Source organism: Peromyscus leucopus, chromosome 2, assembly GCF_004664715.2.
Source record: "Peromyscus leucopus breed LL Stock chromosome 2, UCI_PerLeu_2.1, whole genome shotgun sequence".
Lineage (NCBI taxonomy): Eukaryota > Metazoa > Chordata > Mammalia > Rodentia > Cricetidae > Peromyscus > Peromyscus leucopus.
In genome coordinates this window covers 135,051,885-135,106,042 of record NC_051064.1, presented here as the reverse complement: position 1 = coordinate 135,106,042, position 54,158 = coordinate 135,051,885, and the positions used below count along the sequence as shown (strand labels likewise).

The following is a 54,158-nucleotide window of genomic DNA, read 5'->3' as shown; positions in this document are numbered from 1 at the left end:
GAAAGTTGCCTTAGGGCAGGGATGTGACTACTGGCAAAAAACGTGGGGACTCCTGAGGCTAGAAAGACAGACTTCCAGCTAGGAAGACAGACTTCCTCCCGCGGTGGGCGGGGATCATTTTCTTTTCCAGGGAGTACCCCCCCCCCGCCCTTGGGCTGGGGTGCTCTGGACCTCTGGCTGCCAGCTGGGTCCTTCTGCAGGGTGCCCCCCCCCCAGTCCCCGCCGGAGCAGTGTTGGAGTTAGAGACCCAAGCTTCCTTGTAAAGGCACCAGGCACCAGTTCCTCCTGCCTTGAGTACTGATTAGGATCTGGAGTGGCCGGCTTTATCTCCACCTACACACACACACACACACACACACACACACACACACACACAGTGTCCTGTCTCATTAACCGAAGCTATCTGGGGAGAAACGCCACTGTAGTCGGCCTTTCTTTACACCCCAGAAGCCCAACAAATTCCTGGGAGATGGTGCCGGAAGGGCCATCTTAGGAGAAGACGTGGTTGCCAGAGCGACGTCCCACACATTCTGAGCAGTCTCCTGTTTAGACCATAGCCCACATTTTCTGGGGTTTGGGGCCTGTGGCCCCCAGTGCCGGCCTCTGATAAGTATCTCCTTCCGGTTGGTGTCCTCCCTACTCAGTCACTCCATCGGCTAGGGTCCTCAGGACCACAGCTTGGAAGGTGTATCTGGGGGTGTGGCTCGTTGATAGGCGGTTCATGCGCAAAGCCTTTCTCCAGTCCGGGGGGGGGAGGGGGAGAAAAGGAAGGAAGGAGAGGCGTCACTATAGCTATGTATGTAGCCCAGGCTAGACTGAGAGACTTTGCCTCAAGGCGATGGGGGCAGGACAGGACAGGACAGGGCTGTAGCTCAGCTGGTAGGTGATGGCCTAGCATGCAGGAAACCTTGAGTTCCATTCACAGCACCACACACGCTTGTAATTCCACCTCTGCAGAGGTGGAAGGGGCAAAAAGATCAGAAGTTCAAGGTTATCTTTGACTTTATAGAGAGCTTGAGGTCAGCCCGGGGTACTTCAGACGTGTAGGCCCCGTCTCAAAAAAAAAAGAAAAGAAAAGAAAGAAAAACAATAAACCCACACCAAATCCTCTCAGAGGATTGGGTAAAAGAAGAATAATTATTTCTATGCATAGTGCGGAGGCCTGTAGGTCAGCTGATTGGGAAGCAGGGCCCCCCAGTGGTCTGCCGGGTTTAGTGCTCAGCACCTAGGTGGGCGCTTACACACCAGTGAAATTAGATTGGAAGAAGTAAGAGAGCATGACATGGTGGCCCATGCCCATCATTGCAGGAATTAAGGAGCCTTGGGCAGAAGGATCTCGAGTTTGAGGCTAGCCTGGGCAATTTACGGGGAACCAGTCTCAAAGTAAAAAAGAACTGAGGTGTGAGCTGAGTGGTAGAGGACTCTCCTACTGTGCACAAAGCCCTTAGTTCAAGCCCTGGTTCATTAAACAAGAATTAGGTGAGAGGTGGTAAGTGCTGTTGATGGAGCTTCTACAGTAATCACAGATTCCTGTCATATCTTAAGATGGGAAATATATGACAGTGTGTTAGATCACTCTTTTTCTCCTGAGAAAATTCTCAATGTTTTGTTTTTGGTTTTTTGAGACAGGATTTTTCTGTGTAACAGCCCTGGCTATCCTGGAACTCACTCTGTAGACCAGGCTGGCCTCGAACTCACAGAGATCTGCCTACCTCTGCCTCCCGAGTGCTGGGTTAACGGCGTATACAACCACATCCAACTCAGAAGTTTTTTTTTGTTTTGTTTTGTTTTCTGTTTTTCGAGACAGGGTTTCTCTGTGTAGCTTTGAGCCTTTCCTGGATCTCGCTCTGTAGACCAGGCTGGCCTCGAACTCACAAAGATCCTCCTGGCTCTGCCTCCCGAGTGCACCATATTTCAGATGGTGCTTGTGTTTTTATAATATATATAATCTAGTTTGTTTTGTTTGGCTTGAGACAGTCTCCCTATGTAACCCAGGCTGGCTTGGAACTTGTGACCTCCTGCTTCAGCTTCCTGAATGGTGGGATTGCAGGCTAGTGCCTCCCAGCCCTCTCAACTAATTCCTTCCCAAGGAATGCAACAGAAACTAGAATCTCTTTCTTAGGACAGATCATAGACAGTTTTGTTTTTAAGGCTGGATCAAGATAGCCCAGGCCGAACTTGAGTGTGCTGAGTGTGAACCTGAACTGCCTCACCCACAGAAATTCTGATCTTCTCCACCTTCTATCTAGGAGCTGATCATAAAAGAGTTCTTTGGCCTGACCAATCAGAGGGGCCCAGCCTGGTATCTGGGATGAGGAAAGTGCACAGACAGGCTCTGCTGGATGTCCCCACCCAGCTGTTAACATCAGTTCTCACTCTTTTCATTCAATCAAATCCTCAGGGTTATGATTTAATTGTGTTTACATAAGGACATCTCCAATAAAAAAGAAAAAAAGGCCACAAAAGTTTCCCGAAGGTCCCGAAAGTCCAACACAGGAAGGCTTCTGGAAGTGGTGTGCCTAGAGGGGGCATAGAGTGTCTCCACCCCTTCCCATAAGCCCTGCCCTCTGTCCCTTAGCTATATACTTTGTGATGAATTAATAAATGTTAAGTTAGCATTTCCCAGGGTTCTTAGCAACTTGATGGTACCCAAGGAGAGAAGCTGTGAGACGGTAAAACTTGGGGCCTGTGCTCGGCATCAGAAGAGAAGGGGGTTGTCTTGGAGACCAGGCACTGAAGGCAGATTGAATTGAATTTGTGGACAACCTGCTGTGGTCCACTGCAAAATTAATTTCTTTCCTGGTGTGTGCATCTGGTGTCCGAAGCACAGCCTTGAGAGTTTACCAGGAGAAACTGCATTTGAAGTTCGGCCTTTCCCCGTATCCTCAGACAGGATTTTAATTGATTTGCAAGAGTTTGTGCTGAGGGTGCAGCTCAGTGGTAGAGTGCTTGGCTAACATTCTTTAGGGCCCTGGGTTCAATTCCAAAATGTGTGCATGCGTGCGAGTGTCACACACACACACACACACACACACACACACACACACACACACAAACAAACGCGCACTCACCTAAACAAAAATTTCATTTAAAAGTTCAACAAGGGGGCTGGAGAGATGGGTCAATGGTTAAAAGAACTCACTGCTCTCCCAGGCCTTTAATCTCAGCACTCGGGAGGCAGAGGCAGGTGGATCTCCGAGTTCGAGGCCAGCCTGGTCTACAGAGTGAGTTCCAGGACAGCCAGGGTTACACAGAGAAACTCTATCTGGGGGGTGGCGGGGTGGGGAGAACTTCAGTTCCCAGCATCCACAGGGGAATATAAAACTCTCCTGTCCGTAAGAGCTGTTCCAGGGGATCCAGCACTCTCTTCTGGCATCATTGGTACCTAACACACATTCACTGCACTTACACACATGCAGCACAAAACATCTATATACATGAAATAAAATAAGTCAGCCAGTACTTGGAAGACAGAGGCAGGTGGATCCCTGTGAGTCAGAGGCCAGCCTGGTCAACACATAGAGACACTGCCTCAAAAAATAAACAATAGATAAAATCAAACTTCACAAACTGGCAGCACTTGGCAGGTAAGGGCAAGAAGATTAGGAGATCATGATTATCAACTACATAATGGGTTCAAGGCCAGCCCCTGCCTAAAAGAAAACAAAAGAGAGCTGAGTGTGTGCTGTGTAGCAGTTTCCTTCGAGATTAAAGCCATGTGTCTTGAAGGGAAGGTCCCTCAGATACAGGATGTTAAAAGGGAGACAAACAGGGTATTTTAAAACAGGATGCTTATAGAGATGTGAAACAACAAAATGTTCTACGGGAAAGCTAAGTTTTAATCGCAGGAAGTAAACAACTCAGTAGCTTCAGGAAGTCCCTGAAACTGACCAGATTCTCTAGGTCCCTCCTTCCACAAGCATATCTAAGTAGTGAGGGCCCTCAGAGAGATGCTCTTAGATGAGCCATCTGTCTAAAGGAGACCAGCTGAGCTGCCAGTAAGAAGTTCGTCCCGCTCAACTGCCTGGAAAGGACCCTCTCCAACCGCTGAGCCGACCACACGCTGTGCTGTATGTTCCAGGCTTCCAACTCTTTTGGCCTGTCGCCCACGCCGAAGTGGGATTTTAGTGAGGCAGCTGTCAATCACTTCTGCACCTGGAAGTGACCTTTCACCCACATTCCTGTAAGTAACCCCAATAAAACTCGTTGGTTCATCAGGTTGGCAAGATTAGGGATTGTAATGCCTGCTTCTCTAGTCAGGAACTTGGAGGGGTGTTGTGGAACAAGGATGTACCCATTAGGATGTGATTTCGAGGAGGTGGGAGCGTCTGTCTTCATTGTTTAATTATCCACTTTTGAGATACAGTCTCCATGTGTAGCCCAGGCTGGCTTGAACTCTCAATCTCCCTGCCTCAATGTCTTCAGTGCTGGGATCAAAGGTCACCATGCCCCACCCGTCTCTCAAAGTCCTCTGTGGGAGAATTCTTGAGACTAAGACTGTAAAGCGGGCTCCACAGATAAAGCTGGTCGTCACCAAGCCTGATGAACTGAGTTGCATCCCTGGCATCCACATGGTGGAAGGAGATATGGATTCCTCGTAAGTTTTCCTCTGACCTCCACAGGTGTGCTGTGGCATGGGCCTCCTCGCCCCCACTTAATAAATAAATGTAAATAAAATATAAAAAAGACTGTAAGAAAGCTAACTGCTTTCAGCCGGAGCTGCCGTCTTCCAGTAATTTGACAATGTTCAGTTTCAAACCCAGGACAAGTGGCTGAGGTGACCGTTTTACATATCAAAGCAGATCTAGCTGCCAGGTTTTCCCAGCATCCCTCAATCCCCACCTGTTACAGGGTATGGCTGGCATATCCTGTCCTCTACCCTGCACTCTCCAGCCCAGGGGCTTGGCCGCCCTTCCCCCTGAGGCTCTTCCCTATATAATCCAGCCATGTTGGGTACCCACCCTTTTTGGACCATTGGCTTCCTGGCTGCTGCACCTGATACTCCTCTCTCCCCTTCCCTTCCCCTCCCCCTCTCCCACCTGGCCCAGCTCAGTCTGGTCAGGTCCACTGTGGACTCTCCCAGATGTCCCTGCCACTAACTACGCTCTCCCTTTTATCTACAATCAACTTTCTCCTCCACCATACCTAGGAGCAGTCATGTCCTTTCCTTTTTATTTTTTCTCAGACAAAAATCTCTCCCAGTGGGAGAGAGGGGAGGCACCTAACAGCAGCTCACTACGCTTCTTAAATGAGAGACGTTATTCCTTTGGCCACATGTCCATGACTTTACATGAAGAATCATACTGCAGACATCAAAGAAACAAATATGGGTCAAAGAGGACTGCCCCCTAAATGTCACCATGGCGTTGTCTACACCGTCACCCAGTGCCATTGGCACTGTAAACAAGCAAGGTGGGGGCCAGATTCTGAGAGAATTAATGTGTACGCTGAGCATGGTCTGATACGACTTCCTGAAACAGGAAGAAAAACATAAACCAAAGAGAACGGTACCCGAGTCCCACGGAAGCACCAGCCCGCTCTACCCGGAGAAGCAGGCGCTATGAGCCGACAGAGAGGAGCCCGTTCCCTGTGGATTCATAGTGTGAGAGGTGAAAATAAAAGAAGTATTTTTCTGTTCTTTATTAAAGATTTGCTTATTTTTTATTCTGTGTGTACGTGTGTTCTGCCTGCCTGTATATACGTGCCCTTGTGGCCTCGGAGTCCAAAGAGAGCTTTGACTCCCCTGGAACTGGAGTTATAGACAGTGTGAGCCACCATGTGGGTGCTGTGAACCAAAGCCAGGTCACCTGCAATAGCAGCCAGTGCTTCTGAGTCGTCTTCCTGAACCCAAATTGTCTTTCTTAATTAGGTGGAACTGTAGTGTCTTCTCCCACATAAAAAAAATACTTTAAAGAAAAAAAACAAACAAACAAACAGGTGTGTGACAGTAAAAATGACAGGGTAATAACCCATGCAGGGTGAAGAGCTGGGCTGGCATTGGCACAGAAAGGTTTCAAGGTGTACTGGCTGTTTTTTTGTTTTGTTTTGTTTTGTTTTCTGAGACAGGGTTTCTCTGTGTAGTTTTGGTGCCTGTCCTGGAACTCGCTCTGTAGACCAGGCTGACCTTGTATTCACAGAGATCCGCCTGGCTCTGCCTCCTGAGTGCTGGGATTAAAAGGTGCACCACCACCGCCCAGCGTATTGGCTGGTTTTATGTGTTAACTTGACTCCAGCTAGAGTCATCAGGAAAGAGCCTCAGTTGAGGAAATGCCTCCATAAGATCCAGCTGCAAAGCTGGTCAGTGGTGGCTAATGCCCTTTAATCTCAGTACTCGAGACAGAGGCAGGTGGATCTGTGAGTTCAAAGTCAGCCTAGTCTACAAAGTGAGTTCTAGGACAGCCAAGGCTACACAGAGAAACTCTTTCTCAAAACAAACAAACAAACAAAAACCACAAAACAAAACAAACAAAACAGCTGTAAGGCATTTTCTCAATTAATGATCAGTGGGGGAGGGCCCAGCCCAATGTTGGTGGAGCCATCCCTGGGCTGGTGGTCCTAGGTTCTATAAGAAAGCAGGTTGAGCCAGGCATTGGTGGCGCACGCCTTTAATCCCAGCACTTGGGAGGCAGAGGCAGGCGGATCTCTGTGAGTTCAAGGCCAGCCTGGTCTACAAAGCAAGTTCCAGGAAAGGCACAAAGCTACACAGAAACCCTGTCTCGAAAAACCAAAAAAAGAAAAAGAAAAAGAAAAGAAAGAAAGCAGGCTGAGCAAGCCAGTAAACAGCCTTCATGGCCTCTGCATCAGCTCCTGTCTCCAGGATCATGCCTGTAGAAAGACCCTGTCTCAAATAAATAAATAGGTAGTGTGGTGGTTTGAAAGAGAATGGCCCCCAAAGAGAGTGGCACTCTTAGAAGGTGTGACCTTATTGGATTAGGTGTGGCCTTGTTGGAGGAAGTATGTCACTGTGGAGGTGAGCTCTGAGGTCTCATATATGCTCAAGCCATACCCAGAGAGACAGACCACTTCCTGTTGCCTTTGTGTTAAGATGTAGAACTCTCAGCTCCTGCTCCAGCACCATGTCTGCCTGCACATCACTACATCACACCATGCTGATAATGGACTGAACCTCTGAAAAGGCAAGCCACCCAATTAAATGTTTTTCTTTATAAGAGCTGTAGTGTCTTGCTGGATAGTGCTGGTGCACGCCTTTAATCCCACCATTCAGGAGGCAAAGGCAGGTGGATCTCTGTGAGTTCGAGGCCAGCCTGGTCTACAAAGAGAATTCCAGGACAGCCAGAGCTACACAGAGAAACTCTGTCTCGAAAAACAAAACAAATAAACAAAAAACAAACAAACAAAAAATTGTATCTCTTCAAAGCAATAAAAATCCTAAGACAGACAGATAAATAAATAAGAAGAAAAGAGGGGGAAAACAGCCGGGCGGTGGTGGCGCACGCCTTTAATCCCAGCACTCGGGAGGCAGAGGCAGGCGGATCTCTGTGAGTTCGAGGCCAGCCTGGGCTACCAAGTGAGTCCCAGGAAAGGCGCAAAGCTACACAGAGAAACCCTGTCTCGAAAAACCAAAAAAAAAAAAAGAGGGGAAAAACAACAAACATTTCTGTAGTTCAGACTGGCCTTGATTCCCCTGCCTCTACACCAGAAGTGCTGGCATTATAGGCTTGTGTCACCACACTGGTTTGTGCTGGGGATTGAACCCAGGAGTTCATGAAAGACAGACATCCCATCAATGGAACTGTAGTCCCTAGACATATTTCTGTAAAATCACACCTTGCCATGTATCCATGTATTCCTGTCAGGCCTGACCCTTGACGGGTAGCCGAGTGTGGTCTCGAACTCTGGCAGTCTTCCTGCTGAGCCTCCCGAACACTGAGATGACAGGCGTGCACCCCATCATCCAGCTTCATCAGTGTTCAGGAGACGGGGTCTCAGGCTAGCCTCAGACTTGCTGAAGATGACCTTGAACATCAAATCTTCCTGCCTCTACCTCCCCAATGGGCTTATAGGTGTGTGCCACCAAGCTTCACCTTGCTCAGCTTTTTTACTTTAATTTTATTTTGACACTGGGTCTATCTACATAGGCCTGGTTGTCCTTGAACTCAGAGATCCGCCTGCCTCTGCCTCCGGAGTGCTGGGATTAATGTCGTGCGCCACGGTGTCAGCTTCCCGTATTTGTGTTATCCTGTGTTCCGCTTGCCTGTAGGTGAGCGGACTCTACACTGCTCTCTGAGATTAGACAAGGTGAACTAAAGGGATTAAAGGCTGGCTGACCTGAATTCTTTTCTCCTAGAAACGAAACGAAACAAACAAAAACAGGCTAAAGGGGAGCTGGGACCTCCTGTAGATCAGGGTAGAGTTTCCATCTAGTATTTTCTTGGTCCTCAGTTCCACTGCTAGCAACACACACACACACTCAAGCTGAATGAAATCACATCTCTTTTTTAGTTACATGAAAAAAGCGCTGTGCATTTATTTTTTATTCTTTTTCATTATTTTTTTTTTTTTGAGATAGAGTCTCTCTATGTAGTCCTGGCTGCTCTGGAACTCTCCATGTAGACCAGGCTGGCCTCGAACACATAGATCTACCTCTACAGTACTGGGATGAAAGGACATTCGCCCCCATGCCCAGCCCATTGTGCATTTATTAAAACAACATATAACACAAACTCAGTCCTCTCCCCTTGTTTGGGGATGGGCGCTGAAATACAGTACATTGTCCTTTCTAGGCCTTTGAGTGAGACCCAGCCCTCCCACCTCGGAGAGGAAAGTGGGCAGCTCTATTATCTTGACTTCCTTCCCTCTTTGTGATCATATAAAAGTTCTCATACAAAAAGCACCAAATTGGCATACGTATACAAGTATATACAAAAATCACATTTTAAAAACATACAAAATATTTCATTTTGCACCAACGTAGAAAAGTGTCCTGTGACGTTTTGAATACATTTCCAATCGTGTTTCAGCAGCTGCTGGACACAGCGGTGGGGGGTCCTACTCTAGCCCCTGCTCTCTGAGCAGAGAAGACATACTTCCTCATCGTGCCCCCCCAAGGAGCCCCAACCCCTTCCCGAGATGGGCCTGTCACCCGCCCCCTCCCCCCCAGTCTTTGCATTCAGAGGGTGTCTACTCATCCAGCTCCTCACTGGTGTCCTGGAAGAGAAAAAATCAGACACAGGCTCATGGTGAGACACAGACTCAAGAGGACCCAGGGCCTCCAGAGCTATGGTGACAAGTCACACATACCACCTCCCACCTGGGCTCTTTAAACCCAAACTGGAATTTAGCTGTCAGAATTCATGGCTTAGAGCAGTGGTTCTCAACCTTCCTAATGTTGTGACCCTTTAATACACTTCCTCATGTTGTGGTGACCCCCAGCCATTAAATTATTTTTGTTGCTACTTCATAACTGTTATGTTATGTTTGCTACTGTTATAAATTGTAATGTAAATAATCTGTGTTTTCTGATGGTTTTAGGCCAACCCTGTGAAAGGGTCCTTTGACACCCCCTCCCCCAAAAGACCCACAGGCTGAGAACCACTGCCCCGGAGCTAGCCACTTTAGATGGGTTGGAATTTGGTTCTAGTAACTAGGCTTGAACACTAACCAGGTGTAGGGGAGCATGCCTTTAATCCCAGCTCTAAGAGGCCAGCCATTAAAAAACAAACAAACAAACAAACAAAAAAACCCACAGTAGGAGGAAGCAGCAGCAGCTGGGAATTGGCTTGGTGGGTGGGCCCCTACATGACCATGAGGGCCAGAGTTCAGGTCCCAGCACCTTCCCAAAGAAATGCCGATGACCATGGTAGCCCCTGTGATTCCAGAGCTCAGAAGACGGGGAAGGGGACCCCTGAGCAATTTGACTAGCTAGACTAGCAAATCCATGACCCCTGCCTCAGTGAATCTGGTGGGGAGTGATCAAGAAGACCCTTGACATCAGCCTTGGACCTCTGCCTGGACACCCCTAAACACACACATGTGCAAACATGCATATATGCATGCATACCTCAGCTGTACAAAAGAGGGGGGACCAAAATAATGAACACGCGCACACCCTGGGAATGTGTGGCGTAGCACTCCTGCGGCTGAGGGCACAAGGCAGAGAAAGGGAGTTCTTACCTTCTTTCCCCTCTGTGGACACGCCTTCTTCCTGTTCTTCCTCATCGTCAAGAAACTCCTCCTCATCCTCATCTGGAACAAGACCAATTGTTTTAAGATGGGATTGGCTTCTCACAGCAACTATTCGAAGATTGGCCTGGAGGGGACATCTGTACCCGGCTTGAGGCCCCCAGCTCAGAGTCCAGCCTTCATGTGTCCCTTCCCCCACTCCAGATCAGTCCTTTTGGCCCAAGATACCACATCCTTCATCACTGATGTGTCTGTGGCCTCAGGGACGCAGGAGGCACACTTAGGGTTCTGTGCGTCTCAGCGGAACAGACACATCACAAGGAGGAAGCTGGGCAAACATTTCCTGTCCTTCCAGATCAGAGTCCTTGGCTTAAAGGAATCTGCTCAGCCTTTCAAATCAGCTTGGTCAGCATCTCATTCTGTTTACCTCACTCCTCAGTCCACAGAGAGGCAGTCTTGGGGTAGCCTGGTGGGGGGGGGGTTCTGCTCAAGACAGTGTCTCCCAAAGTGCAACCTGGCTCCTCACTTTCTCATCCTGAGATGAGACCTTCAAACTGTCCTAACAGGGTCCCCCCACTCCCTTCCAGGCCCCAGGGAATTACAGAGTCAGCATTTGTCAAGGATGTGTGCAAACCACAAACCAGAGCACCATGGTTTAAGTTTGTAATCCCAGCACTCAGGAAACTGAGGTAGGAGGTTAGCCACAAATTCAAGGACAGCCTGGGCTACATACATAGTGACATCCTGTCTCAAAAAAAAAAAAAAAAAAAAAAAAAAAAAGACAAGTAAAAACTGCAGCCGAACCCCCAGGGTGCGTGCATAAACTGGAATCCAGAGGGCTCGCCGTTTGATTTAAGCTGTAGTTACTGCTCATAATAGTTTCCCCAGAGAATCACTGTGGGCCAGTGCCATGATGTCTTCACATTGTCTCCGGTGTCCTCAGAGAGTCTTGTGAGCCAAATGGCCCGGGTGGGGTTTGCACCTGCTACTTACTAGCTGAGTGGCCTTGCACAAGGGGTTACCCTGTCTATACTTAGTTTCCTAAACTACAAAACGGAGGTGTTGGCAGAACGCCATCCTGGAGTTGATGGAATTCACATCTTGAGGTCAGGATCTCAGTGCTCAGAGCATAAAAAGTCCAAGGAATAAATGAGCCCAGGGCTGGGTGCAATGGGGTAACCTTTAACCCCAGTGCTCGGAGGCAGAGGCAGCGGATCTCTGAGTTCCAGGCCAGCCTGGTCAACTTAGAGAATTCTAGGACAACCAGGGCTCCATAGAGAGACCCTGTCAGAGTTGACTGTGTAAATCTGATGTTTGTAGAGGATCTGCCTACCACTGGGCTCCAAGAGGAATGCTGCCTTTCAAGGATCGAGCACGCATACAAGCCAGTAACATTACCATGTCCTTTACCTGTCCCAAAGTCGATGGCCCTCAGGGCTTCTGCTATGTGTTCTAAATCCAGAGTAAAGTAGTCCATGCTTTCAAAGCCCTGCTCTGTCTTCCCAAGCTGGCAGCCCTTGGAAGCCTCCACAATGCTGTGGGCAGAAAGGCAGGGTAAGGTCTCAGGGCTCCATGCGGGAAGGGACAATTTAGCCTCAGCTCTAAGTGGGTCCCGTCCCAGCCCCACAATCCATCCCTGAAGTGAGAGGGGACGCAGGGGTAGAGAACTTTTCTTCTCCAGGGTCCAGCAGAGTGGATGACCCAAGAAAGTAGGGGACATGAGCTGGGTATGAGCCCCAACCCTAATGCACAGGGTCCCACTAAGTGTCAGAAGCCCTGGGGGGACCTAGGGACTTGGGCGACAGTCCCAGAGACACTAACCTCTTGATGAGTTGCTTGGCACTCTGTAGGGAGAAAGAGCAGGAAGGTTGTTAACATTGCAAGTCCCCGGGGGACATAACATAATGACCTCCTGAGCGTAGACTCCAGGTACCATTCCATGGTGCAGTTGTAACTGGATTCCTGCCCTGAGTTAGAACTTGGGACATTTCTGCTCTGTCTCCAGTTAGCCCAGGTCTTGGCCAGCATGCACCCCAGTATGCTTCCCCTGTCCTGGCAGGAAGCCAGGGTTCTCAGACCCAGCCGCTCTCAATGTCTGAAGTCTCCTGGTTGAGAGTCAGCCAAACCTGCTTTTCAGACCTGTGGTCTGGACAGAGCTGGCCCATGAGAAGAGCCAAAGGCATGTGTTTTGGGTACTGTAGTTTTTTGTGTGTTTTTAGATTTTTATTTGTATGTATGTGTGACTGTGAGTTTATATGCACCACACGTGTGAAGCAGCTCCTGGAGGCCATAAGAGGGTGTCAGACTCCCCTGGAACTGGAATTAGAGGTGGTTGTGAGCTGCCCGACATGAGTGCTGGGAACCTAACTCAGGCCCTCTAAAAGATCAGCAAGTTCTCTGACCCCTGGGCCATCATATCCAGGCCTTCTGGGTTTTGCTGCTGTTGAAAAGATTTATTTACTTTTGTTTGATGTGTATGTATGAGTGCCTGCACATATGTATGTACACCACATATGTGCCTGGTGCCCTTGGATGTCAGAAGTGGGCACTGGGTCCCCTGGAAATGGAGTTATGGATGGTTGTAAGCCACCATGTATGTGCTGGGAACTGAATCCAGATCCATTGCAAGAACAAAAAGTGTTGTTTGTTTGTTTTTGTTCTTTCAGACAGGGTCTCTCTATTATGTAGCTCTGGCTATCCTGGAATTTGCTCTGTAGACCAGGCTGGCCTCAAACTCAGAGATCTGCCTGCCTCTGCTTCCCCGGTGCTGGGACTAAAGATGTGTGCCACAAAAAAAAGTGTTCTTAACCACAGAGCCCTCTTTTTTTTAAATGTGTTTTTGTGTTTGTTTATTTGTTTATTTTGAGACAGAGTCTCACTGTGCAGTCTTGGCTGGCCTGGAGCTCCCTAAATATACCAGGCTAGCCTCAAACTCACAGCGATCCTCCTGCCTCTGTCTGTGTCTCCTTCTGCCTCTGCTTGTGTCTTCTAAGTGCAGGGATCAAAGTCGTGTGCCACTGAGCCTAGCCTGGCATGTCTTATTTTGAGATTTCAACCAAATTGTCCTGGTTTCCCCTCAACCTGTAATCCTCCTGCCTCAGCCTCTCAAGTACTAGGATTCCAGGCATGAGCTACCATGCCTAGTGTCTTACCAAGATTTAAATGGCCTGTTCAAGGGTTAAGAAGAGTATAGTTCAAATCCACCCAACCCGTCCAGGTGCCACTCACCAAGAGGAAGGTGGCCCCTCCAGGCTCGTCCAGGGACTGAATGGCTGTTTCCACAAGCTTGGTGGACTTTTCCAGCTGCTCTCGGTACTGGAGGATCAGGGCCTCGATGAAGCCCAGCTTCTCCTCCTGCTCCTGCGTGATCCGCTGCAGTAGCTCACTCTTCTTCTCATCCAGGATGGCGTAGAGGGCGTCAAACTTCTGGCTCAGCTCCTCCTTCACCTGATGGCTGTTTTCCTGAGGACAGAAATCCTACAGTCTCATCTCATGGGGTCCCAACCCACTTTCTGAGACAAAAGGGCCCAGGGACCTGCAGAGGGAAGAGAGCCTGCCAAGTCCTCATCCCGCAGGAGGCAAAGCTAATGGGAAGTCCATGCCTGCGAGGATGGTGTAACTCAGCGAGACTCTGTCTCAAAAAAGTAAAGTGGTTTTGGCAGTGGACGCTTTCAGAATGGGATACCTACCACTCAGGGGATCACAATGTTCCTCTCCTTCCTACAGTTGCGCCCGCTTGCAGTTAGGATGCTGTTCCCCCCACCCCATCCCCCAGCTCTAACCCTGCCTCAAGAAGAGACCAGATTATTTTTCTTGCTGGAGAAAGGGTCTCACTGTGTAGCCCTGACTTGTCTGGAATTCACTATGTAGACCAGGCTGGCCTAAACTCAGAGATCCACCTGCTTTTGCTTCCTGAGTGCTGGGATTAGAGGTGTGTGCCACTGTGGCCAGGAGAGCAGAATTTTTTTTTTTTTTTTTTTTTTTTTTTTTTTGGTGTTTTGAGACAGGGTTTTTCTGTGTAGCTTTGCGCCTTTCCTGGAACTCACTTGGTAGCCCAGGCTGGCCTCGAACTCACAGAGATCCGCCTGGCTCTGCCTCCCGAGTGCTGGGATTAAAGGCGTGCGCCGCCACCGCCCAGCGAGAGCAGAATTTTGAATGCTCCTCCATGAATGGGAAAGCTTCTTTCTTTTTCTCTTTTCTTTCTCTTCTTCTTCTTCTATTTGTTTGTTTGTTTTAGAGACAGTCTCATGTATCCCAGGCTAGCTTCAAACTTATTATGTATAGGAGGATGACCTTGAATTTCTCTGTTTGCATTCATCTCCCCAATGCTGATATTACAGAGTTGGTATCACGTCTGGCTGGAAGAACTACCTCTGCCTCTACAGTCTTCAGAACCAATAGCCTTCCAAAGGCCATTAGAAATGCAAAATTTCAGCCAGGCACATGCCTGTAATCCCAGCATTCAGCAAATAGAGATAGGAGAATCGGGAGTTCAAGGCCAATCTAGACTACGTAGTAAATGCAAGTTCATCCTGTTCTACAGAAGACCTTATCTCAAAAAATCGAATCAAAGAAAATAAGACAGATAGACAGAAAGAGGGCTGGAGAGATGGCTTAGTGGTTAAGACCACTAAGAGGAACCGGATTCAATTCCCAACACCCACATGGTGACTCACAACCATCTGTAACTCCGGTTCCGAGGGATCCGACTCCCTCTTCTGGCCTCCTTGGGCACTGTACATACATGTGCACAGACACACATGCTGGCAAAATGCCCATATACATTAAAAAATATAATAAGTGAAGAAGTGCGGAATCCTGTTTCGTTCCTGATCCACTGAGTCAGAACCTGAGCTTCCACAGGCTCCGGGGCCAAGTGTGAGCTTTTCAAGGTCCAGGAACCTTGCTCTGCAGCAAAATGATCGATGCTGGAGACATTCAGGGAGTTACTGGTGGGTCCGTGCAGTCCTTTGGGCAGGGTCTGACACAGTTGGCTGTGCTCAGGAGCCATCTGCCGAGTGAGCCGAGGATTGACTGTGCCCCTCTGCCATCTCCACTGGGCACCCGAGGCGCCAAACCCCGACCCATACTCACAACTCATGTCTTGCCCTGAGACAGCTGCACTGGAGGCTTCCCCCTTACCGCTGACAGGGCCCGTCATCACCTCACCGCTGACAGGGCGTCATCACGCTCACCTTGGTCACTCGGCAGGAGTCCTCCAGCTGAGAGATGATCGTCTGTACTCGGTCATTCCCCGCCACCAGCATGGAGATGCAGTTACTCAGTTCGGTCTGGATGGGAGGGGGGAGAGACAGAAATAGACTCAGAGCCGGCTGCTTCTCAGCATCACAGCACTGTGATGTCCCGCCCCCCCCCTCTCCCAGAGAGTCAAAAGTAGGGTTTCCATCCCTCCTTTTGGGGAGCAGTTCAGGCCTAAAGCAGAGACTACTACAGATGCTGTATCCTTTATGGACGGATGAGACTCATATAGAGGAACTGAGCACCCCAAAACACACAGCAAAGTACTGGCAAAGGACAAAGGAAAAACTTTCTTTCTTTTCCTTTTCTTTTTTGAGACAGGGTCTCACTGTGCTGCCCTGGCTGGCCCGGAACTTTCTATGTAGACCAGGCTTGGCCTCATATTCATAGAGATCCACCTGCCTCTATGCCTCATGAGTGCTAAGCTTAAAGGCCTGTGCTGTCATACCCAGCTGCTAGTTTCTGAGAAAAGGAATAGAACTGGAAAGTTCTAGAACAGAAGAGTCCAAGAGCTAAGTGAAATGTGGAGATCAGAGAGTTTAGAAAGGGCCACAGCTCACTACAGAGATTGGAAGCTGGGGTTGCCAAGGCCCAGGAAAGAGTCTCAAATCTGCCTTGTGCTCATGAGAGGCTCAGGTGGAGAGGTCTGGGACCCCAGAGCATCCAGGAGAGGAAGCCATGGCCTGGAAGGGCCTGGTGGCCTGACCCTAGGGTCTGGCCTCCTCCCTGTGGCCACACCCAGGTGTTCTCAAGTGACTCTAAGTATAACCCATGAGCTCAGTCACCTCCCCCAGGGAGGCAACGGCTGCTGTCCCTGTGGCCTGGGAAGTCCCTCCAGAGGGACTATTCCTGAAAGGCCGGCTCAGCACATCCCCAAGGGACAAACCCACCCTCGGAATCATCTGGGCACAGTGGCTGTAGGCAATACCTTCTGTCCCTGGAAGATGTTTTGCAGCGGGGCTACCTCACAGGCCTGGTGGGCCCCGAACACCTTGCACAAGGAGCAAGTAGGGACCTCACATGTGAGGCAGTAGATGTTGATTTTCTCATCTTCATGCTCCTTGCACATCGGGTGGCTGCCTTTCTGCAGGGGCCGACTGAGGAGGAGAAGAATCACAAGTCAGGGATGTCCCCTCTCCGTGTCCCTTCCTATCTCCAAGCACAGGAGGCCACCACATCCAGGAAGCTAATGATATCAAACCTGTTCCCAAACCCCCAGACTCCATTGTTGGAGCTGGCCTGAGTTGGTACAGGGAACCTGGGGAGGGCCCCAGATTTCCAGAGTCAGGTCAGAAGGTGCTAACTTTAGGGGAGAGGCCACAGAGTCCCAGAAATGAATGGACTTGCCCAAGGTCGCCCAGAAGCACAGGCAGGGGAGGCTAGAACGCCTTTGCTCTAATTATAGCTCCATAGCTCTCGGTTGCTGGGGCCTGGGCAACTTATTCCGATGGTAGCCCTTATGTCTATATTTAATCTATCAGACGGTGGCCTTCACCAGGCGGGGAAGCCTGCTTGTTTTTCTTCCCCGCGTCCATAACATACAGTACCTGGCATGGAGACTGGAAATGAAACGCAAGTAGAGAGAAGATGTGAGTGAACACATCCTGAGGGTGTCTGAGGGTTCAGAGGAGGGGGACAGTATGTGCACCCTAAGTCATACAAACAGCACATGGTGCAGGCCAGGGCTGTCCAGAAGCCTAGTGCAAACCTTGACCTATGCTACACAAAGGCTCTCCGGGGCCCAAAATCTCCTTTTTAAATAATTGATTTATTATTATTATTATTGTTGTTGTTGTTGTTGTTGTTGTTGTTTTGTTTTGTTTTTCGAGACAGGGTTTCTCTGCATAGCTTTGCGCCTTTCCTGGAACTCGCTTTGGAGACCAGGCTGGCCTCAAACTCACAGAGATCCGCCTGCCTCTGCCTCCCGAGTGCTGGGATTAAAGGCGTGCTCCACCACCGCCCGGCTCCTTTTTAATTTTAAAAACTGCCTTTATTTATTATGTGTATATGTTGGGCGGTGTGTGTGTGTGTGTGTGTGTGTGTGTGTGTGTGTGTGTGTGTGTATGTGTGTGTGTGCACCACGGCACATGTGTGGAGGTCAGAGGGCAGCCTGAAGGAGTTTGTTCTCTCTACCATGTGGGTTCTGGGGATCGAACTCAGATCCTCAGGCTTGGCGGCAAGCACCTTTACTCACTGAGCTAACTTGCCGGCCCAAGAGTCTTTCTGTCCTAGGATGTCTTTCTCCCTTCATTGCTATCTCTGCTTAGGGTACCTGGCACACTCCTCTCCAGCATCAGTCATTCCCCAGCGTGGACTGGGGTTTTAGAGTAGAAACCGTACCTCCCAAGCGAGGCAGAACTTACATCCGTTTAGGATAAGCAGCCATGTCTACATGACCTCTGACCCCCAGCCCCTAACACGTAAGCATCTCATGAGTCTCAGATAGTGGCTGTCCTCCATCAGGGTCAACCTCTCACCTCGAAGCCACCCTGCATGGCTGTTACACCCCAGACTTTACTGGGGCCCCTTTCCAGGCTGGGTTTTGTTTTCTTCTTGGGGCCCAGGAGCCCCATACTGTGGCTGTGGCGATGGGGGTTTTCCTGGTGCCACTTGCCCCTGTCCCCTAGGGGGGCAGTAGCAGTACAGGGTGTGAAGCAAGATGGAGAGGACTGGCTGCTGGAGAACACCTCCCCTCCCTGGGGGCCAGGTGTCAGGGTCAAACGCTGGCTTGTTTTGTGTGATCTTAGTTCTTCAAGCCTCAGTGTCCCTCAGAGCTGTGCCAACCACGTCAGAATGTGACCTGCAGAGCTCTGAGCAGACCGTGGGTAAGGGCAACTCTCCTTGTCATTTACCTGTTAGGGAAAAGCCTCAAAAAGTCCAGACCCAAGTTCAGGACTCTACAGCAGCGGGCTGTCATTGGTATACTATAAATTGCATTATTATTATTATTATTATTATTATTATTATTATTATTATTATTATTTTGGTTTTTCGAGACAGGGTTTCTCTGTGTAGCTTTGTGCCTTTCCTGGAACTCACTCTGTAGACCAGGCTGGCCTCGAACTCACACAGAGATCTGCCTGCCTCTGCCTCCCGAGTGCTGGGATTAAAGGCTTGTGCCACCGATGCCCGGCGCATTATTATTATCATCATCATCATCATCATCATCATCATCACCATCATTGTCGCCATCATCATCAGACACAGGCATTTGTGGGCTGACAAGATGGATCAGCAGATAAGGAAGGGTACTTGTATTGCAGCAGAGGCCAGAAACCTGAATTTGATCCCTGAATTCATGTAAAGGCAGAAGGAGAAAATGGATTCCACAAAGTCATCCTCTGACCTCCACACATGGGCCATGGTGTGTGTGCACTCACACCCACACCACATACTAATAACAAATAATAAAAATAATTTTAAAATGTATATGCATGTCTTATCTGGGGAAGAGACTGGACAGAGCCTTGTGTTAGAAAGAGTTCTACCACATTTCCAGCCCCTTATTTTTATTATATTATTTTTACTTTCAATCAGGACCTTGCTGAGTGGTCCAGGCAGGCACTGCATTTGCAATGTAGCCTAGGTGAGCCTTGAAATGGAGATCCTCCTGCCTCAGACTCCCAAGGAGCTGGGATCGCAGGCATATGCCACCCACCATGCCTGGGGCTCAGCAATGTCATTTGTAGTGTTGATTCTAGCTACATAAGATGTAATATAACAAAGAAGTTTAGAATATTTACTGTGGAGACTGGAGAGATAGGTGGGCAATTAAGAGAGCTGACTGCTCTTGCAGGGGACCTGGTTGTGGTTCCCAGCACCCCCATGACAGCTCACAACCATCTGTAACCCCAGCTTTAGTTCCACGGGGGTTGTGATGACGATGATATCTTATCAACTTGACTACATCTGGAATTATCTAAAATCCAGATGGCTGGGTTTACCCATAAGGGATTTTTTTTCTTAATTAAATAATTTTAAGTGGGAAGACCCACTTTTAATCCAGTTCTTTTGGGGGGTGTGAAGATCCAGCGCTAATCTGGACCACACCTTCTGCTGGCATCCAATATGAAAGACATGGAGGAAGGAAGCTTGCTCTCTCTCTGCCTGTTTGCTCTGCTCTCACTACCAAGTCCATTCCTTCACTGGCATCAGAGCCGACTTCTTTGGGGTTCCAGCATATACTGAAGACTAAATGAGACACCAGTCTGGTGGGCTGAACAACTGCTGGACTCTTGGACCTTCTGTTGGTAGACAGCCATCATTGGATCCGCTGGACTGCAGCCTGTGAGCCATTCTAATAATCCTGTGTATATATTTATTGTGTAAATTCTGTCCCTTCAAGAACCCTGACTAATATATGGACCCAGTACCCTATTTTGGCCTCCACAGACACCACACACACACACACACACACACACACACACACACACACACACACACGGAGGGGGAAAAATATTCACCACGGAGTCAGTTACACCCTCTCATCTTCACCACGTGCTAGTCTAATCCGAGCCTTCATGCTAACACAGGGATGAGATGGCCTTGTCATATCTCAGTGAGACTAGACAGGAAATGCATGGAGGAGCTGAGGACAGCACCCACATACAGTCAGGGCTCCATGAATGGCTAATATTTCAGATCTTACTGTCTGTTCCCTTCACTGAGTCTGGCTACACGGGCTGGACTTGAACTCTGTTCTCCTGCCTCAGCCCTCCTGGTGCTCTGATTACAGATGTGCTCCATCTTCACTGGTCTGGTGAAGGTTTCAGGCTATGAGGTCAGTGGACCAGGAGTCTTGTTGGGATGTTCTTCACTGATGCTGTGGGTCCCAGCACCCAGGGCCAGGGTTTCCTGTATTCTTAGCAGGTTCTACCATCAAACCCCAGTCAGGATCACCCAGGAGCTGTGTCTCTTTCCAGTTGGTGCCCAGTACTGCACACCCCTGCCATCCACAAATTCTGCCCAGATCATTCCTGTCCTAACTGGTCAACTTTGGGTAACTGATCAAAACTATTATTACTGTTGTTGTTGTTACTATTATTACTGAGGAGGAGGGAGACAGGGTCTCATTCTGTAGGCTGTGTTGGCCTGGAACTCACATTAATCCTCCTGTCCCTGCCTCTCAAGAGCTGGGAACACGTGAGTCACCACAGCTGACTTCCCTTGTTGGAGCCTCATTTCCTTGTTTCCTTCTCTACACAGGGATAATCGCGAAGGACGGAGCAGTCTTGGTGCCTGACCCCTGCCGTCACATGGACCACTTGGCTGCATTCTCCCCAGGTGCTTCCTTGGCCATAGGTTCTCTCTCTCTCTCTCTCTCTCTCTCTCTCTCTCTCTCTCTCTCTCTCTCTCTCTCTCTCTCTCAAAGATTTATTTATTATATACAGTGTTCTGTCTGCACGTATCCCTGCCTGTCAGAAGAGGGCACCAGATCTCATTACAGATGGTTATGAGTCACCATGTGGTGGCTGGGAACTGAACTCAGGACCTCAGGAAGAGCAGCCAGTGCTCTTAACCTCTGAGCCGTCTCTCCAGCCCTTTCTCTCCCTTAAGCACACACCCACACTCATGCTCTGTTCTCGGGACTCTCTTTCATGCCCCCAGTATGCCAAGAGCTGAGGTTCTGTCTGAGGTAGAGGGTGTTGGCTCTCTGTACTGATGAATGTGGGGAGTGTAATCTCCTGGGGGAGTGGCTGGGGCAGGAGGCTGGGCTGTTCAGCTGCACACTGACCTGGAGCACTCCTGCTTGTAGATGTCAATGATGTTCTCCACCAGTAGATTCCTCTGCAGGCCATACACGCCATGCCGGTCCATGATCACCTCATGACGGCACGAGGGGCAGCGGAAACGGCCTCCGGACATGGACACTGAGCCACCTCGGTTGGTCCAGTAGGGATTCGCAGCCTGCAGACAGCCAAGGCAACGATGAGGCTGGAGTTTCTTCTCTCTCTGGTCTCCAGATCCCCTTTCCCTCACTACCCCAAACAGACCAGCCCAACCAAAGGACACAGGCTCCTGGTCTTGACCTAGAACCAGCCCACCCACGTGGTGGAGTGCCTTGATTGAAGCATTCAAACAGTCAAGAGGTTCAGTGTCAGCCAACGTTAAGTTCAAGTCGTGTGACTTTAGGCAAGCAACTATATCTCTCTATGCCTCAGTTTACCACTGGTATCACAGGCCTTAGAATTGGAGCCAGCTCCTAGGATTGTTAAGGAAATTGGTGAAAAAGCATTTTTGGCTTTTTGGTTTTGTTTTTGAGGCAGGGTCTTGTTTCTCAAACTCATTAGTTAGCACAGACTGGCCTCAGACTCTTAGCAATCCTCCTGCCTCAGCTTCCCGAATGCTGGGATTATTGGCATGTGCAGGTACATCAGACTTTCAAAGACTGTTTTCTGTAGTGGCTCAGGGCCCTTGAGTGCGGTCACAACTATTTCCTTTCCACCTCAGGAAGATGGCGTCCCTTCTGCCCCTGTGTAGGAGCAGACAGCCTCTGAGGATGCTGCTGTGGCCATGTGCCTCTTGGCACCCTCCTTCCAAATCTCTAGGCCCCCTGCCACCCTGGAGCTGGCTCCTGCCCCAGGGCCTGGTTTCTCTCTCCTCTCTGCCAGCCTCCCCTCTTATCACTTAGGCATTTGACCCTTGACTAGAGAGTCAACAGTGAGCCACCCAGGCAGAGCAGGGAGCTGTGGGCAGCTCGGGGACTCAATAGGGCATCATGGAAAAGGACCAGGGCAGCTCCCCTTTCCCCTTAGCCCCCTGCCCCCCATCCCTAGCCCTTCCCAGAGGTCTCTGCATAGCTTCACACTGGAGCGAGCAAGACCCTGACTGAGAGAGAGAGGAATCTGAGAAGCCGTCCTGGGGGGGCGGCAGCGACAGCGCGGGGGGGGGGGGGGGGGGCTTCCAGGTCCTGGCCCTGCTTAGTGCTGACCTGGAAGATGTCGTTGGCACACTTCCGGCAGAGGTTGTGCTGGCAAGGCAAGATGACCACAGGCTTGGTAAACATCTCCAGGCAGATGGGGCAGATCAGCTGCTTCTCCAGGTTCTCCATGGCGTTCCCATCCGGAATCAGGCTAGATTTATAATCCATATTGCTTTGAGAGAGGGCTGTCTCTTCCACGTGTGTCCCACTGAGTGGAAATGGAGGGCTTGCCTTTGTCCCCAAGCTCAATCGAATCCTTTTTGTCGTCTCCTGGCGTCCGACTTCTGTCTTGGTCTGAGGCCCCTCTGATATTTATAGCTGTACCTCAGTCACATGGAGGGGACCAGCTGAGCATTCCGAAGCCGGGCTGCTGGCGGGGCTTGAGTTTCCTCCAGGCCTCAAAGATTTGGCCCTCTCAGATCACATGCCGGGATGAGCAATCACTGTTCCCCTGGGATGGGGGTCGTAAACAAGAACAGACTGTTCAGGTTGGGGGGGGGGGTACCTGAGTTTCCTGCAGAAGCTGGTCTCCACCCCCCACTCCACCCCCCACCCCACCCTGCCTCCAGTCAACTGGGGGTGAGGGAAAGGGCCCTGGAGAAAGGGTCCCTGTCATTCAAGGGGTTGACAGTCAGTTCCCCTTCTGGATCCCTGAGCAGCTGTACAATATGGGCTTAGGGTGGCCCCCTCTGTGAGCCTTCCTTCCTGCCTCGGACTCTAGCCAAGCATTTCGATCGTGTCTGTAGAGTCCTGTGCTGGGGAGCCCACCCTGATATCCCTCAGCCACTTACTGTACTTCATGCTAACAGGGCTTTCTTGAGGGCTGGTGGGGTGGTTCAGTGGGTAAAGGTGCCCCCTGACAACCTGTGTTCACGTGTCTGTGTGTTTTCTCTACACTGAGATGCTCACAGCCCAGGAAGGAGACGAGACAAGCGTTCTCCCTGTGCCTCGGAACCCTGGGCCCCGACACTTGGAAGTCTGCCAGAGGCTCCCCTGGGCTTTGCATACATGGTCGTTCTTGGGCCCCAGGAAGAACTGGAGGCTGTGGAATATATGGATCTCTGGAGACAGGAACGATTAGAGCCCTGAGGGGAGATCTAGTGATCTGCAGGCCTCTATTCCCAGCTTCTCAGGAGGCGGAGGCAGAAGAATCAGAAGTTCAAGACCATCCTGGGCTATATAGTGATGTCGTGTCTCAGAATAAAAGAAGGGCCAGGAGGTGGTGGCACACAACTTTAACCCCAGCACTCGAGAGGCAGAGGCAGGTGGATTTCTGTGAATTCAAGGCCAGCCTGGTCTACAGAGCAGATGCCAGAGCAGCCAGAGCTACACAGAGAAACAATGTCTTGAACAACCCCCCCCCCCCAAAAAAAAAGGTAGTCCAAACGAGTTCCCTTCTGGGAAAAAAAAGGTAAAACAGGGCATGTGGGGAGGGGTGGAGTGGGGTGGGGGGGACATGTACATGTCTGTAACTCCAGTACCTAGAAGGCAGAGGCAGGAGGATGGGGATTTCAAAACCAGCCTGGGCTATATGAAACCCTATCTCAAAATCAAATGCTGTCACCACACACCCCTAGTTACCACCAAGACCCTTTACCACAAACCACACCACCCCAAAAGAAAATGTATAAAAATGTGTTTTTAAAAGTAAAAAGATGGGCCCAGCGCCGGCGGCGGTAATGGTGTATGCCTTTAATCCCAGGATCCGGAGGCAGAAGCAGGAGGATCTCTGTGAGTTCAAGGCCGGCCTGGTCTACAGAGTGACCAAGACAGCCTCCAAAGCTACACAGAGAAACCCTGTCTCAAAAAAAAAAAGAAAAAGAAAAAGAAAAAGAAAAGAAAAGAAAAAAAAAGAAAAAAGAAAAGAAAGTAAAAAAATGGAACAGAAGACCAGAGTTCAGTTCCTAACATCCACACAGTGGCTCACAACTGTTATTCCAGTTCCAGGGGTCCTAGCACCCTCTTCTGGCCTGCGTGGGCATTGCATACCTATGATGCACATACATACACGCAGGCAAAACACTCATATACATAAAAATAAAATAAATTAATCTTTTAAAATAGGGGCTGGAGAGACAGCTCAGCAGTTAAGAGCACTGGTTACTCTTCCAGGGGACACAGGTCCAAATCCCAGCACCCGCATGGCAGCTCACAGTTTCAAGGAATCTGAGCCTTCCTCTGGATGCAGGGGATGCACAGACCTACACTCAGGCAAAACACCACACAGAACAAAAATAAATAATTTTAAAGGTAAAAGAGGGCGGAGGAGAACTTAATGATAAAGCATTTGCCTAGCATGTGGGATGAGGATTGGATTCCATTCTCCATAAATCACCCCCCTCTCCTCAAAAAATAAAAATCTGGGGCCAGTCTCAGGAGAGGGTAGATGAGGAGGAGGGACCAGTCCCAACCAGATTACAGGCCTGGTGGTTCAGGCAGGAGGACCGCTGTGAGTTCAGGTCAGCCTGGGCTGTGGTGGGAAGACACGCCAGGTTTTTCGGGTCTGGTGGTTCCTCTCGTTCCAGGCACCGTGCTAAGCACCCTCTTGCCTTCTACAGTTCATCTCCTGGACAGTCTACAGTGCAAGAGCCGCCGCGTCCCCATTCAATGCCACAGGCGAGTCAGGCACAGAGAGGCAAAGTGACCTGTGTGAAGCCACACAGCAGGGGGCTCTGAGACACAGGCCAGTGTGAGCCTCTGGTGTCTCTATGGAGGTGTTGGAACAAGTTGGGCCATCTGAGGGGGAAATGATGAGAACTCAGAAGAGGCGTTCTTCCCGGTTCACAGGACCTCAGGTTCATTCAGGCATGCGCGGCCTGGTGCCCCAGGAAAGGGGTTCTCTCTCCAGTCACAAGAGATAAGCCTATGCTGGTAATCTCATTCCTTTCTGTCTAACGATGCAGCAGTTACCAATGTCAATACTATTAGCAATAACACTCGCCAACGCTAAGGACTTCCTTCCTGCCGAAAACATGAGTGCAGGATGACAGTTTGGAATGGGCCCGCGAGAGAGTGGGCAGCCACTTTGCAGCTCTGAGGGGACAGTGTAACAAAGAAGCCGACCCTGAGGAATGCCCAGGGGAGCTATAAAGAGTCCCTGGTGACAACGGGGACTTAAGAGGTGTGACAGGGCTGACAGCTCAGCGATTAAGAGCACTGGCTGCTCTTTCAGAGGACCTGGGTTCAATTCCCAGCACCCACATTGCGGCTCCAACCATCTGTAACACCAGTCCCAAGGGAACTTATACCTTCTTATGGTTCTGTGGGCACGTGTATAGTGCACAGACATCCATATCGGCAAAATACCCATCGACATAATACTTAAATTTTAGAAATAAAATAAATAATTAAAAAAAGAAGAAGTTCAAGGTCATTCTCAGCTACACAGTAAGTCCAAGGTTAACGTGGATTATATTAGATCCTGTCTCAGAAGCAACATGGAGCCAGGTGGTGGTGGCTCATGCCTATAATCACAGCACTCGGGAGGCAGAGGCAGGAGGATCTCTGTGAGTTTGAAGCTAGTCTAGTCTACATAGTGAATCCCAGGGTAACCAGAGCACAAATGAAAAGATCCTTAAGAGCCAATGGGAGGACTCAAGGGATACTCGGGGCTTGTGGACAAAGACCTGTGTTTGCTCCCGGGGTCTGCCCTGGGAGGATTGAGCTGATTCCCAGAGGTCATCCCGACTCCCACATGCAACAAGAATTTATATTTTAAAAAGAAACTCAAAGCTAAGACAGTTCAAACAGTGAAGAGAAAATAGAGCTGGGGCTGCCTCCGAGGGAGGGCATTTCGATTTTGAGGTGCAGGCTGGGAGAGGGAAAAGACAGGGAACATTCTGGGTATTGGGAGCAGGAGAGAAAGAAGAGCTGGCCAGCGTCTGGGGCTGAGGTGGCTCCATGGACAGCGAGCGGCAGAGGGTTTGGTATCAGCCGTGTGGTCGATCCTTGCTGCTGTCTGTGTCCTGGACCTGCTTGCCACCTGGGAGAAGCCAGTCCCAGGGTCCTGTTGATTTCTCCAGCTGCACTGGGCAGGCCAGGTGCTGTACCCCAGCAGACGGACAGTGGGACAGCCTCCAGCCTGGACACTGGTAAGCCAGTGCCGCTGAAAGCCGAGGGGGGAGATGTGGCAATCCCCACGTGGGCCGTACCGGGCAGCAAAACATGCCTGGTCATTCGATCCTCACATCTGTCCTTCAGGAGATCTGTGTTTTCCTTCTCCCGGCAGGAAATGAGGTTCAGAGAGTTAACTGACGTGGCTGAAGCCACACAGCCACAAACGGCAGAGCCCAGCCCTGGCTCATGGCCTGACTCTCAAACCTGTGCTCCACAGTTAGAACAGGTAGTGAGTGCTCCTTATGGGCTGGCCAGTGTGCTGAGACCTTTCCATACTTCTTGTCGTTCAGTCTTCCAAGTGACTCAGTGGGACAGGGCGTAGCACCTTCTCGGTCTCCAGCTGATCTGCCAAGGCTCAGAGACGGGCAGTCACTTGGCCAAGCTCCACCAGGAGTGAGTGACAGGGCCAGTGGCATCACCAGGATTTTATAAATCCACTACCAGTCATTAGAACAAACGAGAGAGCCATGGAACGGAGGGTGAAGAGGTCAGTATGAATTATCAGTGGTGAGTTGGGCCCAGGACTGTTTTTGAGGAGAGACAGAGCCTCACAATGTAGCCTCTGCTGGCCTACAATTCCTCTGTAGACCAAGTTGGCCTCGAACTCACAGAGATCCACCTGCCTCTGCCTCCCGAGTGCTGGGACTAAAGGCGTGTGCCACCGTGCTTGATGCAAACTTGTTTTAAAATGCTGGATCTCATGTAGAGCCAGGAATTTGAGAAAGACTGGTGGTGAGGATCTGATCCTTCTGCCTCTACTTCCCAAATTCTGAGATTACAGGCACAGGATTGAATGAAGATTTCAAACATGAAAGTAGGGAGAAAAGTCTAATGAGCTCATGTAATCAAGCTCGGCTTCAGTTCATTGGTTTTGCGCGCGCGCGCGCGCGCGCGCGCGCGCGCGTGTGTGTGTGTGTGTGTGTGTGTGTGTGTTATTGGAGAATGAACCTAAGACCTTGTGCATGCTAAGCAAGCACTATACCACCAACCTATACTGCAACCTTCTCTGCTTTAAAAAACTGTTTGCCAGAGCTGGAGAGCTGGCTCAGTGGTTAAGAGCACTAGCTGCCCTTCCAGAGGACCCAGGTTCAATTCCCAGCACCTTCATGGGAGCTCACAACTGTCTCTAACTGCAGTTCCAGGGGATCTGATGGATCTGACACCCTCACACCAATGCACATAAAAACAAAATTAAATAAATTATATATATATATATATATATATATATATATATATATATATATGCCTCTCAGGAGGCAGAGCCAGGTGGATCTCTGTGAATTGGAGACCAGCCTGATCTACAGAGCAAGATCCAGGACAGGCACCAAAACTACACAAAGAAACCCCATCTTGAAAAACAAACAAACAAAACAAAACAAAAGCCCCAAAAACAAAAAACAAAAAACAAAACAAAAACCTGTTTGCTGATTTCATGAATTTGTATGATGATTTTAGTCATGTTCAACCCCCCTTCCCTCCCTCACCCCCTCCCCTCTCCCACCGGGACCCCTTCTTCTCATCAAGTCTCCCTCCTAGGAGCATCAGTTGGAGATAATAATACTGGGAAGCGTGGTACCTCTTGGGCCCCTCCTCCATCCCTGATGAAATGTGGACAGGTCCAATTTTGTCACAGCTGCAGTGAGTTTATGAATGAAATGGCTCTGTCATGTGGTGCTGGGGATTAAGCCTGGGTTCAATGGGTGTTTTTGTTTTTGGGATTTTTTTTGGTACACATCCAAACAACACCGGCTGTTTCCATTGCCCTTGGTGGCCCAACAGAATTTGATGATAAGACCCTGTTACTGAAGACAGCTCACCCTTTCGTCACAGGTTCTAGAGAGATCAGGCTGGAGTTGAGCTAGACGCTCCCTCCACATTGGCGCGCTCTCCGAATCCTGGAAAGGGCTATGCAGGCTGCTGGGGAGAAAAGCCATCAACAGCCTTACTCGGCTGTGACCTCGGCAAGCTGCAATACCTGTAAGCCACAATACTGACCCGCCACGCAACATGTGCCGACGAGTGCATTAACGGTATGGCTGTGGTGGGAGTAACCAATACTTCCCAACTCAATCTGGTTCTGAAACCTGACCATGAACTCTAGTGAGAAACCTACTACTTCCCCCCCCCCAAATAATCATGCTGCCAGCTTTTTTTTTTCCATTTTATTCTGAGATAGGGTATTGCCAAAGCGAGAGGCAATCAAGTTTGCCTTCAAGTTTTGATTCCTCCTTCCTTAGTCTCCAAATGGCTGGGATTACAGACACGCACTAACAGGCCTGGCTGAAATTTTCAAGTGAAGAGGTCAGGCTTATTGTCTCCCTTTTACAGAAGTTTTACAGAAGAGGGAGCTGAAGCACAGGCTGGCATATGGAGCTGCCACATGTCCACAGCTGGGACTGGTAAAGCTGGAACAGGCCTGCTGAGTCCCTGAGTCTGTGCTCTTTGGGATTGCCACTAGAAAAGGGACTTTTCAGAAACCGGAGAGCTTGAGGCCTCTTGGTCACAGGAAAGAGCCCTGGCCACCGGCTGGAACCTGGGCTCTGACTCTCTCTGACCAAGACTTGCAATGTGATACCCAGCAGGCCACAGCCACCACCAGTGACGGAACAGCTGCTGGAGAGGATCCCCGAGGGTCCCTTTTTGTCCCCACCGGCCTATTCTCAGGGGAGTTGGCCCAAGCTGAAGAAGTTGTGGGGATGGTGGTGCCATGGGGGCGGAAGCCACCTCATCTTCCCTTTCACACACACACACACACACACACACACACACACACACACACACACACACACCCGTGTTCCGGGCTTGGTGGAATGCTTTCCTGGTTTATCACAGTTCGCACGGAGCAGCTCCGAGTCAGATGCCTGCCTGCTCCCACCTGCCCCTTCCCACACGCCCCACAAGGTGTGAGGGTGCATTCTGCTTCTTCTCCGGACTTTCCCTCAGGAACAGGGACAGGAAGGCAGGGGGGGCTGTTTTCTAGGGCTTGAGGACTCAGCCATAGATTTCAATGTCATCCTCAGCGATGAATCAGCCCGGATCACAGGATCAAACTGATGGTCATTTGATCTGCTAAAGCCAGAGCAGTTGGCAAGGTCGGGCCCTTGGGTTCTGGGGCATGATGCAGTGCCCAGGGGCCAGGACGATGTCCACGGGGCCTGACCCACTTGCCGTAGAAAGGAGCAAAGTGTCCCAGGAACTCAGTACATGAAGCCTGGGCCAGGAGCCCCATGGCCTTCTTCTACTGTCCCCAGGTCTAGACAACACAAATGAACAGCTCATGGACTCTGGGGGGTGGGTGGTCTTTAAAGTAAGGGACTATTAGGCTAGGCATGGTGGGCATGCCTTTAATCCCAGCACTCAGGAGGCATCCCTGTGAGTCCGAGGCCAGCCTGGTCTACAGAGCGGGTTCCAGGACAGCCAGGGCTACATAAAGAAACCCTGTCTCACAAAACCAAGAAAATTAAGGAAGGAAAAGAGGGAGGGAGGGAGGGAGGGAGGGAGGGAGGGAGGGGAAGAGAGAGAGAGAGAGAGAGAGAGAGAGAGAGAGAGAGAGAGAGAGAAGAAAGAAAGAAAGAAAGAAAGAAAGAAAGAAAGAAAGAAAGAAAGAAAGAAAGAAAGAAAGAAAGAAAGAAAAAGAAAGAAGGAAAGAAAGGAAGGAAGGGAGGGAGGGAGGGAGAGAGGGAGGGAGGAAGGAAGGAAGGAAGGAAGGAAGGAAGGAAGGAAGGAAGGAAGGAAGGAAGGAAGGAGCTATCTCAGGGGACATGGAGGCCAAGTATATGAGGTGGCTGTGGATTGATGGATCTGAAAAAGGGAGTTAAAGTGCTTTGTGAAGTGTCATATCTAACAGAGCCACACCCTGAGACCCTGAGAGCAAGGAAGAGGCCACCCGGGACCACTGCAGCTGAGGTCAAGTTTAGGATCCTTCAGCAGTGGTTAGTTCTGTTGCCTCGGGCAGGATAGTCAACATCTCTGTGTCAGGTTGCTAACCTGTGAAAGTCCATAGAGCAGAGATCTCTGTGGGCCAAGAGTCCAGACTTTAGGGTGATATCTTTTAGCCCTCTCCAGTACAAAGGTGCGGAGCCTGACTGACCCATGACAGTCCTTCACATCTGGATAGGGAGCAGCAGGGCTGGCTACCATCTGCTCAGCGGAGCTCTGGACACAGTGGTGTGAGATACGCTCGTGTGTTTGTTGAGACAGACTCGTCCCAGGCTGGACTTGAACTTAGTGTATAGCTGAGGATAGCCTTGAACTCTCGATCCTTCTGCCTCAACTCCGGAGTGCCGAGATCACAGGTGTGTACTGCCACCTCTGGCTTACTGTGGGGCTGGGGACAGAGTCCAGGGTTTCACACGTACTAGGCAAGCATTCTACCAACTGAGCTACATGCGGTCTCAGTCTGTAACTCCTGACTGATCTGGAACTTACTGTGTAACTCAGGCTGACCTCCCATTCACGGCAATTCTCCTGCCACAGCCTCTGGAGCTCTGTGATGACAGGTGTGAGCCGCCACACCTCCTGCTTCGCTTCTTTTTGAGGTGAGGTCTCCATACACAGTCCAGGCTGACGCTGCCTGTGGTCTCCCACCTCAGCTTGTCACCCCACAACGAAGATTTTCCACCTAACAAATTATCCCCGAATTTAGCTAAAAACTGTAATAAACATTGATTATCACAGTTTTGTGAACACGTCATCAAGAGAAGCTACGTCAGGGCCACTAAGAGTCTGTGGTGAGGACACCGGCTGGGTTGCAGGCCAGTTTATCTGAGGACTTCACTGGAGCAACAGGAGCCACCTTTGAGTGGCTCACTCAGTGTTTATGAGTTGCTGCCCTCAGCTCACGTACCTGTTCACAGTGTGTGTGCGCGCGCGCGCGCACACACACACACACAGACACACACACACAGACACACACACACACACAGACACACACACAGACACACACAGACACACACACAGACACACACACACACAGACACACACACAGACACACACAGACACACACACACAGACACACACACACACACACAGACACACACACAGACACACACAGACACACACACAGACACACACACACACACAGACACACACACAGACACACACAGACACACACAGACAGACAGACAGACACACACACACACACACAGACACACACACACACACACACACACACACACACACACAGACACACAGACAGACACACACACACACACACACACTCCTAAACATGGCCCCTAGCTCAGAAAAGCCAGACAATGGCAGTGTCTTTAGTGAGCTGGCCCGGAAGTCATACATTATCAGTTTTTAATTGATTTTTATTTATTGCATGTGTATGTGTGTGTGCAGAAGTCAGAGGATAACGTGTGGGAGTCAGTTCTTTCCTCCACCATGTGGGTCCCAGGAATTGAACTCAGGTCCGACTTGGTGGCAAGTGCTGAGCCATTTCTCAAGCCTGACGTCCTCTCATTGTGACTGAATTCTCCCGGGCTCACAGTCCAACCCTGATGCTCAGTGAGATGGTAAGAGCTGCTGCAGACTTTCTCGGAAGCTGATTACAGTCTGTCCTGAGCATTTCATAGGTACTGATTTATTAGTTCATGAGGTCCATTCCAGTCCCATCCCCATTAAACAGATAAGGGAACTTGGTCAACATGCTCGCACATTGGGTAATAAGTCCAACATTAGGCTCCCAGAAAACAGCCTGAGGCATTGCTGGGGGCTGGAAGCTTGGGTTGCCCCCAAATTCACAGCCATAACTGGGTGTGATGATACGTGGAGATGAGACCTCCCTTACATAGAAAGTTCAAGGCCAGCCTGGGATATGTAAGACCTTGCCTTTAAAAAATTAAATAATAAAAACAGTTGTGGGGTTGGGGGGACATACCACAAAAGAAGGTAGCCTTCCTCCCTCCATGCACACAGCAAGGAAGATCTGTGTGTGCACATGGCAAGATGCGACATTCCTCCTGGGGCTTCCCAGGCTCCAGAACTGTGAGAAATCAATTTCTAGTGTTGAATTCCACTAATCTGTACAGCAGTTGCTAGGCAGCCCAAGTAGATCATTGCATTTTTAATTCTGTGTGTGTGTGTGTGTGTGTGTGTGTGTGTGTGTGTGTGTGAGAGAGAGAGAGAGAGAGAGAGAGAGAGAGAGAGAGAGAGAAAAGAGAGAGAAGAGACAGACAGACAGACAGAGTTCATACATGCTTTAGTATAAGTCAGAGGACAACTTCCACCGTGTGGTCCCCAGGACTAAATGGCTCAATCATCAGGCGTGGCAGTAAGTGCCTCTACCCACTGAGCCATCCTTCTGGCCCCCAAGAAGGTAATTACAGGCCTGGGACTCGAACTGCCTGCTTAAACGGACACTCTCACTTCTTCCTCTTCTGTCCTGTGCACACTGGCTGGCTCCCACACTCCTGTCTGGGCCCAGGCCTGGAGGAGAGACTGTCCTCACTGGCAGCCACCCTGAACTCCCCAGGAGGACCCGGGAAGACCTGGAGGAAGCGTCCCAGGCACACTGCCAACCAGTGGCTCCCAGCTGCCTCTGCTGTCTTCCTTTCCTTTGCTTGTGCCTCAGAGGGCCAGTCTTGGGGTCCAGCCGGTGCTGCGCCCCACCCCCACCAGCCTGAACCTGGGGCTTGTCACACACACACAGCCTCCAGGACTATCCAAATCACAAACAACAAGCAAGGGAAAAACAGACTATATTTAAACCAGCAGTTGCTCCGTAAACAAACGAAAAGACAAGTCACTGGTGGAGGGGAAACACGGGAGACACGTGTCCAGACAAGTGGCGGCGGCGGTGCTGTGAGGAATGCAAAGGTAAGAGAGAGCAAAGGCACAGGGAGGTGGTCCCCAGGGGCACCGATGCACGGAGTGAGTTCCCCACAAAACCAGAGGCAACATGCTTGTCTGCACTTGCTTCCAAACTTCCCATCAAAGTTTGTAATACAATGGAATTTTCTTCTATAAAACTGGCAAAGATATTAATGATTGGCTCCTCTTGAGACCTGGGGGATTGCAATCTGACAAAAATCACAATGTAAACTATCCATACAGGGGGCTGCAGAGGTGGCTCAGTGGTTAAGGCTGCTCTTACAGAGGAAGTAGGTTTGACTCCCAGCACCCACCTGGCAGATCACAACCTCCTGTACCTCCAGTCCTAGGGGATCCAACCTCCTCTCTGGCCTCCTTGGGCACTGCACGCACATGGTACACAGACATACACGTAGGCGAAACACCCATACACACAAAAAATTAATATATTCATACATGTGACTCGGCAATTTTGCTGAGGAATGGAACTGTATGAAACCATCAATAGAGAGATAATAGGGCTGGAGAGATGACTCAGCTGTTAACAGTGCTGACTGCTCTTCCTCAGGTCCTGAGTTCAGTTCCCAGCAACCACTGGTGGCTCACAGCCATCTGTAATGAGATCTGGAGCTCTCTTTCGGTGTGCAGGCAAACACGCAGCCAGAACACTGTGTACATAATGAATAAGTAAACCTAAAAAATAGATAATAAATATGTTTGAGCTCTGTACATACAAGGATTTTTTTTTTAAAGATTTATTTATTTACTTATTATGTATACAACATTCTGCCTGCATGTATGCCTGCAGGCCAGAAGAGGGCACCAGATCTCATTACAGATGGTTGTGAGCCACCGTGTGGTTGCTGGGAATTGAACTCAGGACCTCTGGAAGAGCATCCAGTGCTCTTAATCTCTGAGCCATCTCTCCAGCCCCCAGATTTTTTTTTTTTTTTTGAGCAAGTGTTTGAATATATAGTGTAATCGCTTCTCGGCCTTTTGGCTAAGATCAAGTGTGAATATATAGTGTAGGGTAGTCTTAAACTTGAAGCAATCCTCCTGCATCAGCCTCCCAGACTGCTGAGATTACATACTTGAGCTACAACACTTGACTTGCAAGATTTTTTTTTATTGGACCTTAAAAACTTTAAAGAAAAAAGAGCAAAAAACAAAAAAACAAAACAAACAAACAAAAAACCTTGAAAACAAGCCAGATTACCACCACTGGGAGAAATACGTAAGTCGAGTGGTCACAGAGAGACTGTGAAGGATCAGAACAAAGACATGTTGCTGCCTATAATGCAGAGGGGTCTCATCAACAGTGTTGAGCCAAACGGTGCAGCTTGTAGTCCTTTTCTGTGACGCTAAAAACTGCAAACTAACCTAAACTGTTACAAGTTGGAATGGCAGGAGCCGAGGACATGGCTCAGTTGGCTGCTGTTTGGAGGATTTTCTCAGGGAAGGAGTAACCAGGGGACAACCAGGTAATATCTACCCTGCTCCTTATAAAAATCCCAATGCTAAAGTTGGGATTCTATCCCAGAATTCTATCCCACCAAAGTCACCCCCCACCCCTCCACCCTACCCCCCTGGGAAACAATGAGTTTATTGGGCCTCTCCACAGAGCATCCTTCTGTACAATGTAGCCGCACTTTACTCAATATAGATGATGGCTTCCTCCCTTATAGACAAGGGAGCCTCCTTCTGTTAGTCCTCCACTTGTCAGTGGATTCCAGACCCTCCCAAGACAGAGGCTCTGTGAAATCAGGGCAGATAACATGCTACTAGCTGAGAATGACGGGATATTGAGGTGACAGTCCCGGCCCCCTCCTTCTAAGAGTGATCTTCAAAAGGCGACAAGCCCAAACGTAATGATCGTTTCTGAACAGAAGCAGCCAAACTCGTGGAGGTGGCGGGTGCTTGGCTCGGAGGACAGTACTGCACAAATGCCTGGCTTCTGCCCCCAGTACCAAATAAAACTGAGAGTGCCAGTGCACACCAGTAACCTAAGTTCTAAGGAGGTAGAGGCAGGAGGATGAGAAGTTTAAGGCCATCCTCAGCTACAAAACAAATTTGAGGCCAGACACCTGGACTATGAGACCCTGTCTCAAAAATAAAACAAGGCATGCAGGGTATGCTGGCTCAGGCATTTAATCTCAGCACTTGGGAGGCAGAGACAGGAGCATCTCTGAGTTCGAGGTCAGCCTGGTCTACAGAGTGAGTTCCAGGACAGCCAGGGGCTACACAGAGAAACTCTGTCTGGAGGGGGGAAAAAAGAAAGAAAGAAAACTTTTCTTTTTCTTTCTTTCTTTCTTTCTTTCTTTCTTTCTTTCTTTCTTTCTTTCTTTCTTTCTTTCTTTCTTTCTTTCTTTCTTTTGGTTTTTCGAGACAGGGTAGCTTTGCTGTGTAGCTTTGGTGACTGTCCTGGAACTCACTCTGTAGACCAGGCTGGCCTTGAACTCACAGAGATCCACCAGTCTCTGCCTCCTGAGTGCTGGGATTAAAGGCGTGCACCACTACCGCCTGAAAACTTTTCTTGAAACTAACAAACAAACAAAGCAGCCTGGGCCATAAAATAAAATCCTGTTTCAAAACCAAATGTAAACAAAACAAAGAACACCCCAAAAATATCCCCACTGTCCTCGCAGAGAAGCAAATCAGTATGTAAATTTACACAAAAATTCTTCCAATTAAAAAAAAGATTATGCCGGGCGGTGGTGGCACACGCTTTTAATCCCAGCACTCGGGAGGCAGAGCCAGGCGGATCTCTGTGAGTTCGAGGCCAGCCTGGGCTACCAAGTGAGTTCCAGGAAAGGCGCAAAGCTACACAGAGAAACCCTGTCTCGAAAAACCAAAAAAAAAAAAAAAAAAGATTACATGGTGTCTGGAGAGATGACTCAGCAGTTAAGAGCACTGGCTGCTCTTCCAGAGGACCCGGGTTCAATCCTAGCACCCACACGGTGGCTCACAGCTGTCTGTAACTCCAGTTCCAGGGGATCCGACACCCTCACACAGATATATATGCAGACATATATCTGCAGGCAAAACACCAATACATATGAAATAAAAATGAATACACTTGAAAAGATGACATGGAAGTGAGGTGTGCTGGCTCATACCTGTCTTGTCAACACTCGGGAGCCTGAGGCAAGAGGATTGTCTCAAGTTGGAGGCTAGCCTGGGCTACATGGTGAGACTTTGTCTTGAAATTCTCACCAGGAATGAAGGAGGGAGGAAAGGAGAGGGGGGGGGTGAATTAGAGCAAGAGATGGCGAGAACAGGAAAAGGCGTGCAGTTTCCCATGTTCTTCAAGTTTATTTCATGTGTACGGCTGTCTGCCTGCATGTCTGGCTGTGCACCATGTGCGTGCCCGGTGCCTGTGGAGGCGAGAAGAGGACTTCCGATCTCTTGGAACACGAGTTACAGACAGTTGTGAGCTGCCCTGAGGGTGTCGGGAATGAAACCCCAGGCCTCTGGAAGAGCAGTCAGGGCTCTTAACTGCTGAACCATCTCTCCAGGACCTAGCTTTCCATACTGACTATTAGTATGAAAAGATATTAGTAGTATAAAGGAAACAATGCATGCTGAGCATATGTAATCAAATCTGTTACTAGACTATTAAAAATAATGGAGCCAGAGAGCTGAGTCAGCAAGGAAGGGTACTTGCTGTCAGGTCTGGCAATTTGAGTTCCATCCCTGGGACCCACATGGTGGAAGGAGAAAACCATCTCCTAAACTTTGTCCTCTGGCGTCCACCTGCATAGTGTAAGTGCGCACATTCACAAAATAAATAAATGCAGGGAAAAAAAAAACAACTAAACCCATATGGATATGTAAATAAGCATGTGGGTTAAAAATGTGATTCAGGCATTAAAAAACAAAATGAAACAATATCAACAAAAGTGCTAGAAGGAAATCCCCAAACTGATGTGGTGGTTCACGCTTGTAGTGCCAGCATGGGGAAACAGAGGCGAGAGGATTTGCAAGCTTTCCGGTTTACACAGTGAATTTCAGAGGAGCCTGGGCTACACAGCGGGAGCTTGTCTTGGAGAAAGAGGAGGAAGAAGAGGGGGTGTGACCATCCACGGGAGTGATTACTGAAAGTTGTCCTTGGACCTCCACGTGGGGCACACGTATGCATGTAGATACACACAGCAGAGAGAGAGAGAGACAGAGACAGAGACAGAGACAGAGACAGAGACAGAGAGAGAGAGACAGAGAGAGGGAGGAAGAGGAAGAGGAAGAGGAAGAGGAAGAGGAAGAAGAAGAAGAAGAAGAAGAAGAAGAAGAAGAAGAAGAAGAAGAAGAAGAAGAAGAAGAAGAAGAAGAAGAAACTTTTGGAAATTCACTATTCCTTTGGATCCAAACTCTTAAGCCAGATCCCTTTACCCTTTTAGGAGACCCACCAAGAAACCTGAATTCCATATGTTTGACTGGACCTACCTTTGGTAGGCACTGGGTCCTGGTCACTAGACTAAGGGGTGTTTAGAATCAGAGTGGACAGAAAGTCTGGGTGCCTGGGCCTCCCGGAACACAAGGTCAAGGCATCTGGACAGGAGAAAGGGTCTCTATGAAGAGGGTCATGATTAGGGCCACCCTCAGTTTCAGGGTGGAACAGAGCACAGCCTTCACCCAGGGCCACCAGTTAAGCCACATAACCCTGTGGCATCAAGGCACAGCTTTGTCACACAGGTGGTCCATGCACAGTCAGGCCTTGGACTGGAACCTGGCTAAACCAGTGAGGGCTGCAGCGGGCTGGAGGATCAAACAGCAGAGACCAGCGATGTGGGTACTAGACTCCAGAGTCACGGAGGCCCAGGCTGCAGTCACATCGAGGTCAGAGCTGTCTCTACCCCTGGCCTCAGGGGCCTCTCCAGGCCTCTGATGCCTTTGGCTCCAGCTTTTTGCAGCCTGGTGGCCAGCCAGAATAGATCCCTGGGCACCCCCTATTCCCTTCACCCTGCTCTGAGTTATGGGAACATAAAGCCTGGCTACTTGAGAGGCACAGTGGGCCAGTGGAATGGCCTGAGTCTTAAGTTTCTGCTGTGAAACTGGAGCCAGGGGTGGCCTGGCCGGCTGTTCGTACACAGCTTAGAAGGAGCAACTCGTTGAAGGGCCAGAGTCAGTGAAACCTGATGGAAACTGTACAGGTTTCTTGAGTCCTTACTTCTATGGGAGGTAGGTACAGATAAGGAAACTGAGGGAGGGGTGGGTGTGGGTGTGTGCAGTAATTCTCCCAAGCTTACCCAGAGCTGGGACCCCAGATCTGGGAAGACCCATTTTGAGCCTAGCCCTCCTGTTTACTAGGTATGTGGTAGTGGTGTTTGTTTTTGACACAGGGGTTCATGTTGTCCAGGCTGGCATCGAACTTGCTACTTTAAACTTCTCACCCTCCTGCTCCCTCCCCCAAAGTGCTGGGACTACGGACATCCTCCACCATGCCCTGCTCAGCTGTGAGGTCTTGGTGCGTTGCCTAATCCTGTTGAGTTTTGATTTCTTCACCTATAAAGATTATATTACATTATCATGCACCTTCGAGATTTGTGAAGATTACACAAGGTATTGGAAGAGAAACTCAATGGTGCAGGCTTGTAATCCCAGGACCTCCAGAGGCTGATGCAAGAGAATCACAAGTTCAAAGCCAGCCTGGACAGAATAGAAAGACTCTCCTGATAAAGGTGCTTGCCGACAAGCCGGAAGAAGACCTCCAGAACCCACATGACAAGAAGATAACTTGACTCCTGCAAGTCATCCTTTGATCTCCACAGGGGTGTGATGGCACACATGTCAGTATACCCTGGTCACACACGGTACTGACAAATGTTAAAAAAAGAAAAAAAGCTGGGCGGTGGTGGCCAGCCTGGTCTACATAGTGAGTTCCAGGACAGTCAGGGCTACCCGGAAAAACCCTGTCTTGAAAAAAAAGGGAAACGATGTCTAGAGAGATAACTCATTTATTCAACATACTCAAGGCCCTAGGTTGGGTGATCTTAGTTGAGTATCAGGGAGCAAGCCTATATTCCCAGTCCTTGGGAGGCTGAGGCAGGAGGATTGTAAATTTGAGACTAGCCTAGCTACAATCAGTCTACTCTATCTCAAAAGAGCAATTCACAGCCAGGTATGGCAGTACCCTTTAGTCCCAGCTTGGGGCTGATGGGATTGCAGAGGCTGGCAGACCTCTGTGAGTTTGAGGCTAGCCTGGTCTACATAGTGAGTTCCCATCTAGCCAGGACTATAGAGAGACTGTCTTTTTAAAAAGAACAATGCATAAACAAACAAAAAGGCAATGTTAAAACTCTTAGTGTTTGGTACATAGAAGGTCCCAGCAAGTATTATGGTTAGTTTAATCATCTAACCCATGGCAGTGAGGCCAGCAAAGGCTTGCAGGCTTCCAGATCAATCCAGGCTGTCTTCCTGGAAGAAGCAACATTTCTGTCCTATTTTAATCCAAGTCTGAGCTCCCTGGTGTGTGTGATTGCCTCGGGTAGCCTGGGGTGTGCCAGGAGAGGTGGGGTAATTGGAGTAGGAAGAGTTGCCTGGGTCTGGGCATTGTGAGGGTCAGGTCAGGTCTGAGCCTGGGCCGGCATCCAGACCTCGTTCTCAGAGGTTGTCTCAACAGCTTGCTTGGGCACCTTAGATGATAAACAGGTTGTCACCCTCTGCCTGCGCCCCGAATGAACCTGGTAGACCCTGGCGAAGGAGGAGAGGCGAGGAGGCTTGTCTATAAATACACCGTGACTCAGCTTGTCCTAGTGTGGGAGATGTTCGTGTTTAAAACCCCATTGCTGGGGGCGGGGCGGGGATCAGCCTCTGGCCTGAGTTTTTGGGGGCCAGGCCACCCTCAAGTTTCAAACTTCCCGTTTTCTCTGTAGGGGTTGGGGTGCAGGGATCACACCCTTTTAATTTTGTGACCCGTTCACTGTGGGACTCTAAGAAGCCAGTTCTGTTCTGCTCCGGCAGGAAATGGGGCTTGCTAACACCCTGACCTGTACTAGGGAGGCTGTAAAGCCAAGTGGCCTGGAGACAGGGTTCACAGTGGCAAGAAAAAGTGACGCCACTATCCATTTTAGTTCTTTTTTCTTTTTTTGGCTTTTTTCAAGACAGGTTTTCTCTGTGTAGTTTTGGTGCCTGTCCTGGATCTTGCTCTGTAGACCAGGCTGGCCTTGGACCTGAGGACGGAACCCACTGAGCTAAATCCCCAGCCCCTCATTTTTTTTCTTTTTTTTTTTTTTTGGTTTTTCGAGACAGGGTTTCTCTTGTGTAGCTTTGCGCCTTTCCTGGAACTCACTCTGTAGCCCAGGCTGGCCTCGAACTCACAGAGATCCGCCTGCCTCTGCCTCCCGAGTGCTGGGATTAAAGGCGTGTGCCACCACTGCCCGGCCTCATTTTGTTTCTTAATGGTGTGATTTAAAAATGTGACATTTCACTTCTCTGAACCTCAGTTTCCTGAAATGTGCAGTGAGGCTAAGGATGGACATCAGGTTGGCTAAGGATGGACCTTTTTTTTTTTTTGTTGTTGTTGTTGTTGTTTTCTAGACAGGGTTTCTTTGTGTAGCTTTGGCTGTCCTGGAACTCACTGTGTAGAACAGGCTGGCTGGAACTCAGAGATCCCCCTGCCTCTGCCTCCCAAGTGCTGGGTTTAAAGGCGTGCGCCACCACTGCCTGGCTGCAGATGGACCTCCCTGAGGCTAGCAGAAGATCCTCAGCCCGTGACAGGGGCTTCAAGCCCAAGTCCGCGGTAGGAACTCACCTCAGCTCTAGCTACTGTTTCAGGTTCTTCCACGTGGGGCTGAAAGAGACATCCGGCTCCTTCAGAGAGCTATTCAGGGAACCAGTGGGCACCCAAATCTAAAATACCCCTCTGCCACCCAGACAGAAACAACCAAGCTGTGAGGAAAATAAGACAGCACCCTAAGACTGGCAGGAAAGGGCAGGACGCTGCCATTTATCAAACAGACGCTGTGTGCCAGCCGCTGTCCCAGACGTCATCACCCCGTTTGAGGCTCCAGCTACCAGGAACCTTCTCTCCCTCATGGCCCTGTGACAGCAACTGAATGTCAGAGCTATGGACCTGAGTCCCAGAGCCTCCAAAGTCCTATTACAGGCACCACAGCACCCAGAAGCCTGGGGAAGGGGTCAAACTGGAGAGGAGGGGGAAAGAACGGGCTGAGGCCAGGAGCTCCTCAACAGCCGAGGGGTAATGAAGGACTTGTGTCTTTCAGGTGACCAGGTGACCGCTCTCTGTGATCCACCAGCAGGCAGAGGAAAAAGTATAGCTAAACTCAGAAGAGGGGTGAGGCTGGGATGGGGGGGCCTTTGCTCAAGGCTGTGGTAGGACTCTGACCTTCCAACCCCTCAGGACCATCTTCTCCCTGACTACGCGCTGTGCCAGGAAACATCCTATGTACGGTCTGCCTAAAAAAATCAGCGCATGCCGGGCCATGGCACAACACATCTTCAATCCCAGCACTCCAGAGGCAGGCAGGTGGATCTCTGGGAGTTGGAGGCTAGCCTGGTCTACATAGTTAGTCCCAGAACAGCAAGTGCTACATAGAGAGCCCTGTCTCAAAAACACAACAAAAATCAGCCATAAAAAGTCTGCTTCTAGGGGCTGGAGAGATGGCTCAGTGGTTAAGAGCACAGACTGTTCTTTCAAAGGTCCTGAGTTCAATTCCCAGCAACCACATGGTGGCTCACAACCATCTGTAATGAGATCTGGTGCCCTCTTCTGGCCTGCAGGGACACATGCAGACAGAACACTGTATACATAATAAATAAATATTAAAAAAAAATTTAAAAAGAAGTCTGCTTCTAGCTGGATGATGGTGGCTCACGCCTTTAATCCCAGCATTTGGAGGCTGAGGCAGGTAGACGTCTGAATTTGAGACCAGCCTGGTCTACAGCGCATCGCAGGATAGCCAGGACTACACAGAGAAACCCTGTCTCCAAAAAAACAAAAACAAAAACGCCTGCTCCTCACTAAATGTGGTGGCTCATACCTGTAATCTCAGTACTTGGGAGGCTGAGATAGTGGGACCCTGGTGAGCTGGGGACAGCCTGGGCTACAGAGTAAGAGGTTGTCTCAAAACAAATAAATAGGGCTGTCAAGATGGCCCAGTAGGTTAAAGCACTTATGGCCAAAGCTGATAAGCTGAGCTCTGTCCATGGGGTGATGTGAGAGGACTGGCTGACACAGTTACCTCTCCAGGTGCCCATGTGGGGTGCACACGCTCCCACACCAGCCACAATAGGATAGATGGGATAACCATGAAGTTGTGTTTATAAATAAATAGTCTAGTCCTTCTCAGGTGAGATGCACCTTTCCCCAGGAAGCCTTCCTTAACTACTCCATTTAAATATGCTTCTATCTCCTTAATGTAGAAGAAACTCAAAGTAATAGAATTGTTGTTATAAAAGATTTACTAATAGATTTGCTTAGGAGACATTAAGCTATAGAAAGTAGAATTTAGCTAAGGGAGCGCTGCCCCCACCCAAATTATCCCAAAGATAAGTAGTCTGCTAACCAGGCCTGTTAGAGCTAAGCAAAATTTACAGTGTTAGGATGTAAATGTTTGTTCATCAGGATGGCCCAGCCATCAGGCCCATCACCAAAGAACATGCCTCTAACAGGCAGCTCGCGGGGGCGGTGCACGGTCACAGCCGATGCTAAGTCCTGGCCTGCTGTACATCCGGGAAGCCCCCTCTTCTTCTTGAGACAAAACATAATTCTGCCAGGTGGGCAAGATGACCCTAGGTGAGAACTTTCCAAAGAGAACAAGGCTTGTGTACTTACTTAAGAAACAATTCTGGCACTGTCTGCTCAAGTGGCCAGACTCCCGGTCTCCAGTCTCTGTTTAAATTGTTCAAAGTGTGACCTGAAGCCAGGACCTGAAAGAGATGTAAAGACAACAGCGTGTGTGAAATGCATTAGCCTGAGGTGTGTATAAGCTGGGAACATCTTCTGCTCAGGGCCGACTCTCACTTGGGTGTGAGCCCCAGTTGGCCACACTTTAGTAGAGAGTTTTTCTTTTGTCTCTAAGTGTCCGGAGTGATTCCTCACTGGGAAGATGTGCTATGTCTATGACATCCTTACTCCTGGAACCTGAAGCGTGATGGGTCACAGGCCCTAGGAGAAAACTCACGGTTATTACTCTGCTAAAATGACAGCAATACAATTATTCCTAGTGACTGATCTCTATACCCATAGAGCTTGGCTCTCCTCAGAAAAGCTGCTTGCAGTAGATGAAAATTAACACAGAAGCCCACAAGTGGTCACTGCAATAGTGACCCTAAATGGGATAGCTTTACCTCAGCCCTCCCCTCAGGGCTCAGGGATCTGTGTAAGAGCCAGAGGCGGTGGGCAGGTATAAGGAAACTGTTTCAGACACAGCAGGACCCATGCACAGATGAAGGCCCAGACTGTGAGAATGTGCACAGGACCTCCATAAGATCAAACCACACAAAATCCCAGTGTGGAGGAAGGGGTGGCCATGAGGTCCCACCGCTCCGAGGAGCTACGAAGAATTATTGGCATTTGGGTGCTGCTGCTGTTGAGAGAGAGAGAGCAAGTCAGTTTTCTTCAGCGAGGGAAGGTCCCATGACCAGGAGTAGTGAGCCAATACAAACTGAGATCAATGGATTTTTAAAATAGACAGACAGACAGATAGATAGATAGAGCAATATAAATTAAAAATATATCTGCTAATGTTACATTATTGTTTCTGTACATTTTGTTTTGACTCCCCCCCTCACTGAAATAAGGTCTCACAGTGTAGCACAGGCTAGCCTCAATGGGTGCTTTGACTATAGGTATGACTCACATACCCATCTTGTTTCTGCATTTTGTTTTAGTGTGTGTGTGCATGTGTGTGTATGGATGATGGTGTGCCACTGTGAGCGTGTAGAGGTCATGAGACAACCTTCCAAACTGGTTCTCTCCTTCCACGGTGGGATGCAGGGATCTAATTGAAATCATCAGGTTTTCATGGTAGTCACAGTCATCTCCCAGACCATCTTATAATCTCCGACTTTGTATTTTTATTTATTCTATTGTTTGCATATGAGTGATTTGCCTCCTTGTATATCTGTGCACTGTGTGCATGTCTGGTGCACGCAGAGGCCAGATGAGGGCATCAGATTCTCTGGAACTGGAGTCACAGATGGTTGTGAGCCTCCACATGGGTTTCTGGGAATTGAACCTAGGTCCTCTGGAACAGCAGCCAGTGCTCTTAACCACTGAGTCATCTCCCAATTAATTCTTGCAGAAAAAAAAAATGAAATGATTTTCTGATCATGATGGAATGTGATTTGTATTTGTTTGTTTCTGTTTTTCAAGACAGGGTTTCTTTGTGTAACCCTAGCAGTCCTAGAACTCACTCTGTAAACCAGACTGGCTTCGCCAGAGATCGGCCTGCCTCTGACTCCCAAGTGAGTGCTGGGGTTAAAGGCACCACCACCACCACCTGGCTGAGAATTGTATTTGTACAAATTGTACAAACACCTTATGGTATGTGTTTGTAGCCCTGCATGGTGGTGCATGCCTTTAATCCAAGAACTCAGGAGGCAGAAGCAGAGGCAGGCAGATCTCTGAGTTTGAGGCCAGCCTGGTCTACATAGTGAGTTCCAGGCCAGCTAGAGCTATATAGTGAGACCCTGTCTCAAAAAAAAAAAAAAAAAAAAACAATCAATATAATGAGAAAGCTGGGAGAAATATTTACAAAAGTTGTAGCTGATAAAGAACTTAGCTAACATGTAAAGAGCTTCTAAAGTACAACAATCAGATCATGAGTAGGGGGCTGGAGAGGTAGCTCAGTGGTTAAGAGCACTGGTCATCCTTTCAGAGGACTTGAGTTCAATTCCCAGCATCCACACAATGGTTCACAATCATCTGTAAGTCTAATTTCAGGGAATCCAACATCCTTTTCTGATGTCCATAGGCACCAGGTACACACACTGTACATGCCTTTGATCCCAGCATTGGGGAGGCAGAGGCAGGCGGATCTCTGAATTTGAGGCCAGACTGTAAGAGATACAGACTTGTCTAAGGATATGCTCATTAGTGAGTGCTTGCCTAGGCATGTGCAAAGCCCTGGGTTTGGTCCCCACTACAAATGGCTAAAAACCAAGCAATAAATGCTGCCCCACTCCCCACCTCCTGTAGACTCCACCAGGAGGACCCTCACCAGGTACCAGTACCTTGTCATTGGACTTCCCAGCCCGTAGAACTGTCCTTGGCATGGCCCCTTGCCACCTAGAAGCTTACCACCCGGTAGGAAGAGTGATTATCTCGGTACAGTCTGTTAGTTACCCAGTGTGTGTCGTGGAACAGGTACAGTAGACACTCTGTCCATAAAGCATTACTTGTAAAACACACGAGAAGCTGGACACAGCAGAGCATGACTGTAACTCCAGCACTTGGAGGTGAAGGCAGGAAAATTGGGAGTTAAGGGTCATCCTCAACACATAACAAGTTAGGGGCCAACCTGGGCTATATGAGACCATGTCTCAAAAACAAAGCAGCACAGCAAATCCATAAGACTGAGGAAAGAAAAGGCAGAAAGCAGCTCCGAATCTGGAAGCCGAGGACCACGCAGTGAGCATGTGGAGGGTCCCCTTCAGACAGACGTTCCAGCTGCCAGTGCCTGCGGTGTCCAGGCTCCAGCCAGCGTGGACTGCCAGCCACGTGAAGGCATGGTTCCTCCGCTGGCTCCCAGCCTCAGCCCTGGCAGATGCCAAAAGGAGCAGAGATGAACTGTCCCCTGAAGCCCAAAGCCACGCTGGGATGAGAACGGAGTGTTCTGGGACAAGCCTTCAGGCAACCGCTGGCTTCTTTGGGGTTTGGTTTCCTCAGATGTAAAGTGAAACCATAGAAACTATAGTGTGTGTGTGGGGGGAGTGACATTAAAATGATATAATGCACTTGTAGGTTTTTCTGTTTTGTTTTAATACAAATAAATAAATGCTACTAAAAATAAATAAATACTATTAATTAAATTTTTTATTAAAACGTATTTATTTTTATTCTATTTATATTTTTGTTATTATACTTATATGTTTTTACTTTATTGTATTTATTTGTGTGCATATTTGTTGACATGTGCTTACCATGGCAGGGGTTTGAAGGTCAGTGGAAATTTTGAGGGAATTGGTTTTCTCTTTCCACCACATGGGTTCCAAGGATCAAACCCAGATTAGCCGTCTTGGTGCAGGCCCCTGTTCCCATTGAGCCGGCTCACCAGCCCACTCTCGGTTTCTATAATCAACATAAGGAAACAGAGAAGCCTTGTCTGGTGTAACGCATAGGATGGGGGGCAGAAGAGGGAATTCCCGTAAGATCTTTGTTCCCTGGGATCTGCCGCCACTTCTGTGGCAAAGAGGGCTTGGGCTGGCAGCCTCACGGCTGAGGAGACGCGCTGCAGACTAATTCCCACGCTTTGTATGGATTGTCTCATGCATGTTTTCAACAGCCAAATTCAAGCCTCATTTAGCTCAGGCTAGCCTTAAATGTGAGCGGCTGATCGTCCTGCCTCTGCCTCAAAAATGCAGAAATTACGGGTGTGGAATACGGGATCAGTTTTATGCAATGCTGCGAGTGGAACCCAGGGCAAGCACTGTGGGCAAGCACTGCCCCAAAGGAGCTACATTCCAGCCCCCGGACAGGTTTTTCTTGAGACAAAGTCTCACCACGCATTGCGGTCTGGCCCAGGCTTCTCCTGTCTCAGCCCCTCGGAGTGTGGGGATTGCAGGTGTGTGCCACCACCCCAGGATAGTGAAGATTTACAGTACATAGACGGGTTCCAATCCTTAGTGCTCTGGGGCGGGCGCTTCTGATGAGACTGCAGCTGAAGGAGCCTTCCGGTCACCGGGCACAGTCTAGAGGGCGCCCTGTGAAGCGGTCAGCAGGCTGGAGTTGTCCGCATACCTTCTCGCTTTGACAGCCCACAGTTCCAAGCGTGGGCTTGCTCCTGGCACCCATCAGGGCCCTGCTTTATTGTCAGCCCGATCCCTGGAAAGACAGCGCGATGCCCTTAAGGGACTAGGAAGATGCCTGCCCCAGGCTTGACTTCATTCAGGAATTTCACACTTGTCTAGACCCTAGTCTGCAGGTGGAGGGTGTCTGGCAGAAGGGCCCAAGTGCTGCCTGCTGAGATGGGGCAGGATCGCTCCCACCCAGGCCACCTGTTCCGCAGCCCCACCCTCCCACCTCTGCACCTCGCTGCTAGAATGCTAGCTCCTGGGCTGTGGGGCACTTGCGGAGTATTAATAGCCCAGCACTGAGACTGCACTGATAAGAAAGGCATCCTCTGGCTGCCCAGTCAGGGCAGTGGCTCCGAGCAGGCTCTCCTCACCCCTGCTCTGTGGAGCGATAGTAAGTCACCATGGCAACCCTGGTTTGAGTGCCTGCTGAGGAGATAAATGAACCACCTGCTTGTCATGTGCATTCCCATGGCTGCCCCTTCAGATACTTCCAGTATCACCATTTTTTTTTTTTTAATTTGGAGAAACTGAGGCTCCTGAGAGGTGCATTCACTTGCTTGGGTCCCGTAGCAAACAAGTGGCGGGGCTGCCCGCCCTCCTCCCCCAGATCTCATCTGCCGGCTTCTCTGAGTCCCTTTCTTTCTCCGTTGATATGCTCAGCTCCTCTTCACCCGAGGTTGAGACAGACCCTTTGGATGGTGAAAGCCAAAGAATTGAACCCTGCCCCCGGAGAGAGCCTAGCTGGGGAGCAGACTCGCTGGCCCAGTTCCTTGAACTTTAGGAAACCCGGAGACTGAAATGGGGCGGGGCAACAGGACACGGACTTCCAAGAAGAGAAGGTGGATAGATGCATTCACTATAGGACTGGCCTTTTGGCCTGGGCCTCCCCACAGCCCCAGGGGGTAGGTAGGGATGGAGCCAGCCCAAGAGAGACAGAGAGAGAGACAGAGACAGAGAGAGACAGAGACACAGAGACAGAGACACAGACACAGAGACACACAGAGAGAGAAAGAGAGAGACAGAGAGACAGAGACAAAGACAGGAAGCAGGGGCATGAATTAGCACAGTAAGTCTAGGAAGCCCCTGGCAGCTGGGCCACCCTCCAGTTCTGCCACTTTGCACGTTGGTTTTGTTTGGGGCAGGCTTTCTCACAGCCTGGCATGGGCTGACTTGGAACTCCTTAAGTAGCAGAGGATGATCTTGAACTCCTGATCCTCTTGCCCCCAAATGTTGTAGGAATTTAGCGGAGTCGCTGTATCTGGGGTGGACATGAGAGCGAATAGCTGTTTTCTAGAAGTACTTTGACCTTGAAGAATCTTGGTGGACGAAGATTGTTTTCCATGATTTGTAGAATTGTTTTACTGAAGGGCGTGTTGCAGCCTTCGCATGACTTTGGTCACACGACGCCTCTGGACACCTGAGGCTCTTGGATTATTGTGTGCTGCAAACGGTACACGGTCAAGGTCTGAAGTCATGAGGGCATGTGATGCTTTCCTTTAATGAGACGTATAGATTAGATCAGGGACCTTGGTATGAGGACATACTTTATCCAAAAACAACTTTGTGTAACAATCAATAAATACGTTTTTGTACAGCTGTTCGTGCATTAGTCCATCAGAGAAACTGGACCTTTCTGCTGCCACATAGGCCTTAAAATTTTATCTTGGGCTGGGCAGTGGTGGCACACGCCTTTAATCCCAGCACTCAGGAGGCAGAGCCAGGCGGATCTCTGTGAGTACGAGGCCAGCCTGGTCTACAGAACAAGATTGGGGACAGGCACCAAAACTACACAGAAAACCCTGTCTTGAAAAGACAAACACACACACACACACACACACACACACACACACACAAATTTCATCTTGGAATGTCTTCTTTCTTCAACTGACCCATGATGCTACACAGAGCACCCCAACAACCAACTCCCAACTTGTGGGTATGCATCACCACCTACAACTCAGATTTGTCATTCAGTCAATTTTGTGCGACTCTGGGCAGGTCTTTCACCTCTATATGCTCCAGTTTCTCCATCTGTAAAATGGGTAGAAATACACACTTCACAGAGTTGTTAGTGAAATTATGAAGATTATCAATGTAATGTGAGCATGTACTAGTTAGTGTAAAGCCTGGCACAGAACAAGCACTTGGTGTCAGCTACTCCTAGTTAAGGTACACACACAGCTATTACCCATGATCAGGCTCAGGGTCGGGGGCTTCCAGACTCTTGGCCTCTTGTGAAAAGACTTGAAAAATAAGGGCAAGTTTGCAAAGGTAGCCTGTCAACACATGAATTTTACCTATTTCAGTGATGATAGAGGGACCTTCCTCACCAAGTGTCCGTTTTTTTTTTTTTTTTTTCGGGAATAAAATGGCATGCTAGGATGATCTGCTTCATGGGGTCCCTGTGAGATTAAGGACGTGACGCCAGTTACATTGCCAGCCCAGAAACTGGCGATGTTTGAATTCAACTGATGTCAACTGGAATGTCTGAATTCAGACCTAGAGGGTAACAAGGACAAGACCCACTACACCTGTGAGCTGCACTCACAGAATCTACCACCAGGGGGCAGGATTGTCCCATCCAAATTTCCACCTGTCCAACCATGCATTTCGTTTTTGAGCATGATTCTTTTTATTTCAGAAAATTTCAAATATACAAAACAGTACAGGGCTGGGGATGCATCTCAGTTGGCAGAGGGCCTGTGTAGCATTTATGAGCCCTGAGGTTATGTCCCCGGCACCACAAAACCAGGGTGTGGTGTCCCATGCCTCTAACCCTATTATTGTAGAGGAATGAGCATCCAAGTTCCAGACCAGCAAGGAGTTCAAACCAAATTCAAAGTCACCTTGAACTAAATGAAACCCTACCTAAACACAAAACAAACAAACAAACAAACAAACAAACAAAAAAAAACTCAAGCACAATAATACAGTGAACCTCATCAACAACTAACATTTCCTTTTGTTCGCTGTGCTATTTGCAGACGTTTTATGTATTATTATTGTGTGTAGGTATGATGGGAGAATGCGGTCATGTGAAATTGCATGTGTGGAGGGCAGAGGGGAACTCTGTGGAGTTGTTTTCTTGCTTGCCACCTTTACATGGGATCTGGGGGGCTAACCCAGGTTGTCACCCCATCTCCACAAGCACGTTATCCCCTGAGCCGTCTCCACGGACTCTTGCTCAGTATTTAAAAGGATGTCCTAGACCTCATCTCCTTTTATCTGTAACACAGCAATGCTCTGTCCCTTTACCTTCACAGCCACCACCTGAACAAAAGCCACAGTAACACCCTTTTCTCTCCGTTCAGATTCCAGCTTGCCCAAATCTTACCATGGGTATCTACTGGGTGTGGGAGCCCGTCTTCTGAGACACGGCTTCATGTAGCCCAGGCTGGTACACTTTAACTTTCGCCAAATCTTAGCACAGATGTCTATTGGTGGGCGTGGGGGTCATCTTCTGAGACGCAGCTTCTTGTAGCCCAGGCTGGTACACTTTAACTTTCCACAGCCCCATTTTGTTACTGGTGAGGCCATGTTTCACTGTCATCTCAAAGTGGCCTTGAACTCTGCTCCTCCTCCTGCCTCACCCTCCCTAGTCCAGTCCCCTTTTTTCCTTTCCTTTTCATGTATGAATGTCCTGGAAGACTTGGGAGCTTGTCCTATAGGATACTCCAGATTTTGAGTTACAATTGTGGTCTTTGTCTGCCCACCATATTTTTGCTGAACTTACAATTACGGATCATCTGAACTAGGCTCAGATTCCTTCTTAGACAGAAATATTTCCTGGAGACACTGTGTCACCCCATTGGTAATTAAGTTTGGTCAGTCAGCTCAGGTTGCTGCTTAAATTTTTATGTCCCCAGTCACTGTTCACACCTCGGTGTTTTGTTTTTGTTTGTTTGTTATTTTGAGACAAGATTTCTCTGTGTAGCCTGGGTGTCCTGGAACTCACTCTGTAGATCAGGCTGGCCTCAAACTCAGAGATCCACCTGTTTCTGCCTCCCAAGTGCTGAGATTAAAGTCGTGGGCCACCACCACCCGGCTTATATGGCTGTGTGTATTATATATTATAAATTAATAGGTTTTTTTTTTACATACTCTGTTAAAATACCCTAAAATAGCTGGGTGGTGGTGGCACTAGAGAGGCTGAGGCAGGAGGATCTCTCTGAGTTCGAGGCCAGCCTGGTCTACAGAGCAAGTTCCAGGACAGCCAGGGCTACAGAGAAACCCTATCTCAAAAAAAGAAAACAAAAATCCTAAAAACAAAAAAACAAAAACAAAATGCTTTTTCTTTTGTGGTATGTTGTACTGTGCATGTAAGGAGCATGTACTTGTTAGTGTAGGTGTATTGATACAACCAACCGTCTTATTAAATAAGAAACACAGAAACAATGTAAAAGAGAAAGCCGAGAGGTCAGAGCTCAGAGCTAAAATCTCACCCTTCCGCCTGCAGTGTCCCAGCTTCCCGAAAGAGGGCTACTTCCTGTCTGTACGTCTTTTTTATAGTATTATTGTTCTGCCTTCTCATTGGTTGTAAACCCAAACACGTGACTGCCTCGTCACTGTCTGAATGTACAGCCCCCTAGGTCTTAAAGGCATATGTCTCCAATGCTGGCTGTATCCCTGAACACACAGAGATCTATGGGATTAAAGGTGTGTGCCACCACCGCCACACTCTGTCTATGGCTCTAATAGCTCTGACCCCCGGGCAACTTTATTTATTAACATACAATCAAAATCACATTTCAGTACAATTAGAATACCACCACATAGGTGTGTGCATTCAAGTGTATGTGTGTGTGTGTGTGTGTATTCACACACCTGATAGACATCAGGCCTCTAGACAGGATTTCTCACTGAACCAGAAGGTCACCGGCTCAGCTATGCTGGCTAGCCAATGAGCTCCAAGGACCCACCTGTCTCTACCCTCCATCACCCTCCAGTGCTGGGCTCCAGGCATGCACAGCAGTGCCTGGCTTTTGTATAGGTTTTGAAGATCTCAACTCCGGTCCTCACTCTTGTACAGCAGACATTTTACCAATTCAGCCTTCTCTCCAACCCTGGTGTTTGGACTGTTTGAGGCTGGCTCTTGCTATATAGCCCAGGCTGGCCTTGAATTTATGGTCGTCCTCTACAACCGTGAGCCACCAAGACTGGCTTTCTCCTTTAATGTTCAGATTGTTTCATCTTTGGCCACTGCCCCTTGGATTGCTTCCTTAGTCATTTTTACGTGACCTATGAGTCGTTAGTAGTCTTCTGGCTTCTAGAATCAAGGCGGACCCAAGCTTATTGTTCTACTCAGAGAAGCTGGGAACCTGGAGCTCACTGCGCAGCCTGCAGGCAGCTCAGCAGGTTGGAGAGTGTCCTTTCTGGATGACTCGGTTGGTCTCAGTCTTCTTTGCAGCTTGATTTCATCTGGGAGGTGGGGACCTAGTGAATCTGGTCAGTTTCAGGGACTTCCTGTAGCTATTTTGAGTTGTTTATTCCTGCTTAAGGAGCTTCCCTGCAGATGGAATGGTCCCATCCAGGAAACTACTCCACAACAGTAATTTAAGGGAGTCTGCCCTCTCCTTCCATCATTGGGATTACAAAAACAAAAACAACAACAACAAAAAAAACCAAAACCCTCAAATTGTCAGACTAGGTGGAAAGTGCCTTTATTTGCTGAGTTACCTTTCTGGGTTAACCTTGAACTTTCGATCCTCCTGCCTCTGCCTCTTGAGTGCTTGGATTGTAGACATGGGCTACCATACCCAATGTATGTCTGCTTGGGCTCTAACCCACCTCCTTGTACATGCGAGGTTGGTGCCCTATTGACTGAGCTACATCCCCAGAGAAGGGATTCTGACCAGCTTGACTGCGGCAAGCGCGGCTATCGCAGGTCCTTCTCCCCGTTCCCTCTGCCTTGCTAAAAAGCCGTTAGATGGCATTCCTAAAGCTGGCCTTCAAGGTCTGTTTCCTTATTTGGCCACTTCCTCCTCCTGAGGCTGACTACCAAGGTCCAAATCAAAAGCCCCCTTTGGCTCACCCAATTAACATGCCCAATTAAAATTAAACACTTCATCCTAGCATGGGGTTCCCCCCTTCTACCTTTATAAATAGCCATTTGCCACCTCTCTCCAGAGGCAGGCTTTGGTCCCCCTCACCCAGGGGCAAATACCCCGCCCCTTTCCCTTGTCCCCTTCCCCTTCTCCCTCGTCCCCTATCTCCTTTACCACCACATCCCAGCCCATCCTAACACAGACCTCCCCTTCTCCTCTTAAAAATTCCACCTGCAAGGTCATTGGCTGCTGTTTTCAGTCTGAGTCAGAAGGCGGCCACTTTTCTTCCCTGCTTAATAAAGCATCTCTTGGGGCTGGAGAGATGGCTCAGAGGTTAAGAGCACCAACTGCTCTTCCAGAGGTCCTGAGTTCAATTCCCAGCAACCACATGGTGGCTCACAACCATCTGTAATGAGATCTGGCGCCCTCTTCTGTATACATAATAAATAAATAAATCTTTAAAAAAAAAATAAATAAAAAAATAAAGCATCTCTCTGTGAAAACAGGTGTTTGGGTGTGGTTTATGTCTAATATGAGTTCCAGGAAGAAGCCACCCCTGGGCAGGGGTCTCCTTCACCCAACCTCTTAATTTTTCTTTTCAAACTAGAAAAAACCGAGAGACTAAGTCTTTGTGAAGACTGTAATTACCAATGATTTGGTCATTGTCTCTAGGTCTATTCAGCACAGATAGAGTATACTTTTTTGTTTTTTGTTTGTTTTTCCAATCAGGGTATCTCTGTGTAGCCCTGGCTGTCCTGGAACTTACTTTATAGACCAGGCAGACCTTGAGTTCAGAGATCTACCAGTGTCTGCTTTCCAAGTGCCGGCATTATAGGTGTGGGCAACTACTACCTGGCTAGAATATACTTTTTAAGAGAGATTTA

The 54,158-nt window shown here is 49.1% G+C and overlaps 1 protein-coding gene across 1 annotated transcript; it reads right to left on the bottom strand.

The window, feature by feature from the left end:
- Window positions 1-8,642: 8,642 nt before the first annotated feature.
- Trim63 (tripartite motif containing 63) lies at window positions 8,643-22,624 on the bottom strand. The gene is made up of 9 exons (XM_028888207.2): window positions 22,334-22,624; window positions 21,137-21,309; window positions 16,331-16,499; window positions 15,339-15,434; window positions 13,372-13,605; window positions 11,965-11,987; window positions 11,554-11,678; window positions 10,135-10,206; window positions 8,643-9,168 (listed from the first exon to the last, which is right to left on the bottom strand). The coding sequence occupies exons 1-9, from the start codon at window positions 22,490-22,492 to the stop codon at window positions 9,158-9,160; spliced, it is 1,062 nt and encodes a 353-aa protein (XP_028744040.1). The 5' UTR covers window positions 22,493-22,624; the 3' UTR covers window positions 8,643-9,157.
- Between the last annotated feature and the right edge of the window lie 31,534 nt (window positions 22,625-54,158).

Excerpts from the sequence above, each read along its gene's own strand:
- Trim63 (XM_028888207.2), bottom strand. The coding sequence starts at position 22,492 with ATGGATTATAAATCTAGCCTGATTCCGGATGGGAACGCCATGGAGAAC. Across the intron at positions 21,310-22,333 it reads GTGCCAACGACATCTTCCAG|GCTGCGAATCCCTACTGGAC; the intron begins GTCAGCACTAAG and ends GGCTGTCTGCAG. Across the intron at positions 15,435-16,330 it reads ACATCTTCCAGGGACAGAAG|ACCGAACTGAGTAACTGCAT; the intron begins GTATTGCCTACA and ends CCTCCCATCCAG.